Source organism: Rhipicephalus microplus, chromosome X (assembly GCF_043290135.1).
Source record: "Rhipicephalus microplus isolate Deutch F79 chromosome X, USDA_Rmic, whole genome shotgun sequence".
Classification (NCBI taxonomy): Eukaryota; Metazoa; Arthropoda; class Arachnida; order Ixodida; family Ixodidae; genus Rhipicephalus; species Rhipicephalus microplus.
This window is the reverse complement of record NC_134710.1, coordinates 426,331,790-426,386,831: the sequence shown is the minus strand read 5'-3', so window position 1 is coordinate 426,386,831 and position 55,042 is coordinate 426,331,790. Positions and strand designations below refer to the sequence as shown.

The following is a 55,042-nucleotide window of genomic DNA, read 5'->3' as shown; positions in this document are numbered from 1 at the left end:
TTGGAAATCTAGTTAATGACCAGCGGTTAATACTGCCTACGCACTTTACGTGCCCGGTCCATGTTCATTTCTTCTCTATTTCAATATATCCTAGTAACCTCGGCTTTTTCCCTGATCCACTCTTCCCCCATATTTGTATAGTACAATTTCCCAATCCCGAAAACGCCACTTTTAACCACAACACAATGTTTGCTAAGCGAGAAAATGTGGAAAAAAATGTAGTGAATGGAAACGCCACCTTGAGATTTTCTGCACTGTCACGTCATAAATTTTGAAGGTATTTACTGGGTTTAACGCAGCTTTCAATCGAAAAAATTTTATTGTATTATGTGATCGCCGTTGACATACGAAGTTTCAAAAAATTTTATCGAGCCAATGTCGTGAAAGTGTGAAACATACATTTTTATCTTGCTAGGAAGCGCAGCCACTATTACAAAGAACACACAACACAAGCGCTTGTGTTGTGTGTTCTTTGTAATAGTGGCTGCGCTTCCTAGTAAGATGGATCCTTACCAACTGGCCCGATACAATTGTTTATTGAGATACATTTTAAAATTTCTAACGTCACGCACGAAGATTAATGCGCGAAATTTTAAAATGAAGCTTGCTTTGACCGATTATTTATATTTAGTGTACCTTAACAATTTTAGGGCACTCGTACATTTAACAGTGCACCTCTTCTGAAACTGGTCGGAGCGCTTCGGTTCCCAGATACACCCACAGAAGGCTTAAGTGCCGCGGTCGTTGATTGAATGCATGTGGTTATATCCACCCAAGTATACGTGTGGTCTTAATCAAATTAGGCAAGACATTGTAGGCCAACATAAATAAGCCATCCATACATCAGTCCCTTGTGTAAGTGGCATTTCTATAATTGGGGACGAACCTTCGTCGCAATCGAGTGGTTGCTACAAAGGCGGGTCTTCTCTCGGATCCTTTTTACTTCGCCAGTAGTACGGCATCGTGCGCCTAACTATTATCGGGGCGTCAACGCACTTAAAAAAATCTGAAGTAAAAATCAAAATGGGAGATGATTGACCCATATTTTCCTTTGAGCATTTAGTCTTATCAACACTTCGACACTCGCCATCTGCGTTTAGCCGGTGAGATTTTTGTTCACCGCCGTTTTTTTTCCAGAGGGTACTTTTACTACGTATTAATTTCCTGTTTTTCTCCTTCCAGAAATTTTTTTTTCAGAACTTCTGCGTCCGAGACGTTCATCTGGAACCATTTTTTTTCTAGAGCGTTTGTGTGGGTTTTGTTCGTGTTTTCCTTCGACAAGACTTTTTTTGTTCTCTGTTGGAAATAAAAAAAAGTGTTTCTTTGATAATGTTCCTTCCTCGTATGTTCAGTAGAAAATTAGGGGCGAAGCTTTTTATAGCGGCACCCGTTCGTCCCTCGTAGTCGTAGTCGTAGTGCGTAACCAGCGTTACATTTTGACCTGCAAGGTGGTGCCGGTAGGAGATTTCTCCTGTGCTTTGTTGAACAATAAAAAGTTCGCGGCGTGCGTGTTAACTAAAAGCTGAATGCTCCGGTCTCTCATTCCCCATTAGCAGCCATTGGCATGTACATTGAGCACTATCTGACAAGAAATGGTTGCTACGTTATAGTCGCTGTGTGTAACTTTCTTAGCTTTTAGAAAGGGTTAGCGAGCGTTGAGCCGCAGTGCCATGAATACAATGAACTAGTATATACCATGAAGTCAAGGTGGTTAAAGGTGGGAAATAGATACGGAGCGCAAGCCGTAAGAACGTAAAAGCCGAATTCTCCTGTCTCTCATTTCCCATTAGCAGCCATTGGCATATACATTGAGCACTATCTGTCAGGAAAAGGTTCCTACGTTATACTCGTTGAGCGTAACCTCCTTGCTTTTAGAAAGGTTTAGCGAGTGGTGGGCCGCAGTGCTATGAATACAGTGAACTAGTATATACCATGAATTCGAGGTGGTCAAAGGTGGGAAGTAGACCCGAAGCGCAAGCCGAAAGAAAGTGTGCGTATGCCACCTCTCGTTTAGTCCTTGGAATGTCTGCTGGATGGCGGTGCTTCTATATGGGGAATATATGATAAAAAGATGCGAGATGGTGTTACTTGGAGTGTTGAATAGATGGACGAATGGACACACAGACAGATGTATGGATAGACGCATGAATGGACGCAGGGGTGGATGCATTGACAAACGCAGGGATGGACGCACGAACAGATGCACGTACGGACGGGCGGATGGACGCATGGACGGTCACACAGACGGACGCATAGACGGACGCAAGCAAGAATGAATGGATGGCCGAATGCTTCGCCCCATTTTGCATCATTCACTCCGTGGATATGCTGCCATTTTTTAAGGCTACTGCGTCTGCTGTCGTCTTCGTTCGTACTGCTACTTGCACTCGTGTTCCACTTGCCAATCGTTCTAGGTGACGGCGCTATGACGGAGGAAAATGAGGCGTTAAAGCAGGGGCGTTGTTAGGGGTACTGGGCCCGTGCCCCCACCCCGAAATGTTATTTCGCTATGGCATAGAGAGTGAAAGAAAAAACTATTCAAGGAGGTGCCCCCACTAAAATAAAAAAAAAATGTCCCCCACTTCAGCCGCGAAAAACTTTCCTGGCTGGCTTCACCTGGCGTACCAGTAAAAACTTCGCAGATATCGAGCTGCGGACAGTGGAAACGACAGAATTGACTTCAATTCTATTGCACATAAAATGTACTGTATGTACCATACCGTATGTTTAATGGTCAAGTTGAAAAGCAATCGGCGAATGACATTAGCTAACGCTCGTTTTCGGCGTCGATTAGGTTCCCTACGCTTTGCCTGTCCTTGGTGAAACGAGTGCCCCGCTACCTAGCGATGGAGGTACTGACCGGAGGAGAAAGACTCTTCGCAATCGCTGATTGATGCGTGGCTCGTGTAAAATGGCGGCAAACACCGGCTGTACGTAAGGGGTGGGGGGGGGGGAGCCGGAAAGGAGGCAGTGGTTGGTAAGAAGTAAAATTTAGGGACTACAATTGAACCCTTACAGCTAGGAATTTTACCCCGTTAGTCTTATGGGGTAAAGCTGGAAGCCCGGGTGCGGTGCGATGTCTGTCACAAGATGGTGAAATCTTCCAAAGCCATCCACTACGGCGTCTTTGATGATATTATCGTGGCTTTGGGGCGTAGAACACTACCAGTCAACTGGGAAGTTTTTTTTTACAGCGCCAAAACAAGAATCATCATCCGGCTTGCTCGCACTTGTTCAAGAAAACTTTGCTCTCCAATTCCCCGTCTGGAATCGTACACCCACTACATCACGCTGATAGCGCGCTTGTTTTCGTGCTATCTCCGTGGCCCGTGAATGGTGGGCGCGCGTAGATAACACGAATACAGGAGCGCGAGATCGATGACGATAATCGTTGTTGGCCAAGAAGACGTTACAAATGCTTCTGCAGGGCACTGTTTTTCGAGCAAAAAGTACTCGAGAACAAGCTGCAGTTGTGGTTGTCCGTATAGCTGTCTGGCAACCTTAGTTACACTACAGTAAACCGTTGTGGGAAGCACAGGCCGCAGTTAGGCTCTGTTTGAGTCGCAGTTACCGATTACCGGTTCCTCCCGTTTATATTAGGTCAGAATTTGCGTGGATGCGTATGCTCTGTGCAACTTATGAACGTGGTGCTCGTCAAATTTTACAAACTGTGTAATACGTATGTTCGCTGCGTCGACAGAACTGACATGGGTGGTACTACAGTCGTGCGGTTATATACAAATTCCAAATCCAGACAAAGGCGGTCTGTTCCATTGAGTCGCACGCGATTGGTCCATACGAGCCATGACGAATGCTGTGACGTTCTGGGTGACGTGGGCTGGCGTGTCACGTGAGTGTTTTTCTTCGGTTTTCGGAGGAAGGCGAAGGAACGGTCGGAGTCTGAGAGACTAGAGTGCCTAGAATATTCTCCTAGTGTCATGAACAGGCGCCTTCCCCATCGGCGGCTGGGAAATTGATTTGGATTCGGCGTTAGGGGGCGCTACTTGCAACTGGCGCGTCAGTTTGCGTGCCGGCCAGGCCTTTCAACGTTGTGTCGGGTGGCGACTTGTCTGTGTGGTGAAGCGTGTTCTCGCTACGTTTCGAATATGTGCCGTGAATTCTCGTGCAGTGATTGTGTGTGACTATGCCTGAAAAAAAAAAAGGAAGAACGTGCTTTGTGCAAAGGCGGGTACAAGTCTTTCAAAGAGAAGGTGTCTCTGTTCAGGGCTCCGGCAGACCCTGTTCGTCTTCAAGAATGGGCGCGAAACATCAAAAGAGGTGACAAAGTTCTAGACGAAACCTGTGTAGTGTGTTCTCGTCATTTTGATGATCGCTACATCCAAAGAACTTTCAAGCATGTCATCAACGGTGAGGACATCGAATTCGACCGTGAACGACCATCGCTAACGCCGGACGCCGTTCCTACCATTTTCCCGGATGGCCCCGCTTACCTGACTAAACCAGTGCCTCGAAAAAGAAAAGAGAGGAATATTGCTGACTGCACAGCTCCGCCTGCTAAGCGTAAAGCGCCGAATGAACCCACGACTTCCCAGGCCTGTGACGATGCTGCCGCTGGCGAGGAAACAGCACAGGCGCCGCACCCGTTTCACAGCATAACGCCGCCGTCGGCATTTTGCAGCAAAATTTGCTTGCCCAGTAACCCAGAAGCATTGTGCTTCGCATGGCACTACAATACAGTGCTGGGTGACGTCTGCGTGTTGAAACACGTAGTGTTTTCGTCAAGCAAGGAAGTAGGTGCTGCAGATGGGTACCTTTGCAGTACTTACTGCCGCGGCATAAATGTGGAAGAGCACTATGTCAGCACCGAAACTGACGCACTCGCTTCGCTGAAAAGGGCCGACGATCTGCTTCTTTGTTGCGGCTGCGAAATTGAGCCTGCCGCTGGCACTAAGTGCGCCTACGGGAGGGAATGGTGGTCGCGGATGAGGAGAGAAATATGTGATTTTTTGTGTTGAACAGTCGTACCGCTGGGAGCCCCCGGTTGGCCACCCCTTAATTACCGCAATTTAAAAAGTAGCATTGGTAACGCGCGAGCGGCCAATCTATGAAGAGGCGGCACGGCAGGAGGACACAAAATCTCAACAAGGCAGAGAGCTCGCATACATTTCGTTCAAATTCACACGCTTTATTTACAGTCTGCATGGAAAACACAGGATAACAAGGCAATCACGTGCTAAGCCATGAAACCACCACTGCAATTTCAACGCAAAGCGTCTGCTCCGGCTTGCTGCCTTCCCAGCTTGCCGAAAAAGCAGCGCGCCAGAGAGCGGTACTGCCACCTGGCGGCTGTATCACATACCATTTCCCCTCGGCCGGCCCGTTCACGACACTAGGAGAAATATTCTAGGCACTCTAGAGAGACCGTCTGAAAGGAACTGGATTACAGTGTACTAGAAGGGGACAGTGGAGTGAACGAGGCGACCGCGCCGCACCTCGGCTGATTCTTCGGCGGGTGACTAGCGGTGGCGGTGTAGTCCCATGGTGCTAAAGATCTCAGAAGCGTCTATATTGGGAGCACACGCGCCCGAGCATGCGAAAGCGTGTACTTGCTCGTTTTTAGCGCATTTAATTCGTTTATGAGCATTTACCAGTGTATGCACACCTGCTACGCGCCATGGTGCACGAGTGAATATGTAGGCACGCAGAAATTGCGTCGATACATTCACTGTTACACACACAGACACAAAAAAAAATCAATCGAAATTTGCATGGATCCGCCTAGCTTCTTGCTGAACGAGCGCTTTGAGCCGCGTTACATCTTAAGTGGCCACTGGCGAACTACAAAGAGAGAAGTATCAAAACCGTGATTAAACCATACGCTTGTTTTGTCGGCAGTTTCTACGATATCCAGAGCACAGTGTTCCTCATATGAGCCTACATGCGCTCGACTATTTCACGAGAAACCCGAGTATAAGTAACGTTGTCACAACATTAATCAGTGACGACTCTGTTTTACCATACCAGTTTTGTCGAAGATAATAATTATTGCTTTCTGAAAGGCTTAATACATAATAAACTTATTAAAACAACACACAAACATATTAAAAAGTGCCAATGGTATATATGGACCGTCTGTTAATCTGCGTAAATTCATTGTAACCAGTTCTCATTTTGTATGGACAACTTAAATTGTGCTGCTTTCCAAATATTCTAATGGCGTAACGTCATTGCAAGCGAGCGAATTTATGACAATGTTTTGTATTATAAGCATTGTTCTATTATTAAGTATCAAAAGTGCAGGCAGACAGTGGTGCATCTTGTTTTAAGAAATTTACCTTCCTTGTATATGTACCACGCACACACACCCACACACACACACACGCACACACACACACACGCACACACACACACACACACACACACACACATATATATATATATATATATATATATATATATATATATATATATATATATATATATATATATATATATATATATATATATATATATATATATATATATACTGACGCAATGCCCCTCAGCACAGCTACTATGTTTAGGCGGAGCATTTCTCGTCCGACTACGTTAGACTTGACCTAGTTTCCAGACCTCATACTGTCGAAAAGGTGAAACTTACAGTGCGCATTTGTAGAGACACCCTATATTCAGCTTCGATAACTCTAAACCATTGGCGAGGGCTCCCCATGGCAGATTTCTTTTTCTTTTTTTCTTTTTTAGGGGGTGGGATGTGCAGCAGAACACCTAACTTTAGCACTTGCTGGTCACTGTAAATGCGTGTAAATATTTTAGTATACTCTGAAAAGTTAAATTACGAAAACATTTCGCGGTGTACGGGGCTCAGACTCTCTTTCTCTCCCCTCTTTACTTGTGGATTTCAGGTTCTGCGTGCATGTGACACAGTGTTTGTTTTGTAATGTCACAGCTATCTGCGCACAGATTACATCAAATAAATCGGCTCAGTTATTCTGAATATTATAGACGCCTCATTAACGAAGAAAGTGATAAAAGAGAAAACATCAATATAAGACACACCTTTTCTGAATTATTTTCGATCACACAAGGCCCTTTATGAAGCTCAAATTCAGTAGATTGGCATGTCATACTTCAAGGGCTATGGCATCATGTGCTAGACATGATTGATGGGCAGGTACGGAGAAATCTGCATCAAGAAAGCGCGACGGAAGAGCCGAAGCTCATGGCAGCTCTTGCACGCAGCGCACGGAACTTTCAGTACTAATTGACAGCAGCGCCGCCGCTGCGGGCAATGCGGAAGGGATCAGGCGGCGAGGTGCAGTCCCGCTACTCAGCACTTCTAGTACACTCTAACCGGATGGACTGAAATGGCTGCAAGGTGACCTGAATTGGATTGCAATGTAGGGCGTCGCGACTTTTCAGCATCCGGACACTTAGGCAACATGGCGTTTCCCACTGCCACGGTTACAGTGTACTACAATACTTTCCAGTGGCGCGTCCGTGCCGCGCTGCCTGACGCACGCGGTGGTAGCAAAGCCACCTAGAACAGGTGGCGCTGGGTGGTAGCTGCAGCGGTGGCGCTGCCATCGACCACTCTTGAAAACTCGCCCTGGCTCTCCTTGGCAGCGTACGTGGAACACGAGAGTGTAACGCTTGTTGGGTGACGCGCCGCCGCTGTTTTACCCCTATTGTGGCTCGGTTTTCAATTATTCTTCGCGTATTCCGTAACCGTAATGGTATGTTTTGCTGTATGATTTCACGTTCCTCAACAAAAAAAAGCTGGTAGCAGTAGAAGGCTAGACGATGCTCTGTATTTTTCCCCTTCGTGCAGCATTCATGCATTGTGGCTATTTGGCGAGCATTAAAATATTTGAAGCAAATGTTATCCGTGAAACCAAATATCCACGTGATAATCGTCATAATGAAAAACATAGGGAATGTCAACTATAAGGGACACGTGCACTAAACTCAGGCACGATAATTTTTAAAACCCATGATACGTACGAAAAAAAAAACGACTTCAAAAGCACTCTCACTGTCCCACTCGATTTTATTGCACGTGCTTTTCACTTGCACAAAAATTTTTTTCGTGCACCTTGAATGCACAAAGTTAACGGTGTAGTCTACTTAGCTTCAGGTGTTGCACTGCCTTTCTCTTTGACAGCACGTTTGCCTTGTTCAAGCCTTTGATAAAAAAATGAAGCCGAGTGGTGACATAAAAGCTGACTATGCAAGGAGTGAGACTGTTGGCGTGAGCGCTGCATCCCACCTTCAAAGGAGCGGCACAATGAATCATGTGCAGGATGTTCATTACGCTCTCCCGGTGAACTTTTCGTGCACTAAACAACTTGTGACATAAAGTGGAAGAGTTCGACCGATGGCTAGAGCAAACCACCTTGATCATTGTGGCGCACAAATTCTGCCGCATGCAAGCGGCGCCCTTCTTCTGTTGGGAGAAGAATGCTGTCATCGCATGCAGAACACTTGGTGGGAAGCACGCTCTTTCTCGCCACATATCCGGAAATGTAATAAGTCAACCTTGCGTCGCTTCTCTGGATGTGGTATTTATGTTCCACAGCTTCACTTTCACATGAGCCTGAAGGTCCCGCTTGCTTTTTAGCGCAAAGCTTCATTTGGTCAATCAGCTGTTGCTTTCGAGTTTCTTCCCTGTCCCCAACATCAAGAAGAGAACTGATGACATCGCCCTCTGCATTCCCGCCTGCAACACTGTGTGCCAAATTATAGAAAAACAGACAGTGAACAGTGAGCAGGAACTGCTGTGGCGTCGGGTATGAGTTGCAGCCGGAAGAAAGTCTCACGATTCCGAAAAAGTTTTCCACTTTATCTTGGCTCAGCCTGGATGTCAACAAGTAGCGAAACCCATATTTCTCACGCAAAGAGCGGAGGAGCTCTACAGTACTTGTCAAAGTGACTCTTAAGCCCTCAGCACTTGACTAGCTGAGAAACTTCTTATCAGCATGACGCTCCCAGGAGTCCAGGAAACTGAGCATTTCTTTAATGCTTTCTTCACTTGCAGAATTGGGTCTGAGAGCTTCGGCTGTGTACCTTGCTGTCATCACAGCAATCAGTGACTTCATTCTCATGAAGAGTTTCTCTGTCGCATCAATTTTACCGCAGATCCTTTCCAACTGAGTACGATAAAGAAAAACTGCTCGCAAAGGACCATGCCCAAACAACTGGAACGCATAACTTGCCCGCACTTTTTCGAAATTGTTGGAGCTTATGTGGATGCTGGTAATCCCCGGCATTACCTTCATTGTGACTGCATTACTGTCAAATTTGAGAGCTTCTCTTGCAAATTGCATCGAAACTTCGCCATCAGGGGTGTCAAAAGTTGTAGTAAGGAGCATGTTTCGAACATTCTTGACTAAATGAGGAAAATAAAAAAAAAGTGTAGGAACCGACTGCTGTCAACAGGATGTAGTTTTTTGCGCACCACTTCCTTTAAAGGAGCTCTAATGTTAAAGATACGCCAGATTTTCCGATTCCAAACTGCTTCATCACATGTTATGTATCCACACAGAGGCCGGCTCTTTCTGCTGGAACTGTGGATTCCAGAATAATTTTGGCCAACAGGTCCCCTTTCACATTCTCGTTGCTCCTGAAAACACTAATTATTTGTGTCCAGCTGCCAACCAACGACACAAACATTACGACGAGGCCATGATTGCATGCCAATGATTTGTCTTTTTCGGGCGTATACGGTCCGAGGTCCACAAAGCCTTCAATGTTCGCACCTGTGGTAACAGATAAATGTTCAGCCAGTTTTATTTCATCGATTATTAATCCACCATGTCGGTGGAATGTATCAGTGGGCAACTTTTTTTGCAACACACTCAGCATCTTTTCATTGAACCCATAGCCGCTTCTGTACGGAGCGGTGTACTTACGGAGAGTTGTGTTACTTGGGAGTGCCAAAATGTTGTCTTCGCATATACTGGTAGAGCTTCGGGCTTCTCATTTTGAGTAAAATGCATTAAAGCATCCATTCTTTATCGTATGCCCCGCAAGCTCTTCCTTTTGGATCAGTAACGTAAAAAGTTGGGCGAGTTGGTGCTGGTTCATGATGATAAGGGGCGCGAAAAAAACGACACACAACAGAGAAGAAGTACACGGGACGACGCGCGTCGTCCCGTGTACTTCTTCTCTGTTGTGTGTCGTTTTTTTCGCGCCCCTTATCATCATGATCCTTTTGGATGCCTCAAAGCACTGCCTGACAGCGAGCTGCTGCTTTGGCGACAACAAACTTATCTTTTTAGCGAGTACTTCATCAGCTGTTGCAGCGCACTCACTTTTGATTTTCTCGATGTGTAGGGGTGAGCTTGTCTACCTTCAATAAAAGTCGTTGATTTCTTCGGGTACAAGCTTGCGGCTTCTTCGAAACACGGCTACGGCACAGCGAGCTAACATTATGACTGTTCAGGCTCCCTCCTTGACGCCTTTTGAGGTGCCACTGTCACCTAACAAGGGCTTTTCTTGCGTATTTGCAAACGACGCAAGCCATTTCTTCTTTCGTTGCCCTGCCTTGGCAGTTAGTACTGTAAACTGCTCTGCCCTCGCACTTTAATTTGGCCTTGCAATTTCATTGTTAAGTTGGTTGTGAGACTGCTTTCAGCTCACACTGCTGCGTCTTTGCATATATGGATGTCATGGGCTTCCTGCAGAGTGATTATAGCATCTTGAATTGTTGTCACTGACGCGGCAGCCACCTGTTTACCACACACGAACGTCTTGGAGTGCAAAGCACCGACACTGTTTGCAGTGAAGAACACGGCTTTTTCCACAGTGACTTCGCCTGAAAGCGAGTCGAGGGAACATGAGGTAAAGCACACTCCATCGGCGTCGTAAAGTTCATGCAGCGTCCAGCGCTTCCCGGGCATTTTGATTTCCATCACCGCAGCGACAGTCACGGCCGCAAAGACTTCATTGCCATTCGAAATTTCGTCGACATCTGTCACCTCCGCAATCTCCCCACGCACTTTTTTCTGTTGTGGGACATCGTCATCGCGCTTCCTTCTTCGCTCATTTCTCTACGGAGTGGGCTGCTTGCTCAGGTAAGCTGTTAAGTTCGTCAAAATTGTGGGGACTGCGTCCGAAGTGAGCGTAGGCGTCCCACGTGGAATGCGAACTTCCTCACCATTTATGCGGTGTACGTAGTCCCTCACAATAAAACGCTGCTCAAAATGGAGTTCACATACCGCGCAGTCCGTGGTCAGCGCCTTGTCTGCTCTATGAAGGTTTCTTTCCCACGTGGATCTTCGTTCCGGGTCTGCAGGTGCCTTGAATTCTTCGCACTGTTAGTTCGCGCGTACCCTGTGCTGCACCCTGGAGCGTGGCAGTGATTGGGGCGTTGCTTTCCACTCATTGCCGCACGTGGCCACGTTCACACGAGAGTACACGCGTGGAACACAACCACACAGAACGAGAAGCCACCAAGAACACCACTGAAATGAGACGCTCACGCGTACACACGTGTGCAAAAACCTATAGCTCTCAAGAGTAGCCGACGACAGGGCCGCCGCTTTGGGTGCCATTCACTGTGACGCGCGAAGCAAGGCGACGCTCCCTCCGTTCATCGCACTGAATTCTTCTAGTACACTGTACCACGGTTCTTCGTCTCGCTTGTGCGGAAGCTGTAGCCGAGCAGAGGCGATGACGTGAGGTAAGAAATGCATTTGAAGAGTTCAGTGAAGAAGAGTTTCAGCAATGTTTTCGTCGGTCCAAACAAACAGTGCGTAGCTTGTGCGACGAACTTGACCCTATCATCGGATGCTAGCGAGACTTTCCACGGAGAGGAAGCTGTTTTTCCCCACCGGTCTATCGCTTCCAGAGGAGCATTGGTCGCGAGGAACACATCGTTATGTCTCAGCCGGCGGTGAGTAACACCATCCACGAGGTGACGGAGGCGATCTTCACCGTGGCTGCTAGGAAAGGGGTGATGGACTTACCACTGACCACAGTTGCCAAGGATGAGGCTAAGGCGGAGTTTGCGCGACGTGGTTGCATCCCAGGCGTGCTGGAGTGTGTCGACGGCACGTTGGTCACCATTCGCAAGCCAGAGGGATACAGCCTGGCCGACACGGCAAGCTTCATGTCCAGAAAGATTTATTATGCCCTGAACGTCATGATCGTGAGTACCGTTAGGATCCTTTCTTACTCGCCCATCGGACGTCAGCTTTGACGTCAAAGCTGGAAAAAGTACTAATTCAAAGAATAAGAGAGAACCTGCGGAGAAATGGATGCGTGCTAGTGTGTGGCTCGCATGGCCTCGGTTATCATAAGTGGCAAGTGTTTGTGTGAGTGAGCCAGTTGTCGTATTTTGTGTTTTCGTTCTGGCGTGCATGCGCAATAGAGTTGTGCATTTTGAAGGTGATCAGAATGTGGGCTGCAGTCATAGCAGAATTATATAAACGATAGGGAAGTATCTCAAACACGAAAGTACTTACAACCACAATTGCATGGGCTAGCTGTGGTATTTACGAGTGTTCTTTCCCAATAGCATGGCGTAGGTTTTCAATTATCGATCATTCAGTGGAAGTCGTAGCCATGTGTACAGGGGAATGTTCATTGCCCCCTTCCCTCCTCAGTTGCTAAACCCTGTCCCTGTGTTCCCCTCTAGGTGAAACTGCCTGTACCAATGACTGTTGTAGTATGCATTGTTTCCGGCATATGCGTAGCAAAAAGGGATTTATTCGGAGCATAGATGCAGTACAATTTTGTATCACTCCTTGAAGGTGTGCAACGCGCGGCTGCGCTTTCTTGTCGTGGACCCATGATTCCCAGGTTCGTGCCACGACTCCTGGGTTTGGGAACACAACCTTCTGCGTGCACGCCCAGCTGCACAGCTGCAACCTGCCGAATATCTGCTTGGTAAGTATTAATGTCAAATAACTGGGGTAGAGCACTCAGCCGTCATTTTTCTATTGCAGGAGACGCAGGGTATCCCCTTTAGCCATGGCTCCTCGTTCCAGTCCCTGGCAGTCACCCCGGCAACACTTCCGAAGGCCGATCCGAAGGCCGATACAACAAGGAGCTCGCATTCATGCGCAATGTTGGGGAAGATGTATAGGAGTGTTGAAGAGCAAGTTCCGCTGCTTGCAGGACTTTCTGATGCTCTACAACCCCGATAGAGCAGTGCTAATCATTTATGCTTGCGTTGCTCTCCACAACATTGAGTTGGACGCGGGCGACTGGACCTTGGATGAGTATGTTGGGGACATGCCACCAGCTTAGGATGACGATGGGGAGCCAGGAGAGAGCCATGTGCTCACACCGCACAATGTGCTGCTCAGAGGACAGCAGCAGCGCAGCGCTGCCGTGGGCCTTTTTTCAAGTACACAGGAACGGAAAGCTGTCATATCACACACATAATTTATTCATACTAATTCAGTGCACCTAGGCATCACAGGGCCGTGTTAGCCACATTTGAATACACGAAGTACTTACTCGTGCTTCAACATGATGCATGGTGGCAATGTGAAAATGCTGAATTTTCTTTAAATATGACATGAAATAGGCAACGGAAACACCCTTTTCCATATCAGTGATCACAGTCACAACAGACTAGATTGGAGCAAGCATATATGAGCGGCACCTTGTGCTGAATGTTGCCATAAAAAATTGTGGAAACAATGCAGCAACGTCACACAACTTCTTTCACCGAAACACATAAAATTGCAGTTAAATTAAAAACATGTTGCAAGAACGCATGATACATAGATCCGTCTCTTCTCATAGTCATTGACTACAAGCATTCAGTTGCACACGCTAGGCTTGCCGAGCACAATGTCGTGCCGGCTTCTTGTTCATTGTCCTCAACATTGTATAAATATTTTATAACATTTCATTTGATTTGAATTCTCGACTGCAGTTATACTGCAATGCTACAAAATACGTTATTCAAAGCACGCCACTCGCTGACTACAGGTTGTTCGAAGGCTTGCTATGCCAATGGGAAGTGGGGGACACTATGGCAGTGGCAAAAACTAGAAGGGACATCGCGCTCCCCAGTCCTGTATTCCTCGCCTTCTCCCGCGCCTTTACCACCTCTCTTTCGTTTCGAACAGCAAATCAACTTGCCCCGAATGAATATTCCACCAAGTTGCAGTGAAGGGACTACAAACCTTGTTGAGACGCTCGCAGAACGCGAGGGAGACAGTTAATTTTGGCCGTGTCCCGGAACTCGTAGACGACCATGTTGGTCTGCACCATCGTCAGGTCCTGGCCGATGTACGGGTTACCCTGGAACCTGACGCCTGGGAAGAATTCGATCCGCACGGGAGTGCTACGTCCAGGTTAAGAAGTGAAAACTATGCATAGTATGCATGCGACCACGACTCGACGTATTCCCAAAGTGTCAGTGTTGCGTGCACCGTCGTATGTACCTCTGGCGAGTCTCTGCGCGTTGGCGTGGTCCTCGTGCACTCTCGGCACTATGGTCTTGAGCGCCACGAGTCCGGCTGCCGCCACGATTCCCGCCTGGCGCATGCCCCCGCCGAGGCACTTGCGAGCTCTCGTTACCCTGCACGAAGTATGCGCCTTCTTATAATTTGCGACAAGAGCTATCTGCATACGTTATGTATCTATAAAAATAATACAATCGACGTCAACTATTATTGACAGCAGTGCGGAAGCTATAAAACCGAAGTGCATGCCCGCTACTACGCCCAGAAATCAGCACTTCCATGTACTGATTATATTCACATCGGCCTTGCTGAAATATATGCTGCTGTATTTGTTATGAGACTCAAACAGTTGCGTAAAGACGTTGGTAAAGTACACTTATTGTTGACTTTGCAAGAATATCTTCCTCTTTTTTCGATTTCTTGGACAGCACCAACTTAACAATAACGCGCCCGTTTTCCCAAGTTAACATGGCGTCCATGACTTAGTGGGTCAGCGTGTGGCCTCAAACACGCTGTTTAGTTCTCCAAGAACAAACATACTCGTAATATGATATGCTAAACTATACAACGAACCATCAAAATGTTTCTGCCATTCACATTTTTTCCTTGTGTAATTGCCTAGACTCGCTAACGATGCGAGCGAACGAAACCGAAATCAGCCTCAAGCGGCCGTACTAATTTCGGAGGAACGGGAATGTGCAGAAGCTCCCCCTCCTTGGCCTTCGATCCGCTGTCAAGATAAGTTGTCGCATAGTATAGCAATAGTGTATATTCGACGATTCTGACAAGTGCTTTATGCCGGGGTACACCAAGACTTCAGTGACATACTTCTGTGAGGGAAATGACGTATCGCTCATTTTAAATTATAAAGTCGAATACAATCTATAGGCATAGAATATAAATTATGGACAATCTCCTCAAAGGGCGCAGGCAGCAGCGGCGCGCGCGGCGTTGACCCGGTTGAAACAGGCGTCGACGCGGATGCTGGAAGAACGGTTTGAAGCGATTCTCGGTGTAGCGTTCATTGTTTGAAACGCAGGCACGGGAGACGGGTTGGGCTTCCTGTAAGTTTCATCGCAGAAAGACTGCTCGATGTGTGCTCGAATGTTGCGAGCGGTGGAGAGGGTGAAGAAAGAGATGACACGCGGTGATCGAGCGGCGATAGGCTGGGGAGAGAGTGACGTCAACGCATGCGCACTGCGAGGGAAGGCGTGACCTACATGGCACCACCCCAACACCTGCGGCTGGGAGAGCGAGGGTGTGGACGGGGGGACAGCGCTACACAGGTTACTCAAATGGCTGCTTCGCATTTGAAACTTTATATAAAATAGCGCGGAATATAGACTAAACAGCACCACGTCATTGAACTGAAACGATTTTCTTTTGCGACGAGTTTTCTCGGCTGAAAAAGTAGACGAAAAGATAACTTGCCACCAGTGGCAGGTTATCTTATCGACCACTGGCGATCTTCGAATTAACATTACAATTACATTTAATAACGTCCCCTATACTTCCGCTGGCATTACTGTCAGTTTTCATTAATGTTGTGTCTAACAAAGAAAATCCCTTAACTTTACACTTTTCTTCATGCATAACAAAACAAAAGTCATTTAGCCATTAGCGAACTAACCTACGTTCTCTTATACTCGCGTCACAAGTCCCGTATTACTACCGTTACGCATTGTTCTCTCACGTTCTAGTGTTTGTATAATAGTATATGGCATAACGGCTCTCTTCACAACACCTATGTGATTTATCGGGCCCTGAGTTTGTAACATAATTGATGGATTTATTTAAGAGCACCAAATATTACAACTGTATACCCTATTCTATACACCTTATCAAAACAGCTCCCTGTAGATCGCCATAATTCCCTGTAGGTAGAGGTCAACACGTGTGACCCCCCCCCCCCCCCTCCAAATAAAAGCGCACTTTCGGGGTGTCGCGACAGCTTCTCTACTCCCACAACTAAGGTCAGAAAGGAGATGCTGTCCTTCTCAGTGAAGAATATTGTAAAGAATTTTCACTCAATAGGAAAAACACCTTCCTTCTGGACAGCGGCACGCGAAAGCAGAGGATGACGTGACTGGCCCAGACGTGTGTTGTACGGGCGGGGGGGGGGGGGGGGGCGGGGTCACGTCTGTTTAACTTAACCGGCGCTGCCTCAATCTACAGGTAATTATGGCGGCCCACAGGGAGCCTCATCTGGAACGTTTCATGCCGAACTTCACGGAGAATGACATTAAAAAGAATGAGGGAAATACTTGGTGCGACAGATGCACGAGGCGTTTTGCGATGCAGTTGCACCCGGCTAGATAGGTATTTGTACAACTATTGGGAGTCAGTATTTTTGAGGACGCATGCAAACGTTATTGAAGTATAAGTTTCGTACGGCTTACTTGTAAATGAAGTCTTTTGATCCGGCCACCAGTGAACCGGTGGGGCCCGAAAGACCCTGGAAGGACCAGAACCAACCATTACCAGATTTGCCTTGGTGACCACCAGCATGAATCACGCGGGTTCAGGGAGGCATTTCTCAGCCGTATAGAATGAAATAGAGAAAAAGAATTCCGGCTTAATTGGCAGTGGAGCTTACCATTTCATGAAAAGCTGTCCGCTTGATTAGACTAATTATATTCAGGGCCCATACCCGTTGCAGTTACGTCACATTCATTTATATTCACTAATTTTCTGGACAATAGAAGGGAATGCCCGCGATCAGGGTAAGAGGGGGTGCATAGTTTGCCTCCTGACATGGTCCGGCTTGGTCCTGCTCAGTTGGAGTTTTTTGTATAGTTGCTAGATTACTGTGGTGCAACAAGCAAACGCAGCCCGCGTCACCTAGGTACTCGCCTTGCAGCTGTAAAATGGTCAGCCAGGCCAAGCTTTCGCTGACTAGACTGTAATAAAAAATGAGTGACTCAAAGCAAAACTAATCAGTGAACTATGCTCTCAGCGGCCTTAGGTCGCTGCCGACTGTGTTTTAAAGTAGGTGCACTGGCCGCAAGGAAAGGCATACGTGTCTCCGATCTGGTGATCGCATTCATATTCAATCTTACACCAAGAAACAACATTTCAGTGAATGGCGGCCTTTTATTGTTGCATAACTTGATTATACCTTTGAAATGCACATCATGACGGAGTCGCAGCCCTTGAGGAGATCCTTTGACCGCAGGCCCAGGTACGCTGCTGCATTCATGATCCTCGCACCGTCCATGTGAAGCGGTATGTTGTGACTCCTGGCAAAATGGGCAGGCTGCGGTGCGAGAGAATCGTAATCGAATCCGAGTTCGACAGCTAGTCTGCCACCAATCAACAATCTCGCAGGTCACCACCGCGGACACCTCAAAGTTTAGGCCAATACTCGATTTGAGACTACACGCAGGAAAGCAAATCAAGGCCCGTCGGATTCACTAAAAAGTACAATGAACTGAGGAGGACACAGGGTGGAGACACAGCACCTTCACCGAAGCCCTTACTTCTCGGTTTTTATTCGGGATGCGACCACGTGACAAAAAGTGATCGTCGTCTTTATTCACTTTCATTCTGCCCGTATTTAGCGACGTCATGTAGCGACGCGGCTGGTATGACAAGGTTGCTTACATTCATAGTTGTGCGCACGAGGAGGCAGAGGGTAAGGAACGTTCCCCCTCCACCCACTTCACCATAAATTCTGCCTATACATCCACTTATTACGGGGATAGGGTCGCTGCGTTAGCTGCGCGGCATCCTCCTCCCCCTCTCCCACTATTACTTCCTCACTGCACTTGCAGGACTAAATTGCCTGACTGTGGCCCACTGAATGCGGTGAGTTTGAGACCCCTGCTACATTGTGCATGGATGGCTTGCAGTGTCGTCCCTAGAAAAACCATGTTTCAGTGGCCACAAAGTTTATGACGTAACGTTAACATTACCACGCGACTTTCGTCTGTTATTCGTACACAGATGCTAGAGATGTTGCAGCGGCATCGTTATTTTACACTGGAGCCGGTTAAATGTTACCCTATTTGCCTCCTATAGATTGCACCAACGCCACCGCACGAGAAGTGTATGCCTGCGCTTAAAAACCTAGTGAAATGATTGCTGCTGGTGTTATAGACCCATGTGAAGGGGATATCTTCCCTAGTGAGTGGTGTCAATGGCCATGCGTTGTGCGAAAAATCGGCATTATACCGCCGGTAATAGGCACAGAGTCCCAAAAAACGACGCACTGCTTTTTCGTCTGATGGAGTCTGGAAATTCGCCACGGCAGCAATCTTATCTGGGTCGGGTCGGATCCCTTGGCCGCTTACTACGTGACCGAGGAACTGAAGTTCGTAGAAGGCGCAGTGGCACTTTTCAGGTTTTAGCGTAAAACTGACCATGCGTACCGCTTCAAAACTGCTTCGAGCCTTCGTAAGTGTTCCTTGAAAGTCGCAAAAAAGACAATCACGTTGTCGAGGCAGAGCAAGCAGGTTGGTCAGTTAAGTTTTAACAGTACTGTTTCCATCAGATGCGGGAATGTTGCTGACGCTCAACACAAACCGAAAGGAAGTACCTGAAATTCATAAAGTGACAGGTGGTCTTCTCATGGTCCCTCTCAATTGATTGATTGATATGTGGGGTTCAACATCCCAAACCACCATATAATCATGAGAGACACCACATTGGAGGACTCCGGAAATTTAGACCCCCTGGTGTTCGTAACGTACAACCAAATCTAAGCACATGGGCCTGCAACATTACTATCTCTCTCATCCCCTTCAATTTACCAGTACACCCGCTTTTCAAGTTCATTGCCAAAAAGTAGCGTGCGTTGCGTGGTCTATTCAATGAAGCATCAATACGCGGTAGAGAATAGACGTCCTTTTGTGTGATCTGACTGAGCTTCCGGTAGTCGACGCAGAAACGCAAGTTGCCACCCTTATTTTTGATGAGAACGCCAGGCAATGCCCAAGGACTGTTTGATGACCGAATAGCACCCTCTTGCAGCATCATTTTCATTTGTTTTTGAATTGCTTCACACTCCTTTGTGGACAACGACAAGGAATTTGCCGGATGGATCTAACGTCAAAATCCGCGATGATGCGGTGTTTTGTCGGTGGCGTTTGACAAACTCAATGAAGTGTATGAGAAGCAGCCCTGGAACTTGTTGATCAGCGTAAGAATATGGTCTCGCTCAATGGTAGATAACGTCGGACTAAAGGCCCATATACACCGAAGGCGGTGCGTCAAACCAGCGAAGGTTTTCGAATGGGCGATGCGGCGAGTGCGTGAACCTGTTCAGACCACCCGCCTCCTATGGGTCGCCACGTGGCAGAATAGGCAGGCATCTCGTGCTTTTGCGCACATGTCCCTGTGCCGTGTCAGCGCTTCTCCCAAACGTACACCCGCGCAACTAGCGCGCCTCCGCTGCGTGGCGTTCTGATTGGCTGTAGCAAAGCGGCGAGCCTCAGCAGGCGGCAAAAAATTGCTCCGAGAGCGATCGCCCTTGCCGCCTGGTTTTTCTCCCGCTTACACCGCCTGGAGAGGAAGTTTTTCCCGCTTTCCGCGTTGCCGTTTCCGCATTGCCGTTTCGCCGCTTTGGCCGCTCCGCCTTTGGTGTGAACGAGCCTTAAAGGGACACTAAAGTGAAATAACACTTTACGTCAAAGTGAAAGCTCAATGTACGACAATAATCAGAACGATAATATTATCAACAACAGTGCCCTACTCACCGAGAAATTAAGGTAAAAGCACAAGAACACAAGCGTCGAAGTAAGACATTTTCAAAATGATCCTGATGACATCAGACGGACCACCTACAGATAATCACTAGTAATGGACCTAACTGTACTATATAAAGAACTTTCCGCGCATAGAGAGACGCATTAAAATGCTGCTTGTTCGCTTCTGTTTCATTCAAGGAAAAAAGAACCGCACGACGTTCCTATGAGGAATGACGCGAGTGGTTCAAAAATTCAGTTATCGCGTGGTTGGTTGGTTGGTTGGATGGATGGATGGATGGATGGATGGATGGATGGATGGATGGATGGATGGATGGATGGATGGATGGATGGACGGACGGACGGACGGACGGACGGACGGACGGACGGACGGACGGACGGACCGGCGGATGGATGGATGGATGGATGGATGGATGGATGGATGGATGGATGGATGGATGGATGGATGGATGGATGGATGGATGGATGGATGGATGGATGGATGGATGGATGGATGGATGGAATAAGCAAGCGGGCGGGCGGGTGGGTGGGTGTGGTTGTATTTTTTTTTATTGTGCGGTGGCGAGTGCCACGAAGCCATAATACTTAATGAACCAAAAAGTAGATTTATTTATTTTTTTCTTTAAATAGTGAGCTTGAGGATTCGTACTTTGCAGTGAATGGTTTAATTTTCACTCTTGCCTTGACTTTAGCAACCAATCAGATAACCTCCTTCTAGTTAATTCTACCCGCTTAAAGTCTATTTTGCCCTCCCTGTCCCTGAACGCCAGTGCTTTGAAAAACTCTGTGTCATCATCCTGAACTATAGGGTGAACCCCTTTACAGAACATTATCAAGTGTTCGGCACTTTCCTCTTCCTCTCCACACGCAGTGCATACCGTGGCTACCCCTTCGTATTTGTCCCGATATGTATTGGTTCGCAGTACTCCCGTCCTGACCTCAAACAATAGAGAACTACCCCGAGTATTATCATAGATCCTTTCCTTGGCGATTTTCTGCTTAAAAAATTGATAGATCTCTAGTGCGGACTTCTTAATCATGCCAATTCTCCACATGTCGGTCTCAGCTTCCCTCACTTTCTTCTTAACCGATAAATCTTTTTGGTTTGGCTCTCCCTGCTGTTTTCTAAGTATTTACCAGTCAAGTTGCTGGTTCACTTCCTCCGTTTTGTATCAACAAACTGCATGTACAAGTAGCTGAATACCTTTCTAGCCCAACGCTCCTCCCCCATTTCTCTCAATCGCTTCTCAAATTTTATCTTGCTGCTAGTTTGCCTGCCCTTAAATGATGTCCATCCCATATCACCTTGTACTCCCTGATTTAGTGTATTCCCGCTAGCTCCTAAGGCAAGCCTACCTATTCCACGTTGCTTAATTTCTAATCTTGCTTGAACTTCTGATCTCATGCACAGACCGCGTTGTCGAACGTCAGACAGGAACCATGACCCCTTCCATATTCCTCTCACAACATCATTCCTATTGTAAGTTCACAGCACCCTGTTTTTCATTACCGCTGCATTCCTGTTACCTTTAGTCGTCACGTATATTTCGTGTTCCCTTAGCTACTCAGCCCCATGGCTTATCCATACGCCCAGATATTTGTATTTATCGGTTATCTCTAGCGTGACCTCCTGTATTCTAAAAACACTACCTTCATTGTCATTAAAAATCGTGACTGCTGATTTTTCCTTACTGAATCTCAAATCTAACCTATCTACCTCATTACCGCAGATGTCCATCAATCTCTGCAAATCTTCCTTGTTGTGGGCCATTAGCACTATATCATCTGCATAAATCAATGCTGGTAGTGCCTGTTCAATCAGTTTTCCTGGTTTGACGAAAGAGAGGTTGAAGCCCAGTTCACTTCCCTCTAATTTGGCCTCTAATCTTTGTAGGTACATCATGAATCATAAGGGTGACAGAGGACACCCCTGCCTAAGCCCCCGTTTTACTTCTGCAGGCTTGGATACCTGTTTTTCTGACTTTATAACTACCATGTTACCTTTATAATCAGCAGCAGCAGCAGTAGCAGCAGCAGCCTGACTACGTTGCTTTCTTTGGGAATCCAGTTAGTTACCCTTAATGACCACCTGTTAGCGTGTCTACGCGCTACATGCCCGGCCCATGTTCATTTCCTCATCTTGATTTCAACTATGATAGCCTTAACCGCCGTTGGTTTTCTAATCCACACTGCTCTTTTCTTGTCTCTTGAGGTTACACCTACCATTTTTCTTTGCATAGCTCGCTGCGTCGTCCTCAATTGAAGCTGAACCCTCTTTGTAAGTCTCCAGGTTTCTGCTCCGTAGCTAAGTATCGGCAAGATACAGATGTTATATACCTTCCTCTTGAGGGTTAGTGGCACTATACCTATCATAATTTGAGAGTGCATGCCAAATGTGCTCCACCTCATTCTTATTCTTCTAGTTACTTCAATCTCTCCGTCTTCCCTTCCTAACAGTGATATGTCAATCTGTTTTTGCGCAGTAGTCTGAAGAGCGTTCCTGTGGCCCTGGTTCCAATCAACGGCGAATCTATTCGCATGAAAAATCCGAAACTAATTCAGGAAGAACTCCGGAAGATTTCCGATTATTACCAAATGATTACTGAGGTGCGTCAATTTGGACGTGGAGGCATCCTGTGCTGCTCGCCGGACCAGGCCTACATCACAGAGCTACCAAAATGCACAACGTTCGCCTCAAATCCGGTGAGCTGTTTCGTACCTGTTCATTTGGCCTGTGTGAAGGGACTAGTTCGAGGAGTAGACTTGAGCCTTACACCACCCGAAATACTTGAAATGTTTGCAGCCGCAGGAGCAGTCTCTGTATTTCGATGCTCGCGAAACATTGAGAACAAAAAGGTTCCAACAGAGTCAGTGATCATGACTTTTGCTGGCACGGCTCGACCAACCGAAATTAAGGAATGGCCACTAATTTATCGTATAGATGCACTATCCCCTCGTCCTCTGCAGTGCAAAAAATGCTGTAGGTATGGGCACACCATCAAGGGATGCAGATCTGATGTGAGGTGTCACACATGTATTGACCAACATAAACCTGATAAATGTTCAACCCAAGAGGTGAGATGCTGTCTACGCAGAGGAAATCACGCGGCTGACGATGAAAGTTGCCCCATGGGGACATGTGAGTTGCAACTTCTAGAGATCATCGAACAACAACGATGCTCCCGATCTATTCTTTCTGAGCGCTCACGTGGCTATGCCACCGTTGCCAACCGGGCCAACCAGATGCTTGAGTCATCGTTGCCTGATTTAATAACATCAACAGTGGAAAGGGCAATGACGAAGCTTATGGATTTTCTAATCGTGAGCCTAACGGAGTCATTGGCACAAATAGTGAGCACTCAGTTGACTCAAATCTTGCAGGGAGGTAACCAACCTACCGTGCCCCCTTCTCTACCTTCACCAGTTAAGGTTACTGATATTCCATCGGAACCAGGCCCTTCAAAGTCAAAGACAGACACACCGAACTCTAGTCGTAGAATAACTATGCCTCTTGTACAGGACCCAGATTGGAGCTCGGACTCCGTTTCTCATGTCTCACAACCCGAACAAATGGACTCTGACTCAAGAAATATGAAAACATGTGCTTCTTCTGAGACACAACGCTCCTCAATTAGTACTAAATTAAGAAATAGGAGATATCAGAAGGAAACCCCATCAAAAAAGAATTTTTCAAAGAAGCGCATCTTAGAGAAAGCAGTGAGTGCTGCTGGTATCTCTTCAAAATAGGGAATTTAAAAGTACTACAGTGAAATCGCCGCTCCATTTTTTCAGCAGCTACAGACTTACTTCAACTTTGCAATAATTATTCCCCTGATATTGTTGCTTTACAAGAAACTTGGCTTGCAGAAAATAGGTATTTTAGGGTTAAAAATTACCGCACATTTCGTCTAGACCGCCCAACTCGGGGTGGAGGTTTGGCAATATTTATCTCATCTAAAATCGCCCATAGAGCTAAAATTATTCATTAGGCAATGACTTCAGAAAGCGAGATTTTAGCATTAAGCATTACTAATCCTGGGTCCCTCCCATTCTAATTTATTAATGTTTATTTTCCTGCGGGTGTTCTGAATTCTTCCGTTCTAGATATTGCAGTTCACTATTGCCAAAAAGATATGGTATTAGTAGGTGGCTTCAATTCTCACCATATTTCGTGGGGTTTTAAAACTGACCTGAATGGCAAACGTTTATGGGATCGGGTGAACAAGAATAACTTTATATGCTTAAATGTAAAAACTCCTACTTTTATGTGTAATCAGTCCTCCTCGGTACTCGATCTAACTTTTTCTAACGCTAAACTCTTCATCTTATCATGGTCTGCAATTAACTCGGGAGCAAGTAGTGACCATATGCCAATATTGTTCGAGGTGGTATGTCTAATAACCTCCAAGAATAGATCTTCCATAACACATGTGAACTTTATTACTTTCGAGAAATCGTTACGAGGCGCTTTATCTAACCAAACGAATGATGCAGAACTAGATGCCATCATAATTAGCAACCTTTTAAAGAGTCGTTAAATAAATAAAAATTCACTATTGAAAGCTCTAAATCGTCTACCAACCTTTGGTGGAATGCAGACTGTTCGCGGGCTTATAGACTAAGAAAAGCTGCATAAAAAAAATTGATCGCAACCAGTGTCCCAGGAACTGGAGTGATTATAAGTATGTGGCCGCTATTTTCAAAAGAACCATCGTTAATGCGAAGGGCAAATTTAACACTGACAAATTTACCAATGACCGATGTGAGTTTCTGTCGAAGCTGGTCACTTGAAAAGCACTTTTTCGCTTTCTGAGAATTAAGAAAGTTCTCCCGGTACTAAGAGATATAGAATCTGTAGTATCATCAGCAGTTGAACTGAAGGCCCTTCTAGAAGATATAGCTGAGGGCCTAAAAAGTCGCTTTACGATATTTCTCTCATTAAAAGCCCAGTTCCCTCATAGGGCTGAGCATTTTGAAGAGGTTACATCTGCAGAATTAGCAAACGTAGTCGGAACACTACCCCATTCTGATCCTGGTCCTGATGGCATGATGACGTCGGTGATAAAATCAGTACACATAATATACCCACTTGGCTTACTCGAAATTCTTAATCACTTACTTAGAAGCTCTTGGATTCCGCCTGATTGGAGAATGACAAAAGTGATTCCATTATTATAAAAGCAAGGCGCTGGGTTTACCTTAGATAATATCAGGTCCATTGCACTTACATCGGACCTAGTAAAAATTGTTGAAAGAGTTTTATATAGACGTATAGATCGATGGATGTCAGAAAACTAACACTGAGTTCATATCAAATTGGATTCAGACGTGGTTGCTCCATTTGGTGTGCGCAAGTGGATCTCGAAAGCAGAATTCAACTTGCTCGTTCATCAGAAACAATAGTCCACTTTGGTAACCTTAGATATCACAAAAGCCTATGATAGCATGGAGCATGTGAAATTGCTAGATTCACTTCAGAACCTAGGACTACCTCAATACTTTGTGGCCTGAATCCATGCTTTTTTAGGTGATAGAGAATTTTACTGCTCGCAATCTGGTGTCAACTCTTCAATATATAGGCAAACGAGAGGTATACCGCAAGGGTCAGTACTATCGCCCTTATTATTTAATGCTCTTTTATGTACCATTCCCATACAGCAAGATGTACATGTCTATGTGTATGCCAATGATATCGCATTTTTTGCTGCGTCGGCAGACATTCACACACTGTACCTGATTCTGCAGACATACATGAATAGTCTGGAAAGGTGGCTGGAGGATATCAACCTATGCCTCAATACAAACAAAAGTACAATCATAGTTTTCGCCCAAAATCCCCCAGTGCGAATTTCACTAATGTACCGACAAGACGCCATACCTCAGGTCGAGTCAGTTAGGTACTTGGGGGTAACCTACACTGAAACACTTAACTGGAGTCCCCACATAGAAAACATGGCTGCTAAAGGAGCACATGCCGTAAGGATGCTGCGCAGGCTCAGTAGTTATCGTGCGGGTTTGCGTAGAGACGTGCTCGTTATGATATATTGCATGTACATTCGACCGATATTAGAATTCGGCTGTGTTTTGTTTTCTGGTGCTCCGGCCTACAAAGTTCGACCACTGATTCTGCTAGAACGCGAAACTTTATGCTTATGCCTGGGGCTACCTAAATATGTTGCAAACAATATCCTATACGAAGAATCTCGCCTGCCTTCTGTTATCAAAAGATTTCATATTCTAACAGTACGTACATTCCTTAAAATCTATGCATCACCTCAGCGGAGGTCACAGTATGTTTTCATTAACCAGCAGACTTCATTCTTCAACTACCAATGGTCTAAACTACAGTGCCCTCAAGTAATATTTACACAGAAACTTTTGGAGCCATTAAGAGTTGACCTTTCGGAAATGCATGTGCTCAACACTGCAGACGCAATTAGGATTGAATTTGACTATATATATCCCAAGAATGCAAAAAATTACCATATCAGTATATAAATGGCATTTTTGAAGATCATTTGGTTAATCTAGAAACATCCATTGTGATAGCGACTGACACTTCTGTTTATGAAGGGAAGGCTGGCGTAGCTAGGAATCGTATCATCCTCTCTAGATTGGGCTTTCTCAATTCTATTACTCGACTTTACACCTATTTACCAAGCTGAACTACTGGCAATAGTCCTAGCGTTGCGTCAAGGTGCCGCACGATCTATGAGCGGTGATTGTTCAAACAGACTGTCTCTCGGTCTGTATTGTCTTAAGCTCACCAACTTTTTCGCGTACCTTAGAAACTTTCTACTCGCTCATTCCTAAACATGTGCGACTCGTCCGACTAGTTTGGAAACCAGGCCATAGAGGTTTAGCTCTGAATGAGCATGCAGATGCACTAGCTGTATTCCCTTGATTATCTTGTTTTACCTATTTTGCCTACTTCGGAATATATCACAGCAGCACGCTTTCAAAAACGCACAACGACCAATAACTTTAAAAAATCGCTTTTGTTTGTAACATACTACCCACAGCCAAAGTTCCCTTGGAAGAACAAGTGGTGTTCGTATATAAAGGAAGGAATAGTGATTACCAGGCTGCGTTGTCGAGTCCCCTCATTGAACTTTTACCTTCACAGGTCGGGTCTTGAACAGTCGCCTGTGTGCCTTTATTGTAATGAGGGAGAATCTTTGGAGCCCTTCTTTTTGTCATGCCTAAAATTCAAAACTCAAAAAAAAATCTAGAAAAACCCCTACGAAGTTGGGCTTAAACTTGACACTTCTGGTGATTCTTTCATTTGGCACAGTCGCATTTGTATTGAGCCACAGGAGCGTTTTTACCACCGTTACAAATTTCTTACGAGAATCTAAAAAAATGCAATGCTAAAAATAAATAACCTCAGTTGTTTCATGTATACATTTTTTTTCTTTTTTTGTGTGTTTATTATGTTTTCTTCTCAATGTTTTTTTTCTTTAGAAATTTAACACCATTATAATATTACCTATATTAGCTAAATAATCCAATTCTCTCTTTCAAGAAGTGAATTAATTTAAATAGGAAAGCACCGTCCCATTAATGGCCTATCCCCCAGGTGGGTTGCGCCAAGGTGTTGAGGAACCAACCAACCAACTTCAATCTCGTTGTTGGGCTCCGCAGTTATTACCTGCCTTGAGTAGACATAGTCTTTTACAACTTGAAGTGCACTATTACTTATATCGAAGTGCCACTCTCTTCCGAGGTTGTACATTACTTTGATTTTCTACGGATTAATTATAAGACCCACCTTTCTGCTATCCTTGTCTAATTCCGTAATCATGAGTTGCAATTCGTCCCCTGAGTTACTCAGCAATGCAATGTCATTGGTGAAGCGCAGGTTACTACGGTACTCTCCATTAACTCTTCTCCCTAACTGTTCCCGTGCTAGGCTTCTGAAAATATCCTGTAAACATGCGGTAAATAGCATTGGGGAGATTGTGTCCCCCTTCCTTGCACCCTTCTTGATTGGTATTCTATTGCTCTCTTTATGAAGCACTATGGTAGCAGTTGATCCCCTGTAGATTTCTTCCAGGATGTTTATATATACTTCATCGACGCCCTGATCCCGCAGTGTGTACATGACGGCTGATATTTCTACTTAATCAAACGCCTTCTCGTAATCTATGAAGGCTATGTTTAGTGGTTGGTTATATTTTGAGCATTTCTCCATTACCTGATTGATAGTATGAATGTGGTCGATTGTTGAATAGCCTGTTAGAAATCCTGCTTTTTCCTTTGGTTGATTGATTCTAATGTTTTCTTTACTCTGTTAGCAATTACCTTTGTAAATAGCTTGTATACTACAGAGAGCAACCTAATCGGCCTGTAATTCTTGAATTCCTTGTCATCTTCTTTATTATGTATTAAGATGATGTTAGCGTTCTTCCAAGACTCTGGTACTCTTCTCGTAAGGAGACACCAAGACGCATTCATATTTCCTAGTATAATTATCTCGCACTCTCCTCCTAACTCCTGAATGTCATTTGATATACACTCTACCATTGCCTGGTTTTCCTCTCTGGCCTTTGCTCCCGTCCACAATTACACGAAACCAAGGAGTGTTATTAGCCCTACCACTTTCCTTTTTAGCCATAAATGTTCCTTGCACTCCTTCTTGACCCTTTGCCAGACTGTACTTTTATGAATGAATGCCCCAATACCACCCCCCTTTCTGCTGCCTTCTGTTCTATTACAATACTCCCACGCGTAGTCCGCATTGTTAGGAGGTTGTTCCATGTCCCTCAGATGTGTTTCTACAAAACCGTATACCATTGGCCTCTCCTTCCTTAGCTGTTCTTCTATCTCTTCCCAATTCAGCCTGTGCCCACCACTCTGCATGTTAATATACGCTATATCTGAATTGGCTCGGCGCTCGTGGCAATACGTCTACTTCTGCCGCGGACTCTACCTATCTTAGATACTGGTGCCACTTTGGAATCGCATCCCTCCATACCACCTGTCTAAGAGTCTCCCTGGTTGTTTTCCTCGTTAGTAGCTATCCTGCACCCTGAAGGGCCCGCGTGCCCCCAAAAAAAGCTACTTCGCGTCCTGCAAGTCACCAACCCACCTCATAACCTAGCCGCCCATCGAAGTGAATTCTGTCTCGTTGAAAACCACCCGTGTGGTTACTAGTCCTGCTGTATCTTCATTTAAGACATCGTTTAAACCGCCTGAAATTATCACGAAGTTTCGTCTATCAGCTGTAGTTTTGAGTTTTGCGCTCGCTTGCCTCAAGACTGCTTTTAGCTTGCGTCCTGGAAACGCCCCTACTGCAACCCTCTTGTCACATCTTACCCTCTTTTTGATGGCTTCTGTGCATCGATTTCAATTCGAGTCCCCGGTGATTATCACATGCTGTGACTTTTCAGCTGAAGCGTCCTGCACCTGGGGGTTACTTGCACATGTGACGCCAGCTGCTTTGTCCCCTCCCAGCCCCACCACTACTTTGCTGAAGCTGGGCCTTGCGACAATTGAACCGACTGAACCTGTTTTTCCAAACTTGCTTGCTCTTTCTTCTCCGTCGTTCTGGTTGCCGGTTCTCTACTGTTCTCTCCATAGGCCACTCCTCTGTTCACTTTGGCTACTGCTTCTTCGGAGGACTTAAGGCTTTCTCCCATTGCACTCGTTTTCTCTTGCTCTGTCACCAACGCAGTCTCCTGCTTGGTGATTCTTATCAACAGTTCACTTTAGGCAACCATCATTTTCTCCATTTTTTCCTCGACCTCACATTGCCTACACTTCGCGACAGCCTCTTCTCCATCCGCTTCTCCACTTGGGTCCACTTTCAAACCCACCCCGCATCCTGAACACTTTACAGTCTTTTTAACCATGTCTTTCTGACACAAATTGTTCCTATGACTTGTCTCACTCGATAATTACAAATCTCGAGCCTTGCCTTACAAAAAAGAGATAGTTTAAGCTCTACTACAAAAATTTGCAAGTTCAATGTACGTGCCCCTTACCCACGGGGTGGCAAAAGAAAAAAAAACAAAAAACAAAAATCAAACACACACACACGCACAAACTAATAAATACCTGGTGACTGACCCCCGAAAAAGCCGTACAATAAAATAGGTGCTACAAAGATTTTAACTGCTGCCTTATTGATTATAAAGGCAAGCTGAAAACATGCAAGACCACTTATCTGCGCAGTCGATCGGGAGCGCTCAAAAAACACGTCCATCCACCGTGACAGTGCGAACAGAGGTTAAATGGTACAGGTTGCGCCATCTAGCGGGGCGCAGTTGAAACAAAAGTGTCTACAATCTCGAAGCCAACGGCGGGAAATTGATCAATGGCTATTGTTGCTGCTGTGGCTCCCGCTGCTTTCGGTTTTCTGCTACTAGCGCAGTAAAGCAGGGCAACGTTGTGCACGGCAATAGTGACGTGAGACGGTCCAGTCGGTCCGCTTCTTGAGGCGGGTAACTTGAAGTGTTAACCCAATGCAGAGCACTAAAACGTGACTTTATGTTAAAAATAGTCCCTTCCTTGGCACAAAAGTGACACTACAACGTTTCTGGGCTGCCATTTCAACAATCAACGTCGACCCAATCGTTGGCTTTAGTTTCCCTTTAAAGGATGACGTATGACTAATGTGGCTGAAGGAGGCAAGCGATTGCTGGGGCTTGATTGATATGTGGGGTTTAACGTCCCAAAACCACCATTTGATTATGAGAGACGCCGTAGTGGAGGGCTCTGGAAATTTTGACCACCTGGGGTTCTTTAACGTGCACCCAAATCTGAGTACACGGGCCTACAACATTTCCGCCTCCATCGGAAATGCAGCCGCCACAGCCGGGATTCGAACCCGCGACCTGCGGGTATGCAGCCGAGTACCTTAGCCACTAGACCACCGTGGTGGAGCGATTGCTGGGGCTTTCTCACAGGGGATTGAGCTCGGGCTGAAATGGTGAGCCGGTGTGTCGATGCGTGGTGGCGATTCCGGGCTCGATTGTCGGCTCCGTGAAGGTGTGCCAAGCATATCGACTATACCCAGCACCTCTACTAGTGTGACGACGCGGTATCGAAGAGCACACGAGAAACCACTCACAAATACGGTTTATTGATGATAATGATTCCCGGAAGAATGACATAACCCCCCACGGAGAATGATGATGATGATGATCCTTGTTACTCCGGCGCACTCCCACAAAGGGGGATCTGCCAAGAACGGGCGGCAGGATCTTAAGTAAAATGCTTATGCTTTTCAAACACAAAGTAATTTTGGACTGAAAAAATTATATAGATAGAAAAGCCAAAAATCGAAAAAGGAGTATATCTCAGCAGGGATCCACGCAAGCTATCAGATGCGATTTGAGACAGAGGTAATGGTGGGTGTATATATATATATGAGATATGGCACAACGAGAGCGTTGTCAACAAGGATAAATATATTTATTTCCCAACAGTTTCGGGAGGGGTCCTCCCTTCATCAGGGGATGAGTTATACTGACATGATGTACCTACATTTCAACAGCAGCCACCCAAAGCATTGCAAAACGGGTATTCCATATTCTCAGGCCTACCGGTACCGAAGAATATGCACCGATATGCGGGAATTTGACAGACACGCGGAACACCTAAAGCATTCCTTATTGAAACAAAATTATCCGGAAGACATCATTGACGATGTCATACTACGTGTTCGCAACGTGAACAGGAATGATATAATTAAGGGACCAAACAGAGTATATAAAACGACTTCCCAAACGAACCTTGTACTAACTTACTCCTCATCAGCGCCACGAATCAACAACATACTTTCCCGCCATTTCAACATAATCAGGCAAAGCAAACGACTAACTTCTATTTTCGCGAAGCCACCTCACGTGGTGTACCGCCGGGATAAAAATCTGAAGGACATTCTTGTCAGAGCAAAAACAAACACCCCCAAATTTCAATCAGGGTGCCATCCCTGCGGAAAAGCTCGATGCAAGGTATGCCCACAGATGGTCAATACACGTGAATCCAAAGCGAACTTCTCGGATTTCAAATTCTGCATAACTGAAAGCCTTTATTGTGACTCAAGTAACGTAATATACATGCTACATTGCAACATCTGTGGACAAGAATATATCGGTCAAACAGACACGCCATTTCGGCTGCGGTTCAATAATCACCGGTACCACGCCACTTCACTGCCGAAGCTACCTTTATCTAGACATCTGCGCCTGCCAAACCACAGTTTTGAAAATATCAGCGTAACTCTTTTGCAGTCCGGTTTCTCAAACAGACGTGAGCGCGAACAGCGTGAGGCATATTTTATTTTCAAATTTCGTACAGTAGTAGCCGGCATCAACGAGGACCCCGGAAAACTCAACTGCCTCCGAGAAGTAAGCCAGGAGAAAATTGGTGACAAAGATTGATAGCTGGAGACCATGCTTTTTTCTGACTGACTCGTACGTGTACACTGTCCTTTCTTTCTTTTTTTTTCACATGCACATACAAAGTGTTTGCCTTCGCCTACCACTTGATGACCATTGAAGGGAAACGGACGAAGATTAAAGGTAACTAGCCGACCGGCCCATTAACGGGATTTCCTTCCTTTACGCACGCCGCCCGCCGACCGACCCATTACGGGGAAACCCCTTTCTTTATGCACGCTGTCACGGACCCTCCCGGCACCGCGGCGACAATCTTGGGTGGCCCGACACACGTCAAGAACTGAACAGCACGTGATATGAACCGTATGTGGATGTAGACGGACAGTTGGCTTCGTTCTCAGTGTTGACAGTGGTTCTTCCTCTTTTTTACTTTCTTTCTTTTCTTTCTTTTTCTTTTTCGTCTTTTTTCTCCCCTCCTTTTTTTTCCTTTTTCTAGTTCCCTCTCACTCTCGCAAACATTTTTCAAGGCGAGAGGGATGCGGCAGCAACGAAGTTTGGGAGCTCATGTCAGTATAACTCATCCCCTGATGAAGGGAGGACCCCTCCCGAAACTGTTGGGAAATAAATATATTTATCCTTGTTGACAACGCTCCCGTTGTGCCATATCTCATACCTTCACGAAGACTAACTGGCCCATTGAATTATTACTCACACTATATATATATATATATATATATATATATATATATATATATATATATATATATATATATATATATATATATATATATATATATATATATATATATATATATATATATTGTCGCGACGTCAAGAGAGAGGTCGTACTCGAAGACGCTGAGAAAACAGCAGCGGGTCGGTCTTTTTGTTAACCGCGTGGGAGAGAGTGCCTCATCTTTCTCGTTGTTGCGTTCTGCATAAAAGCGTGCAGATGCGCGTATGCGCTGTCGCCTTCGTCTTTTTCGCGGGACGCCCGTGACATTTGCCTCCCTCCAAAAATGGCATCGTCCCGATGCGCAGCCAAGGCACTCTACTTATAAAAACGCACATATGCACCGGCACGCACAGGACAAACGAGAGTTAGCTGGACAAGTAGGGTTTCATCCGGATGACATGCACGATTTCGGTTGAGCAGTTTCGGCGACTGGAACTGCAATTGCCGTCGGAAATAACTTCGTAGTTGATGTCGTTCAATCGTCGGGTGACTCGATATGGGCCAAAGTATCGTCGTATTAGCTTTTCTGAAAGTCCGCGTCTACGTATTGTGATCCAGACCCATACCTTGTCGCCTGGTTTGTAGGTTATCAATTTATGTCGTAGGTCGTACCGTTTCGCATCTTTGTGTTGCTGGTGACAAATACGCACGCGGGCTAGCTGTCGGGCTTCTTCGGCACGCTGACCAAATTCTTCGGCGTCAGCGTGAGTGTCGTCACACTCGTGCGCCAGCATAGCGTCCAACGTTGTAGTGTCTTCGCGCCCGTGTATTAAACTAAACGGCGTCATTCCGGTAGTTTCCTGTCGGGCAGTATTATAGGCGAAGGTCACATAAGGCAAGATTTCGTCCCAGTTCTTGTGTTCTGTGTCGACATACATGCAGAGCATGTCTGCGAGGGTCTTATTAAGCCGCTCTGTTAGTCCGTTTGTTTGTGGGTGGTACGCCGTTGTTCTCCGGTGAGCTGTACCACTGAGCCTGAGAACCAACTCCAAAAGTTCTGCCACGAACGCAGTTCCTCTATCCGTGATGAGAACTGTTGGAGCACCATGCCGAAGGACGACGTTTTCTATGAAGAAATGAGCCGCTTCTGCTGCTGTGGCCCTCGGCATGGCTTTAGTTTCTGCGTAGCGAGACAAGTAATCAGTGGCGACAATGATCCATCTGTTCTCTGTGGTAGAAGTTGGGAATGGGCCCAGGAAATCCATTCCGATTTGGGCGAATGGCTTTGCTGGTACTTGAACGGAATGTAATAAGCCTGCCGGCCTGCCGGGTGGAGCTTTGCGTCTTTGACAGTCGGCACATGTTTGGACGTGATGTTTCACAGCAGCAGGTAGGTTAGGCCAGTAGTAACTGTTTTGCAGACGGGACAATGTTCGAGTGTAACCGAGATGACCAGAGGTGACTTCATCATGGCAGGCTTCCAGGATTTCTTTTCGCAGTGATGCAGGGACGACGAGCAAGTATGGGCTGCCGGTGGGAGAAAAGTTTTTCTTGTATAGGACGTTGTTCCTTAAACAAAAAGATGGCACTCCTCTCGCAAAAATTCTTCTAAGAAATCGATAAGCGAAAGCAGGGCAGGGTAACGGCGCTGCTCTTGTGAGATAGTGGCCGCGTTGATGACTCCCAAGAATGCGGCGTCCATAGACTCATCATTAATAGCGGCAGGCTCAACGGGTGACCGCGAGAGACAGTCTGCGTCGGTGTGCTTCTTCCCTGATTTATAAATAATGGTCATATCAAACTCCTGAAGCCGAAGGCTCCAGCGTGCTAAACGGCCGGATGGGTCTTTCAAGTTAGTGAGCCAGCAAAGCGAGTGGTGATCACTGACGACCTTGAATGAGCGGCCGTACAGATACGGTCGAAATTTGAGAACCGCCCAAACCACGGCGAGGCACTCTTTCTCGGTAGTCGAGTTGTTCTCTTCCGTGCGAGAGAGAGCTCTGCTGGCATAGGCTATCACTTTCTCGGAGTTATCTTGCCATTGTATCAGTACGGCGCCCAGGCCTACATTGCTTGCGTCGGTGTGAAGTGCTGTTGGCGCTTCCTGGTCAAAGTGCGCCAGAACCGGAGGTGTTTGGAGGCGTTGGCGTAATTCGTTGAACGCTGTTTGTTCCTTTTCGCTCCAAAGAAAGGGGACATCCTCTCGTGTGAGCCGCGTCAGAGTCGCCGCAATAGACGAAAAGTTGGCGATGAATCGTCGGTAATAAGCGCAGAGGCCTAAGAAGCGTCTCACTGCTCTTTTGTCATGCGGTGCGGGAACTTTGCGACAGCGTCGATTTTGCCCGGGTCAGGTCGAACACCTTCGTGGCTGACCACGTGGCCTAAGAAGCAAAGTTCGTTGAAACCGAAATAGCACTTCTCTGGCTTTAAAATCAGGCCAGCCGAACGTATAGCTTGTAGAACTGCGAATAACCGACTTAGGTGTTCCTCGAATGTAGCTGAGAAGACGACAACGTCGTCTAGATAAACCAAGCATGTCTGCCACTTAAGTCCTGATAGCACAGTGTCCATTAAACGCTGAAAAGTGGCTGGCGCTGAGCATAACCCAAATGGACGCACTTTAAATTCATAAAGACCGTCGGGCGTCACGAAAGCAGTTTCCTCACGGTCTCTCTCGTCGACCTCTATTTGCCAATAGCCACTTCGCAGGTCAATCGATGAGAAATAGCGTGCATGCCGCAGCCGATCAAGAGAGTCATCTATACGTGGCAGTGGGTAGACGTCTTTCTTCGTTACTTGGTTTAACTTGCGGTAATCTATACAGAAACGCAAGCTGCCGTCTTTCTTTTTAACCAATACCACGGGGGATGCCCAGGGACTCTTGGAAGGCTGTATTACGTCATCTTGGAGCATCTTCTGAACTTGCTTTTGGATCTCCTCACGTCCTTTCGGAGCCACACGGTATGGGTTTTGACGGATCGGTCTCGTATTTTCTTCAATGATGATTCGGTGCCGGGTCAGTGGTGTTTGCTTGACTTTCGACGTGCACGAAAAACAATTTTTGAACTGGTGTATCAGCTCTAGTAGGCGCTGTTTTTCCGAGGCTGGCAGGGTTGAGCAAATGTTGACAGACAAAGGTGTCGAGGCTGGGATGGTCGCCTCGTCCGGTTGCAAAGCGAAGCAATCTATGGCTTGGTCCACGTCGTCGTAGTAGGCAATCGCGGTGCCCTTCTGGATGTGACGACGCTCGTTGCTGAAGTTGGTGATGAGGACTTCTGCCCGCCCATCAATTAGTGCCAGAATGCCTCTCGCTATTGAAACACCTTGCGTAAGCAATAGCGTGTCTATTCGCTCCGCTATCACCTCATTACGGCACTGCCGTTCACACAACACCGACACAAGGCAGCAAGATCTCGGCAGGAGCATCACATCATCGGCTACACGTAAACGTTGCAGTTGTTCTTCAGTGGTGGCGTCGACGTAAGGATGGGCGGAAAAGGTGACGATACGTTCTGGGATGTTGATGATAGCACCGTACTCTCGCAGAAAATCCATACCCAAAATCAACTCTTTACAACAGTCCGGTAAAATGACAAAAGTGGTGACGAAGTTCGAATCATCGATTACGAGCCGAGCGGTGCATTTACCAGTTGGCGTCATTAGCTGCCCACCAGCACTTCTTATACTCGGCCCACTCCACGGCGTCTTAACCTTCTTAAGGCGGTCGGCGAGCTCTTGTCGCATAATAGAGAAGTCAGCACCAGTGTCAACCAGTGCTGTTACGTGGTGTCCGTCTATAATAACGCTGAGGTCGGCACGTACAAATTCATTGGCAGTAGTACTCGTGGTTGTTGTCGTCTTCGTCATCACCGTCGTCACGTCGTCTTTGTGTAGAGGCAAGGGGGTCTTTTTGGCGTCTCGGCAATTGGCAACCTTGCCCCCGGAGGTCGCGGCAGTTAGTTTCCCTGGCACGGGCTTGGGGAGCGGTTTCTGATGGCGTCCGCGTATCTTTGGCGATTCGGGGAATTTTGACCTCGTGCAGGTGAGGGAGACCGCCAGCGACGACTTGGTGAAGACGCTTGGTTGGTCGGTAGGTGATCAGCACCATGGTCACGAGGGTCTTCAGAATAAAAAGAAGCGGGCCGAGAAAACCGGGTTTCTCGATGACGGCAGTAGCGCGAGATGTGGCCTGGTTCGCCGCAGTGGAAACAAAGGGGTGGACGGTCGGCAGTGCGCCACAAGTCGGTCCGACGTACTGGTGGTCGCCGCACAGGTTCACGCTGCCACCACGGCAAGGTAACGGGCCGCGGCTGAAAGGGTGCTTCTTCTGGGGCAGGCGGATGACGGCGGACGGCATCAGCATAGGTCAGTGGACGTGGTTCGGGTGGTGGCGCCGGTGATGGAAAGGCTTGCCGTAGTTCCTGGCGCACGATTTCTGCAACAGAAGCAACTGGGGGATCGGTAGACGGAAGGCCAAGAGCCCGCAGCTCTTCCCGCAGGATTTGTCGAATCATTTGCCGTAAAGAGTTTTCAGAAACGGCAGCGTTTTGAGCGGCGGCACCAACAGGCGTTTGGTCGGGCAGGCGGTCAAAGTGGCGGCATCGTTGCCGGAGCGCCCGCTCAATGACAGTCGCCTCTTTGATGAATTCATCCACTGTTGTTGGCGGATTTCGTACAAGGCCGGTGAAAAGCGGTTCCTTAACTCCCCGCATCAGATGACGAACTTTCCTTGCCTCGGGCATGTCAGGGTCAGCGCGGCGAAATAGGCGGGCCATATCCTCAGCGAACATGGCCACGCTTTCGTTCGGCTTTTGCATGCGGGCTTCGATCATCTGTTGTGCGAGATCCCGTCGGTCCGCACTCAGGAACGTCTCGAGAAGCTTTTGGCGGAAATTGTCCCAGGTTTGGAAAGTAGGCTCCCTGTTCTCGTACCATGTGCGAGCGCTATTTTCCATTGCGAAGTAGGCACGGCCAAGTTTTTCTTGCACGCTCCAACGATTCACCACAGCGGTCCGCTCGAACTGGTCGAGCCAGTCCTCGACATCTTCATACGGTTCTCCACGGAAGACTTCGGGAACACGAGGAGTCTCAAAAGTTACCTGGTAAGGGTGAGTCGTCTGGGCCGAGGCCGGGGGAAGATTCGCAGACGCTGAAGGGGCCGCCATGTTGGTAACAGGAGATGCCATCAAGAGTTCTGGGCTTAGGCCTAATAGGCGCCGGCTGAATCGGTGTACTGGAGTCGCAACAAGACGTTGAGGCTCCGGGCTGGGTGTACGGTCCCGAACAACGCTTTCTTGCATCAGGTTGCAGGCCCCAGCACCTCCACCAGTGTCGCGACGTCAAGAGAGAGGTCGTACTCGAAGACGCTGAGAAAACAGCAGCGGGTCGGTCTTTTTGTTAACCGCGTGAGAGAGAGTTCCTCATCTTTCTCGTTGTTGCGTTCTGCATAAAAGCGTGCAGATGCGCGTATGCGCTGTCGCCTTCGTCTTTTTCGCGGGACGCCCGTGACAATATATATATATATATATATATATATATATATATATATATATATATATATATATATATATATATATATATATATATATATATATATATATATATATATATCGGTTTTATCGATCACAGAAAAGACTGCAACGTCTTCTTCGTCGCTGCGCTCGGCTAAGAACACTCGCGCTGCTTCGTTGTCGCCGCCACTGGTACACACGCGCGGCATTAGCATAGGAAGAAGGTAAGAAAGGGAAAGGATCAAGCGTAGCACAGTCTTGCATGGCTAAGTGTAGCAAGGTGGTGGGAAAGGGAATGAGGGCGCAGAAAAGGACCAGGGCTCCGCTGCTTCAATCATTGCACTACTTAGTGCGTCACTCCCACAATGTATTTTTTGTTTAGTTTGGCACCTACCAAAACTGCTCTCTGCCATTTTGGTAGGTGCCAGGACAACCGGTATCGCTAGAATTAAAGCCACCAATTATTAGGCGATTAGGGAACTTTCCCGATAGTGGAAGGGAGCATATGAGTCGGGACATCGTGACAATGGCGAATTTACATCTATTGTCCCTGCCAATTCAGGATTACCCCTCCCCCCGTATTTATTTTCTAATTGTTCGCTAAGGTACATGCAGACATTACGTAAAATGCAGGGAGGGGTCAAACGTTCCCAGGCCACTATCAAATGTATTTATACGAAAGCATGGCTTGGGAACTTTTGAGCAGGACTGTACGCGTGCATATATATGCGCATATATACAAGAACCAAGGAGAATGGAGGCAGATCGCGGTATAGTGGACGTTCGTAAGACATCTCTCTCACCTGCTGCCAGGTTTCCCATGGTTCCCGTGGGCACGAACAAGGCCACCTCCTTTTTCAGGAGCTCGGCCACCACGTGTTCGAGCTATGGAATAACACCAAGAAAGTTAGGAGAGTGAGAACAGAACCAGCTGCAATTGGGCAGAAAGAAACGAGGATGGGTATGTGGGGTCCTACGTCCGCGGCATGTGGCTTGCACCTTGAAAGAGTTGCAATCCAGAAAAGCAGAGACCAAACGACTAGGGATGATTTGCGACGACAAGCCATCCCTGGCCACTTGGTCTTTGCTTTCTTTTGTGCTGTATTCTGTACTTCATCCACACACAAGGTGAAAACAATGGAGCGCAAGGGTGTGCGTATGCACGCTGCTTAGGGGCTTGCGTACGCATAGTCCAACGCTCAAAGGGGCGTGATATCTTTTAACTTGTGAACGAACGACAGAATGGGATTTTAAGGGATCGTTTCTTCGCTTGAAACAACTTTATCGAAAAATTAAATATATTGAAGCCCGAAAAGACATAGGGCACGTTAGTGGTACTGTTCAAATTTTATCGCAGTAATTAATATGTCTACAAAGCAAACTAGACAACAAGACAACATTTTACCGGCAGGGACCGCACCTGCAACCTTCGGATAAAGCGTCCAATGTTCAACCAATCGAGATCATGCTGCCGTCCACTTTACAGGGTTATGGACAAGTAAACCTGATATTACAAGCGTTGCACGTGGGCGGGGACCCCGAAATTATCCCAGCATCGAAACGGCAGCGCATCAATCTTGGTGGTTTCCGCGCACTCAAACGCACCTTATACGTACACGCTGCAGCGTCGTGCACACTGTCAAACACACAGCTTCTCATCGTCGCTGGCCGTTTAGACAGAACCGATGAAGCACGCCATATGAGAACATCCGCACCAAGGAGGTTTAAATTTTAAACCTTTATCTGCACCACCACGAGGAAACGAGATGGCGGCGGACGCCGCTAGCGCCTCAGACGGACGAACGACGTGTCTTGCGAACCTCCTGTATTCAACTGGTAGAGCATTGGGGTATTATGGGCAGCGGGCGCGTTATCCGAAAGTTGCAGGTTCGATCCCTGCCGGCGGCGAGCTGTCTTTTCGTTTATTTTTTCTCTTCGCATTGATATCGTAATTAGTAATGTCTTTCAATAGAACATGCAGGAGCCATACGTGTGAAAATTTCTAAACTCGAATTTGAATAGCCCGCGTTTTCCAGCACGTGACCATGAGGTGACAAATAGATGCCGAAACAAGTAAAACAACGCGCACACAAAACATTTTGTAAGAGTTTGTTTTCTAATTGTATAAAAACTTCAACTAAAGTTAGCTTCGGCCTACTTTTGCAATCAGCAATCGCGTCCTTTGGTTATTGAGAAACGGATCTCAGAGGTCAACCCTGCATGAGGCCGAATATTGTGGAAACCAAGGAGGTTAAACCTCCTCTGTGGAAACCTGGTGGAAAACGGCCTTATTGATGTCGAGTTTTCGGACAATGCTTGTGGCTGAAGTAATAGAGTGACATTTAGCTTCCTTATGCTCAAGGCCCAGTCTCTTCACAGTACGGAATACTAACTATTCAAACCGAAAAATTTGCGTGCAGTCGCAACATAACCTCCGAACTTGTACAAATCATTGAGGTCATGTACCCAGGCTAAAGATTTTCTGTCTTGGCACAACGAGTAGGCGGCAATACCCAGGCTGGAACACGACATATATGTGTTCATCCGTTACAAAGGGCAAAGCCACAAGTCATCATCATCATCAAATCATCATCATAACCGCGCATGCACGCCAGAACAAAATAACGTAGAGCCTACGCGATGTTAGGGTGTACTAGAAATGTTGAGTGGCGAGACCGTGCCTCGCCACCTAATCCCTTCCGCGTTGCCCGTAGCGGCGGCGCTGCAGTTGAATAGCACTGAACGAGCCGCGCGCCGCGTGCAGGAACTGCTATGCGTTTCGGATCCTCCATCGCGCTTTCTTAATTCAGATTTCTTCGTACCTGCCCATCATTCATGTCTAGCAGATATGTCATAGTCCTTGAAGTATGACAGGCCAATCTACTGAACTTGACCTCGATAGGAGCCCTCGTAGAGATCGAAAATAATTCAGAATAGGGTATCTTATAATGACTTATTCTGTCTTAACTCTTTATTCGTTGGTTAGGCGACTACAATATACAGAATAACTGTGTGTGTTTGCATGCGTGCGTGCATGTGTGTGTGTGTGTGTGTGTGTGTGTGTGTGTGTGTGTGTGTGTGTGTGTGTGTGTGTGTGTGTGTGTGTGTGTGTGTGTGTGTGTGTGTGTGCGTGCGCGCGCGCGCGCATCTTGGGAAAGTGGTAACATTGTACCGCCGTGTTTTTGGTCAAAGAAATATTTTCGGATTCGACGGCAATATTCAACACGACCTATACATCTTCCTTCGAAATCTTTTCCCGTTGGATTTAGAACATTGATCAAGCTTTCTTTATTGTCCTCAGAAGCGAACACATGGGGAAAATTTGCGAACTCGGTTAAAAAAAAAACAATTCCTAGGTTTTATGCTCCTTGGCACGTTTTATATTGCGCACAGAAACTTGAAAACGCTGTCAACTATAAAAAAAGGCCTTTGGAACATTCCTTCGGAATTTCATTTGCCTCAGGATCGTACAAAAAAAAGGTAGTTAAGGAAGCAAGTTGTTCAAAAAGCCCATTTTGAAAACGTGAAAAAAAGAAACTAAGCTCTCAAATTTGTTGAACTTTTTTTTATTAGGAGCGTTTAGCTCATTCAAAAGAAGGTCTCGAGATTATATACCCTCATTCTCTTTGTTCACGAGAATAACGCACCAAAATGACCCTTTCCGTGTGCACTCACTTCACTGCAGCATTATTGTGCGCAAACCTACATTTTCAATGATTTTGCTGAAACAGACCTTTGCTCTAGAAGAAAAATTTATAATCAGCTTTTATATGTTGCTTGCGTGTGGAAAGGCAGACTGCCTGCGCTCTCGAGAGGGCAACCGAGTTGACAGTTTGCAGCCTACAAACATCAAAAGTAAGGTGGGTGTGCCAATTCAGGGTATCAATCACTTGTTCTTGCCGATGAATTACCTGGTCTAGCTCATCGCGGTTGTCATAGATGCACAGACGTTTTTAAATGCTAGTCATTTTCTTCGCGTTCTGCAGTCACTTACGGTGCTCCTCTGCGTATCTATCCATCTATCTATCTATCCGCCTACGTCTTGATCCTCTCATCACTACCACCCTAATTTCAAGTGAACCAAAATTAGTATGAAATGGTAAGATTGTTTGACGAAATGACACGCTGATCATGAGAAGAAAAATGCTACTATCCTGTCACTTACGTCGTCAAACACCTCCCGCTCGACAGTGACACATATCCGCAGGTATGTGCCACGGGTGTCCGAAAATGCGCCACAGGTGATCTACAGTTTACATGTACCCACTAACGACGACAAGATACATTGATAATTTAAATGGTAGAGCTTGAAGGAAAACAGACATCTGCCGCGTACCGGTGGGAATCGAACCCAAGTATTCTGCGTGGAACTCTAATGTTCTACCACTGATCCACGTGAGGTCTCGGTGTTTCTTTGGGAAAATTCCCTATTCAAGGGCAATGTTGGTAAAACGTTAATGTTGGGTTCAATTTTGGCTGTCCAATTTTATAACACTCATGATTTAGCCGTCTCGTCGTGTTATCGTCAGTTATAGTTAAGTGCTATTCCACTGAAAATAATTCTTGTAGCAGGGTCCAGGATTGCTATTCTCACGAGCTCAAGCATTACTTATCAGCTTACGGCTTCTGGTGTTGCTAATATCCATGTCGCTGTTGGCATCGTTGCGCAAGTGCAAAGAACTCGTTGCATAAAACGTGTGCGACGGTTCAACATGTCTGTGCGTTTAACATCTACACATATATTTGGGTCACTCCGCTACGTGTCGCTCAATACCAAAAATTACAATACGGTCACCTTCTCCCCACCTGCTTCGCGTAACGTCGATTGCCATAACGTCGATTGCAAATAAGAATTAGAACAACTCGTGGCAGATAAAAAGTTAACAGTCAAGGACCTATCTTTCTTGCTCCCGCTAAGTCCTTCAGCAGGAAGGTTTTATCTACTACCCAAAATTCATAAGACAGGCAACCCCGGCAGACCAATAGTTTCGGCTATCGGTTCCGTAACTGAGAAGATTTCCAGTTTTGTTGACACCCTCATTAGCCATATTCCGCAAACTTACCCGTCCTACATCAAAGACTCAGGCCAATTCTTGAGCGACATTGCCGATTTAATTATTCCTGAAGGATCCCTCTTGGTTACTCTGGATGTTTGTTCCCTATATACAAACATTCCACACAAGGACGGAATCGAAGCTGTTCGTCAGGAATACGAGCGTTCGGCCTCCGACCATTCTATAGATGGCGCAACATTAGCAACATTATTGAAATTAATTCTTCAATACAATAACTTTGAATTCAACGATGAACATTTCGTACAAGTGAACGGGACTTCCATGGGGACTAAAATTGGCCCCAATTACGCTAATATCTTCATGGGTGTGCTGGAGAAAGAATTCTTGAGTAGTCAAACATTAACGCCACTTTTTTATAAAAGGTACATTGACGACATCTTCCTGATTTGGGAACACGGGGAGCATGCATTACTTTCATTTATAACAGCGTTCAACAATGTTCACAGTTCCATATCATTCTCCCATTCATTCTCGGACAAGCGCGCAGATTTTCTTGACATTACTGTTTTTTTGCGGAACGGCAGACTAAGCACCACGCTTTTCAAGAAGCCCACAGACAGGCACCAATATCTTCATTTTCACAGTAGTCATTTAAAGCACTGGAAGACCAGCATTCCATACAGTCAGGCACTCCGTTTCAAACGCGTTTGTACACATGAGTCTGATTATCACCAGAACTGCACTTCCCTGAGGGAATCTTTAGTTAAACAGAATTATCCTGTCCGTCTCGTAGAAGACGCTTTCAAAAAGGCTGACCTCGTCGAACGCAAGACCTTATTAAAGGCACCGAAAAAGACTGCCACCTCACGCCTAACCAACCTGGTCCTCACTCATTCAGCTTCGGCTCCCAGAGTAAACTGTATTCTTCAAAAGCATCATAATATCCTCTTGCAAAGCCAACGTCTCCGAACAATCTTCCCGATTCCACCTAAAGTAATCTACAGACGCTCTAAAAATTTACACGACTTAGTCACATCCTCTAAAGTTACTAAACCGCAATATTCGGGTTGCCATCCATGCAATAAATCACGCTGCAAAATTTGTGCACATATGACAACATCACTTTCAGCTCAGAGTACCGCCTCCGGTTTCAGTCTTAAAATAAAGGGTAACTTTTGCTGTTACACATCGAACGTAATCTATCTTCTGGAGTGCTCTGTATGTGGTATGCAATACATTGGACAAACCGAAACCAGCTTTCGTCTACGTTTTAATAATCATAAAGCACACGCGATTTCCCTTCCTAACTTACCGTTATCGAAACACGTTGCGCTTCCAGGTCATTCCTTCAGCAAGATAAAAGCTACAATTCTAGAGTCAGGCTTTAGCTCCCATCGTGACAGAGAAGTCCGGGAATCATATCTCATCCACAAATTCAGTACCATTGCTTTCGGTCTCAACGAAAATCCCGGCACCTTAACGTTCTTGCGCCAGTAATATGTCATGCGCATTGATCACCTTTTATTATTATATCCTTGAAAATTGTCCGTAACAGTGTAGGTGCTGTTTTTCACGTGTTAATCTTCTGTTATCGGTGTTTTTTTCGTCACCACATGAGCTGTCAATTGCTGTTGAATCTTCTTGTTACGCGAGTATGTTACTGACGAACAGTATGTTGATACATTTTGAACGCATTTTTTCCACGTGTATTGATTGTACCTATCTACAATCCATGTGACCAACTGGCATATAAGTGGTTACCATTGCTGTGTTTTGTTTCATTCTGACGAAGGCCGGGCCCACGGTCGAAACGTCAAGTAAAAAATCTTTTCACTTGTGAGTCAAACTCCTTTTATTCTCCTATTATTCCCGGATCCGGCGACAAACGCTCCTCCAATGTCTCTTACTCTGGATTCCGGTCGACCCACAGTGAAAAGAATATCATGGATGTTTCCAAGATGCCAGGTTTCCACAATCGTGTTGGGTGATTCGCAGACCAAGTATTTGCATCAACATTTCGATCCCGTTGTTCCCGGCACACCTGCATTTGTTTCGTTGTGCGGTGCTCTCATTGATGACGTTCACAACTTGCTCGACTTCATCCCGGATACGGCACAGACTGTGATTATCCATGTCGGCACAAATGACCTTGCGTCCTCTTCAGGTCGCTTCGCCTTCAAAAAGTACTGCTCGCTACTAGAAGCGGTGATTGCACAGCACCCTAATGTCAGGCGCATTTACGTAAGCCTTATTCTTCCACGTTCCGAAAGTCGTCGAAGAAAGTTTAGGAATAGAGCATTCATTCGCCGTTGCAATCGAGAAGCATGTCACTTGAATTTTTTGCTACGCAACCATTGCCGATTCTCCCGACAAGTGTTCTTCATTGATCATGGGTTGGAATGGCTTCCCCCCAGCCGCACACTATGCATGGATGGATTACATCCAAGTTTTGAAGGAGTCGCTTTAATCGCCAGCCATATTCGCAGGCTGTGCGGTCCTTTTCCTAGAAGCACGCCCTCTTCATGGCGCGATTCCTCTTCGGTTGACGCTTTACCAAATGCCGATTTCACTTCCGAATTCCCTGCTCTACCTGCCGTGTCAAATGCGCACCCATCGCCAAGTCCTTTGCTGCGGCTTCCAGTCGACACCTTCGTGCCCGCCTCTACCCAGTCTTCCACCCTTCCTTCCACTACAGCGCCTGCGTCAATGACCTCTTCCAGACTTCCTTCCGGTTCTACTCTGAACTCTTCCCGTGTATCTGTTGGTACACCAACATTTGGGTCTCTTGGTGCACACCGTCAATCCTCTTCGCTTCCTGGCCCTTCTAGTTGTGCCCCTCCCGCGAGGACCAACAAGCGTCTTCGACGTCCTTCTGACTCTGGTTCTCCAAGCCCCCCACCTGTCCGACCTAACCTGACCTCCTCTCCACCTAGTGGCCATCGGGCCACCGCTTCTCCCCCAAGCGCTGCATCCTCTGGTTTTCTTGGCAACCCATTCGTTCAGTGCAGAAACTCTGATGCCACTACGTTACAGCCCGAATGACTACATGTTAGCAATGGTACGTATTCTGCCTCCAACAATACCTATTTTTTGCGCACTAGAAAGGTAGTTGAAAAAACGATACGATCAGAGTTGCATGTTTCCGCATTGAATGCTTACGTGTCAGAATCAGTGGTTCCTAAAGGTCTCATGATTGTGCATCATCCAGCCGTTAAATTGTCGCCCACTCACCAAGCAAAATGGGACGATGCACTAAAGAATGCGTCCTTGAATTTGACCCGTATCATCCTAAATCACTATGAACACTCAGCAAAATCTTTGTCGAACACTGTACGACAACTGCTTTCCCAATCAAGGTTATCATCAGAACAAGTAATACTTCTCGATGAGTATCGGCTTAAGAAACGAGATGAGATTGTCAAGATTAAGATGAGCAAACTTGCGCGTGATAATGTACCTATACCGGCCTCTCTGACGACTGTCGCGTCACGGGCTACGTCAAGAACTTCCTGTAGAACATCCGAGCATGATAACATAGTAAACCTTTCCAATCACTGTTTGTCAGATGACGAGAAGTCTGTATTATCACGTGGCCTCAATTTTTGCCCCGCTTCCGGTGGGTATAACGAATTTCAGTTCCTACAAGATTTAGACAACTTCGCCCGCAACATGAGGCTTCGAGAATTTTTCTATAATATGCCTACGTCGAGTACTTCTACTGCTCCTTTGTTTTCGAATAAGCGATGGACACCTCCAATTCAACGCGAGAAATGCCTAGATCTTTACATTGAAGCGGTCCAGCGAGATCTACTCGAAGCATATCAAAAACAACAACCATTTAAGAGCAACATTTCTATTAAGGAAAAGGAGGCAATAAAGAGCTTGGCTAACAATACCGACATTGTCATCAAGCAAGCAGACAAAGGAGGCGCCATTGTTCTTATGAATCGAGTTGACTATATTTCAGAGGCTTACAGACAGTTACGAAATGACACCTTCTACAGACGCTTGGAAATGGACCCCACTAACGATTTTAAATGTGTCATCAAAAAAGAATTAGAACAACTCGTGGCAGATAAAAAGTTAACAGTCAAGGACCTATCTTTCTTGCTCCCGCTAAGTCCTTCAGCAGGAAGGTTTTATCTACTACCCAAAATTCATAAGACAGGCAACCCCGGCAGACCAATAGTTTCGGCTATCGGTTCCGTAACTGAGAAGATTTCCAGTTTTGTTGACACCCTCATTAGCCATATTCCGCAAACTTACCCGTCCTACATCAAAGACTCAGGCCAATTCTTGAGCGACATTGCCGATTTAATTATTCCTGAAGGATCCCTCTTGGTTACTCTGGATGTTTGTTCCCTATATACAAACATTCCACACAAGGACGGAATCGAAGCTGTTCGTCAGGAATACGAGCGTTCGGCCTCCGACCATTCTATAGATGGCGCAACATTAGCAACATTATTGAAATTAATTCTTCAATACAATAACTTTGAATTCAACGATGAACATTTCGTACAAGTGAACGGGACTTCCATGGGGACTAAAATTGGCCCCAATTACGCTAATATCTTCATGGGTGTGCTGGAGAAAGAATTCTTGAGTAGTCAAACATTAACGCCACTTTTTTATAAAAGGTACATTGACGACATCTTCCTGATTTGGGAACACGGGGAGCATGCATTACTTTCATTTATAACAGCGTTCAACAATGTTCACAGTTCCATATCATTCTCCCATTCATTCTCGGACAAGCGCGCAGATTTTCTTGACATTACTGTTTTTTTGCGGAACGGCAGACTAAGCACCACGCTTTTCAAGAAGCCCACAGACAGGCACCAATATCTTCATTTTCACAGTAGTCATTTAAAGCACTGGAAGACCAGCATTCCATACAGTCAGGCACTCCGTTTCAAACGCGTTTGTACACATGAGTCTGATTATCACCAGAACTGCACTTCCCTGAGGGAATCTTTAGTTAAACAGAATTATCCTGTCCGTCTCGTAGAAGACGCTTTCAAAAAGGCTGACCTCGTCGAACGCAAGACCTTATTAAAGGCACCGAAAAAGACTGCCACCTCACGCCTAACCAACCTGGTCCTCACTCATTCAGCTTCGGCTCCCAGAGTAAACTGTATTCTTCAAAAGCATCATAATATCCTCTTGCAAAGCCAACGTCTCCGAACAATCTTCCCGATTCCACCTAAAGTAATCTACAGACGCTCTAAAAATTTACACGACTTAGTCACATCCTCTAAAGTTACTAAACCGCAATATTCGGGTTGCCATCCATGCAATAAATCACGCTGCAAAATTTGTGCACATATGACAACATCACTTTCAGCTCAGAGTACCGCCTCCGGTTTCAGTCTTAAAATAAAGGGTAACTTTTGCTGTTACACATCGAACGTAATCTATCTTCTGGAGTGCTCTGTATGTGGTATGCAATACATTGGACAAACCGAAACCAGCTTTCGTCTACGTTTTAATAATCATAAAGCACACGCGATTTCCCTTCCTAACTTACCGTTATCGAAACACGTTGCGCTTCCAGGTCATTCCTTCAGCAAGATAAAAGCTACAATTCTAGAGTCAGGCTTTAGCTCCCATCGTGACAGAGAAGTCCGGGAATCATATCTCATCCACAAATTCAGTACCATTGCTTTCGGTCTCAACGAAAATCCCGGCACCTTAACGTTCTTGCGCCAGTAATATGTCATGCGCATTGATCACCTTTTATTATTATATCCTTGAAAATTGTCCGTAACAGTGTAGGTGCTGTTTTTCACGTGTTAATCTTCTGTTATCGGTGTTTTTTTCGTCACCACATGAGCTGTCAATTGCTGTTGAATCTTCTTGTTACGCGAGTATGTTACTGACGAACAGTATGTTGATACATTTTGAACGCATTTTTTCCACGTGTATTGATTGTACCTATCTACAATCCATGTGACCAACTGGCATATAAGTGGTTACCATTGCTGTGTTTTGTTTCATTCTGACGAAGGCCGGGCCCACGGTCGAAACGTCAAGTAAAAAATCTTTTCACTTGTGAGTCAAACTCCTTTTATTCTCCTATTATTCCCGGATCCGGCGACAAACGCTCCTCCAATGTCTCTTACTCTGGATTCCGGTCGACCCACAGTGAAAAGAATATCATGGATGTTTCCAAGATGCCAGGTTTCCACAATCGTGTTGGGTGATTCGCAGACCAAGTATTTGCATCAACATTTCGATCCCGTTGTTCCCGGCACACCTGCATTTGTTTCGTTGTGCGGTGCTCTCATTGATGACGTTCACAACTTGCTCGACTTCATCCCGGATACGGCACAGACTGTGATTATCCATGTCGGCACAAATGACCTTGCGTCCTCTTCAGGTCGCTTCGCCTTCAAAAAGTACTGCTCGCTACTAGAAGCGGTGATTGCACAGCACCCTAATGTCAGGCGCATTTACGTAAGCCTTATTCTTCCACGTTCCGAAAGTCGTCGAAGAAAGTTTAGGAATAGAGCATTCATTCGCCGTTGCAATCGAGAAGCATGTCACTTGAATTTTTTGCTACGCAACCATTGCCGATTCTCCCGACAAGTGTTCTTCATTGATCATGGGTTGGAATGGCTTCCCCCCAGCCGCACACTATGCATGGATGGATTACATCCAAGTTTTGAAGGAGTCGCTTTAATCGCCAGCCATATTCGCAGGCTGTGCGGTCCTTTTCCTAGAAGCACGCCCTCTTCATGGCGCGATTCCTCTTCGGTTGACGCTTTACCAAATGCCGATTTCACTTCCGAATTCCCTGCTCTACCTGCCGTGTCAAATGCGCACCCATCGCCAAGTCCTTTGCTGCGGCTTCCAGTCGACACCTTCGTGCCCGCCTCTACCCAGTCTTCCACCCTTCCTTCCACTACAGCGCCTGCGTCAATGACCTCTTCCAGACTTCCTTCCGGTTCTACTCTGAACTCTTCCCGTGTATCTGTTGGTACACCAACATTTGGGTCTCTTGGTGCACACCGTCAATCCTCTTCGCTTCCTGGCCCTTCTAGTTGTGCCCCTCCCGCGAGGACCAACAAGCGTCTTCGACGTCCTTCTGACTCTGGTTCTCCAAGCCCCCCACCTGTCCGACCTAACCTGACCTCCTCTCCACCTAGTGGCCATCGGGCCACCGCTTCTCCCCCAAGCGCTGCATCCTCTGGTTTTCTTGGCAACCCATTCGTTCAGTGCAGAAACTCTGATGCCACTACGTTACAGCCCGAATGACTACATGTTAGCAATGGTACGTATTCTGCCTCCAACAATACCTATTTTTTGCGCACTAGAAAGGTAGTTGAAAAAACGATACGATCAGAGTTGCATGTTTCCGCATTGAATGCTTACGTGTCAGAATCAGTGGTTCCTAAAGGTCTCATGATTGTGCATCATCCAGCCGTTAAATTGTCGCCCACTCACCAAGCAAAATGGGACGATGCACTAAAGAATGCGTCCTTGAATTTGACCCGTATCATCCTAAATCACTATGAACACTCAGCAAAATCTTTGTCGAACACTGTACGACAACTGCTTTCCCAATCAAGGTTATCATCAGAACAAGTAATACTTCTCGATGAGTATCGGCTTAAGAAACGAGATGAGATTGTCAAGATTAAGATGAGCAAACTTGCGCGTGATAATGTACCTATACCGGCCTCTCTGACGACTGTCGCGTCACGGGCTACGTCAAGAACTTCCTGTAGAACATCCGAGCATGATAACATAGTAAACCTTTCCAATCACTGTTTGTCAGATGACGAGAAGTCTGTATTATCACGTGGCCTCAATTTTTGCCCCGCTTCCGGTGGGTATAACGAATTTCAGTTCCTACAAGATTTAGACAACTTCGCCCGCAACATGAGGCTTCGAGAATTTTTCTATAATATGCCTACGTCGAGTACTTCTACTGCTCCTTTGTTTTCGAATAAGCGATGGACACCTCCAATTCAACGCGAGAAATGCCTAGATCTTTACATTGAAGCGGTCCAGCGAGATCTACTCGAAGCATATCAAAAACAACAACCATTTAAGAGCAACATTTCTATTAAGGAAAAGGAGGCAATAAAGAGCTTGGCTAACAATACCGACATTGTCATCAAGCAAGCAGACAAAGGAGGCGCCATTGTTCTTATGAATCGAGTTGACTATATTTCAGAGGCTTACAGACAGTTACGAAATGACACCTTCTACAGACGCTTGGAAATGGACCCCACTAACGATTTTAAATGTGTCATCAAAAAAGAATTAGAACAACTCGTGGCAGATAAAAAGTTAACAGTCAAGGACCTATCTTTCTTGCTCCCGCTAAGTCCTTCAGCAGGAAGGTTTTATCTACTACCCAAAATTCATAAGACAGGCAACCCCGGCAGACCAATAGTTTCGGCTATCGGTTCCGTAACTGAGAAGATTTCCAGTTTTGTTGACACCCTCATTAGCCATATTCCGCAAACTTACCCGTCCTACATCAAAGACTCAGGCCAATTCTTGAGCGACATTGCCGATTTAATTATTCCTGAAGGATCCCTCTTGGTTACTCTGGATGTTTGTTCCCTATATACAAACATTCCACACAAGGACGGAATCGAAGCTGTTCGTCAGGAATACGAGCGTTCGGCCTCCGACCATTCTATAGATGGCGCAACATTAGCAACATTATTGAAATTAATTCTTCAATACAATAACTTTGAATTCAACGATGAACATTTCGTACAAGTGAACGGGACTTCCATGGGGACTAAAATTGGCCCCAATTACGCTAATATCTTCATGGGTGTGCTGGAGAAAGAATTCTTGAGTAGTCAAACATTAACGCCACTTTTTTATAAAAGGTACATTGACGACATCTTCCTGATTTGGGAACACGGGGAGCATGCATTACTTTCATTTATAACAGCGTTCAACAATGTTCACAGTTCCATATCATTCTCCCATTCATTCTCGGACAAGCGCGCAGATTTTCTTGACATTACTGTTTTTTTGCGGAACGGCAGACTAAGCACCACGCTTTTCAAGAAGCCCACAGACAGGCACCAATATCTTCATTTTCACAGTAGTCATTTAAAGCACTGGAAGACCAGCATTCCATACAGTCAGGCACTCCGTTTCAAACGCGTTTGTACACATGAGTCTGATTATCACCAGAACTGCACTTCCCTGAGGGAATCTTTAGTTAAACAGAATTATCCTGTCCGTCTCGTAGAAGACGCTTTCAAAAAGGCTGACCTCGTCGAACGCAAGACCTTATTAAAGGCACCGAAAAAGACTGCCACCTCACGCCTAACCAACCTGGTCCTCACTCATTCAGCTTCGGCTCCCAGAGTAAACTGTATTCTTCAAAAGCATCATAATATCCTCTTGCAAAGCCAACGTCTCCGAACAATCTTCCCGATTCCACCTAAAGTAATCTACAGACGCTCTAAAAATTTACACGACTTAGTCACATCCTCTAAAGTTACTAAACCGCAATATTCGGGTTGCCATCCATGCAATAAATCACGCTGCAAAATTTGTGCACATATGACAACATCACTTTCAGCTCAGAGTACCGCCTCCGGTTTCAGTCTTAAAATAAAGGGTAACTTTTGCTGTTACACATCGAACGTAATCTATCTTCTGGAGTGCTCTGTATGTGGTATGCAATACATTGGACAAACCGAAACCAGCTTTCGTCTACGTTTTAATAATCATAAAGCACACGCGATTTCCCTTCCTAACTTACCGTTATCGAAACACGTTGCGCTTCCAGGTCATTCCTTCAGCAAGATAAAAGCTACAATTCTAGAGTCAGGCTTTAGCTCCCATCGTGACAGAGAAGTCCGGGAATCATATCTCATCCACAAATTCAGTACCATTGCTTTCGGTCTCAACGAAAATCCCGGCACCTTAACGTTCTTGCGCCAGTAATATGTCATGCGCATTGATCACCTTTTATTATTATATCCTTGAAAATTGTCCGTAACAGTGTAGGTGCTGTTTTTCACGTGTTAATCTTCTGTTATCGGTGTTTTTTTCGTCACCACATGAGCTGTCAATTGCTGTTGAATCTTCTTGTTACGCGAGTATGTTACTGACGAACAGTATGTTGATACATTTTGAACGCATTTTTTCCACGTGTATTGATTGTACCTATCTACAATCCATGTGACCAACTGGCATATAAGTGGTTACCATTGCTGTGTTTTGTTTCATTCTGACGAAGGCCGGGCCCACGGTCGAAACGTCAAGTAAAAAATCTTTTCACTTGTGAGTCAAACTCCTTTTATTCTCCTATTATTCCCGGATCCGGCGACAAACGCTCCTCCAATATATATATATATATATATATATATATATATATATATATATATATATATATATATATATATATATATATATATATATATATATATTGATTTGTGGGGTTTAACGTCCCAAAACCACCATATGATTATGAGAGACGCCGTAGTGGAGGGCTCCGGAAGTTTTGACCACCTGGGGTTCTTTAACGTGCACCCAAATCTGAGTACACGGGCCTACAACATTTCCGCCTCCAGCCTCCATCGGAAATGCAGCCGCCACAGCCAGGATTTGATCCCGTGACCTGCGGGACAGCAGCCGAGTACCTTAGCCACTAGACCACTGTAACGGTGCAATATATATATATATATATATATATATATATATATATATATATATATATATATATATATATATATATGTGTGTGTGTGTGTGTGTGTGTGTGTGTGTGTGTGTGTGTGTGTGTGTGTGTGTGTGTGTGTGTGACGTATGAAGCGATGATTGGTAGAAGCCGAGAAGGAAGAAGTGCAGAACGGAATACACATGGGGTATGGGTATGAGCCAGGCCACGTCACCCATTCATCGTAGCGTCACACGAGTCGACAGGATGAAGACCTCGCAACCACTTCATCGTTCGGCCATCATCATCGAAGACCTCAGCGAGACGCAGTGACCGAACGTGGACCACCAAGACCACCAAGCATCATGACAGCAGCATCACAAGACCTTGACATGCCTAAGTACACCGGATCAGCGGACGACGGACCCGTACAGGACTGGTTCAACCTGTTCGAGATCCATGCCACCGCTGCATCTTGGTCGGAACGGGAGATGGTTACGAACATCAGCGACTATGTCACCGGTGAGGCATTTAAGTTTTACGTCACCCACATATTCGACAACGACGAGTCTTGGCAAAAGATAAAAGAAGGAATGATCATCTGGTTTCAAGACTATAATGAAGATTCGATTAGCCCACGCACTCTCAGTGCATTCAAACTCAGTCATCGCAGTCATAAGCAGCCTTCACGCACTCGAGTACAGAGCATGAATGTACAATTCCCGTCAGGTGAAGTTAGCCACATGCTCACGGAAAGAC

General features: G+C 46.0%; 1 protein-coding gene across 1 annotated transcript; it reads right to left on the bottom strand.

Moving 5' to 3' along the window:
• Positions 1-10,595: 10,595 nt before the first annotated feature.
• On the bottom strand, positions 10,596-41,459 carry LOC119161844 (uncharacterized). Its single transcript, XM_037414355.1, has 8 exons — positions 41,445-41,459; positions 39,426-39,507; positions 18,596-18,789; positions 17,503-17,640; positions 16,784-16,839; positions 14,364-14,500; positions 14,103-14,234; positions 10,596-10,774 (listed from the first exon to the last, which is right to left on the bottom strand). Exons 1-8 carry the CDS (start codon positions 41,457-41,459, stop codon positions 10,596-10,598), a joined length of 933 nt encoding a protein of 310 aa, XP_037270252.1.
• Positions 41,460-55,042: the final 13,583 nt, after the last annotated feature.

Excerpts from the sequence above, each read along its gene's own strand:
- LOC119161844 (XM_037414355.1), bottom strand. Across the intron at positions 18,790-39,425 it reads CATGGGAAACCTGGCAGCAG|GAACACTTACGAAGGCTCGA; the intron begins GTGAGAGAGATG and ends GCGACTTTCAAG. Across the intron at positions 10,775-14,102 it reads TCTGCGAGCGTCTCAACAAG|GCGAAGTCACTGTGGAAAAA; the intron begins GTTTGTAGTCCC and ends ACTCGCTTTCAG.